The sequence below is a fragment of the Nuphar pumila genome, unplaced genomic scaffold, assembly GCF_984573655.1.
Source record: "Nuphar pumila unplaced genomic scaffold, dmNupPumi1.hap1.1 HAP1_SCAFFOLD_355, whole genome shotgun sequence".
Lineage (NCBI taxonomy): Eukaryota > Viridiplantae > Streptophyta > Magnoliopsida > Nymphaeales > Nymphaeaceae > Nuphar > Nuphar pumila.
In genome coordinates this window covers 1-65,397 of record NW_028323300.1, presented here as the reverse complement: position 1 = coordinate 65,397, position 65,397 = coordinate 1, and the positions used below count along the sequence as shown (strand labels likewise).

Genomic DNA, 65,397 nt, shown 5'->3' with positions numbered 1-65,397 from the left:
TGAACATATCTGAGGATGGGTGTATCTCTTTACAAGTGTCCGCATCCACACGGACATCGGGCAACTTCACAAACTACTTGATCAGTGAAACTACTGCCTCGCTTGAGGCAAGCATACCTGGATCAGCTTATGTGATTTCATAAATGGAGGCACAACAGATGCATCAGTGCGAAAGCCCACCTGCATGTTGAGGTAGTGCAGGCAGTACACCTTCGACCCCTCAAACGCCACGACAAAGCCCATCATCTTTTGCCGATAAGGGTTGAAGTTGCCGGTCCTGATGGACAGCACTCCAACGCCGGAGTAAGCAATCATGTCTTCGTACTCCGTGTTAAATGCCACACTTGTGGCTTTCTCATCCTCAAACTTGACCACCTTCGACCTCAAGTCCACCACCAGCACCTGTAAGAAGAGCTGCTCCTCGACAATGTGCGATCGTGGTGCGTTAAAAACAAGTTGACAAGACGCATGGCAAGACATCAAACATGGCCAATAAACATGGGGGTCAACACTCAATTTGGAGAAGCACTGTCTGAAACACACCAACATGCGACGAGCTGCTGCGCACCCGAGAACTTTCATCTATGAGCGCGAGGAAGTTGCGACGGCTGCTGAGGTCAACACAGCGCAGAGCGGTGTGGTGTTTCCACAGGAGAATGGGGAAGGGGTTGTTGATGAAGATCAGCAGGGCAGAGCCGTCCTTGAGGCCCACAACCAGGCCCTCCCCCCCTGACGGGCCCCCCACCACCTTGATGTACTTGATCTGAGCGTCCACCACCCACTCCCGCACCCTTCAAGCGTGCACCGGCAGTGTCAGCATGTCAATTCACAAGCTGTGGTCAGCGGGCATAAAGACTGCTCGAACCTCTGCCATTTTGTTTGAAAGCCGCATGCTCGATGTGATGTAAAGCCATTCTCACATTAGACCCCCAAAGTGAATCAGCGGATCACCAGGCCCTGCTGTGCTGGCTTGAAATCGTACTGCATGCCTGAACTTTTGAGCAAGATGACTCAAACAGCTCTGTCAAAAACCCGGCATAGGACAGGCGAAACCTTGCTCTCCGGATTGATGCAGGTTTATTTCCTCAATGTGCATGCATATTGCATCCAATTCTGCTTGAGGTCGTCTACACATCTACACATGTTGAAAAGGTTGAATGAGGTGTACCATTGAAATGGTGTTCGTGACTCCCAATGCAAGTCATCACAGCCTCGTTAGTATACACCTCGGGAAGCCGACGGCACTGCAGCGAAAAGATGTGGAGAGAATAGGTGAGCGCAGTTGGCATCGCACTTTTCGCCTTCGAAGTTGTAAGAGAGCAGCTTCTTCTCTTGGCAGAGCGTTACATGCAGGCTGGTGACGACGAGCAAGTTGCACTCTAGGCGCTTGTTGATGCGCGTCATACTCTTATAATGCATGGAATCTCCGTCAGGGGAGGGCGCTGGGTCGTAGATGATGATGCGATCTGGCAACTGCACTGCGATCCGAGCTTGATACACAGAGATCTTGCGGACATGATCTCGACATTTGATCCGCACACGCTGGTCGGTTCCCAGATGCTGAATCACGACGTCTGTCATCAAGTCGCGGTATGCGTAGCGATCCTGCACACCACGGCCTGTCGTAGGGTGCAACGTGCCCATGCGCACGTCACGCACATAGCCTCTTCCCGGCCACACGATGAACCAGCACGTCCCGCCGCTCCAAGCCACACCAAGAAAACAGTGAAGGCAATTGAAATCACATCGTGGTAAGCGTGCAATCATGACAAAAGTACTCGCAGCTGGCGGACCTAGCGGATGGTACCAAAAGTGCAGAAGCATGTGCAATTTAGACCTCTGCCCCTCCCACACAGATCTGTCTGCAGATGTGATGCAGGGATCGCTTCTCTGCTTCCTGACAGCTACAAGTCCTCGTCGCACATGTCAGGCTGCTACGAGTGAGTAGCCACCACTCATAACCAAATTCACCAGTGCTTTGCGGCACTTCACAGCTTGAGGCAATGCCGGACCACACGAGGATGGAAGGTGCAAGGATGGACATGCGGATGAGAACGATGGCACGATGTGAGGCAAGCAGACTTAGTGAAAAATCAGACATGCAGGACAATGCGGACCTTGTAGAGGCCATGAACAGTGCAGAAGGTGAGCTGAGACAGGTTGAGAGAGCCGTCCTCGCAGCCGCTGGCAATGTGGTTGGAGCCCCCAGGCCGCGCAGCGCAACACCACACCCACGACTCCCGCGCCGCCACGTTGTCCAGCAGCAGCCCGTCCTTTGTGAACAGCACGGTCTTGCGGTTTGTTCCGGATACCAGTATGAAGTCGCCATCGGCCATGTAGGAGACACAGCAGGGATTGAATCCAAGCTCCACATCCTTCTTGCCAACTGGCATACCATTCGGCTGCATTGCGCACCCCACATCTCAACCCACAATCCCCACATTAAAAGAGTAGGTCGTGCAGATCTGAACATGGTTCCCCAGGTGCACTTGGTGTACCTTTTTACATCACTACCGCATTCACATGGACATTGGAAACTCCAAGAACTACTTGGGAATCAGTGCTTCCGCTACCATCACCTGAGGCAAGCATACCTGGACCAGCCTGACTCACCATAGCACTTGCCCCTGTAAATGTTCATGTGCATGCGGCAGTGTTGTGAAAGGTACATCTTCATTTACAGCACATAGATGACAGCAAGAACTAATCGGCACAGGCCGAAAGCAGAATCCTTTGGACCCTATGTAGTCATCGAAAGTCGTCATCTCCTGGAAATTCTGACGGCGATACCAAAATCCGCAGAATTAGGAACCTAACAAGAACGAGCGCCCACGCCCTGCGACCCCCACGTTTGTAATCTCCTGGCGTCTAAGAGCACCTCGTAGAAGGAGAGTGTTCCATCCCAGCAGCCAACAGCAAGGTGGGGAGGCCGCCCATCAGCTCCGGGAGGTGAGAAGTCCAGGCTCCAAACAGGGGCTGTCCCCCGATTGATTTCCACCCGCTGCTCACCGGCTTTGTCGCGAACCGAAACTGTGCCGTCCGCACACCTGCAGCATCGCAGAGACCGAATTGTTCAACGAGTTTTGTCAACTGCCTGGCTAATAACTGGCTATATCATGGTGCATACAGATTGAATTGGTTTACCAGTTTCGTCAAATACCTCGCTATTGACTGGCTTTACAATGGTGCATTTCATGTTGTGGTTAGGGAGGTACTTCATCGTCTCTTTCCTTGTGAGTCTTGAATCACAACATGACATGCGCGCTGCGGGCATGGCTCAGCAAGCGACGTCGTTCGTGCCACCACCGCTTACCACTGGTGAGGACCGCTCTGACAGCTTTTTAGGTAGATTGCAAAGGCTGGTATTGGTGCCACTCGCCTCAATCCCACGAGGCGGCACCCATGTGAACGAATCTGTCACGTCATGCGCGCAAATTCTTACCGCGTTGTGACACAGGGCAGCAAGACCAGGGTAGAGGCGCCAAATGAGCTAGAGTTCGGCTCAGTGCCCTGACACACTTATATCAGACCTGTCGTTGCGCAGCGCCCATATGATCAAGTTCCAGCTTAGGGCTTCCATAGACTTGGCAGGATCCATAAGCAAACATGAAATGGGGCGATCACTGCACCGAGCTCTGAAACCGGCATGGTCAGCATCCTGGGCAAGTCCGAGAGTCCAAGAAATGCCCAACATGTAGCACATCAGCAAAGCACCTGAGCAGGCGTCCCGTCGACTCTGATTTGTTCGCGCTCGCTTCGCTCATTGTCGATGTGTCATCGATGGCCTAAGACCTCAAACAAATATCGACAATGGATGGCCATGGCAACATATGCCGTTACCTAGTAACCTTTGTTGTTTCTTGTTAGAATAAGCAACTACTTGGTTGTTGTTTGTTGTTGTAAACAAAGAAGAATTTGATATCTTCAAGTTTTTTCGACCTGTTCTGTGTTTTCCAAATTCAACTGCAGCGCACCCCAATGCGAGCAGCTGCCCATCATGGGTCCAAGCCACGCAGAGCACCCGTGAGGGCATGCGTTTCTTGGTGACCGACCGCTGCTCAGGGGACCAGAGACCAAAGTCAACGGAGCTCGTGGACGCCAGCTGCAACGTGACTGGGTTGTACGCAAGGGCTTGGATCGGCTCATTGTGCGTGTACTTCAGGATGCCTTGTGCGGTAGACTTCCAGATGATGACCGTGTTGTCCGCACCCCCCGAGGCAAAGCGGTCACCGTCGCTTGAATACGATACACAGTACACCGCGTCCTGCAACCGTGCAAGCAGACGTGTGGGCGGGCGGGCGTCAGTGCTGCATTGACCCGTGCTTTGCTGGACTGCACAATGGTGATGATGTATCTTTTCACAACACTACTGCATCCTCATGAACATTAGCAACTCCAAGAACTACCTGGGAATCAGTGCTACCATTACCGTCACCTGAGGCAAGCGTGCCTAAGCATCCTGACATACCCCTTGATGATGATGCATCTTTTTGCAACACTACCGCATCTAAACGGACATTGGCAACTCCAAGAACTACTTGGAACGATACGTGGAGGAATACACAGGTTGGTAGGATTTGCAGATTGGATCCGCTCTGACAGAATTCTGCCTGGCAGCTGGAAACATTGTCATAGTTCACGCGGTGCGATCCCAGGGCGCCTATTCCTCACGCTTGCATGCGGATAGCTCCTCCCTGTTAGCCCCATTTATGCATGTTCTGAAATTTGCGTGTTCATCTCGCGCTTTGGGAGGGGCTGCCACATCCGCTTTCCAATCAAATATGCACCACATTTGATTCAATTGCAACGTAATTCGTGACTCCCTTGCTTGGTTTTGTCAACAGATGTGTGTTGCATTTGAGTGAAGAAGTGGGAAGTGCACCTTGTGGCCCTTGAGGGAGTGAAGTGGGGTCCCATCCATATCGAACACGAGCACTCGACAGCCAACTGCAGCCACCAGCTTAGTCCCATCTGCAGCACCACCCAATGTCAGTGGTTGCATGCCCCGCTGGACAGTGGCATGGCTGCACCTTGAAAAAAAACGAGCTTTGGTCCAGGTAAATCATCAAATGCTAGTCTGTGCATCGAGTTTCCTGACATCGGATAGTGAGGGAGCATTGCATGAGAGTGACATTATGCAAATATTGTTTACATCCTGTCTTTTGATGTCATGTCTCCGGAAGTACTGGTGTCGTGCAGTGCGTTGGAATGGTCACGTGGGAAGTGCGCCCCTACTTGCACTTGCACTCATCGTGACATAAAGGATCAAACAACGTCTGGAAACGTTATCATTGCGTACCTGGACTGAAAGCGAGGCTGTATACGACATTTCGTACGCCTTCCTTCTCTGGCTGCACAAGAGCAGAAAGCTGAGACTTGCAGGACAACACACAGCGATAACAGCAAGCGGTACCTACACACGCACGAGCTCACACGAACTGATGGTATCGATGAATTGAAACTTTTTACATCCGTCACTTTCCCTCGATGACCTGCCTTGGGTACCATGCAACATGTGGAAGGAGCAGCACCGGACGCTCAGTCCACAAACTTTTGTACCTCATCGCTCAGCGGACGAAAATGAATAACGAAAGATCAAGTGATTTAAAATAATGCGCTTTTCACATGGCGGGTTGCTGTTTTGATACCGTCAAACGCTTTTGTACATGCGCCAAGGAAACGTTTCATTGTGTCCTCCCTCACAAAAGCGTACGGCACTCTATCAATCTTCGATGCCACGCTATCAAGTGCCACGAATCCAAGCGCATCCCTATCATGCCTCAAGCACATTCAGCTGGCAGAGCATATATGTCGATTTTGCGCGGCCCACAATGCTGTGTATTTCGTAGTACCGCAAAGCCAGTTAATTGGGGATATCCCGACGGCCCAGCTAGGATCCAAGCAAATGTTCTTGCGCCTCCTGGCACCTCGCTCATCTCAAGCAGATGCCCCTAATTTATGTCATAAGTACCTGAATGGAATGAACAGTCTGCCTCGATGCATATGTAGTGTTCTTTGCCAGGGACGGTTCATGTACATGTATGCAGCCGGCATTTACATTACTGCCTTGATCTCATGGCTGCTGCCACAAAATGGCCAAAACTTGCATCAAGGATTATTGGAGCAAGAACTTCAATTCAATCGGCATGTTCACAATCCACCGCGTGAAACAAGTCGTGAAAAGCATCACGAGAAATCATGAGTACTCAAAGGTGTTCAGGGGTTCTCGCTCGCTGCTGTGTAAGGAGCTACTTGCAGCTTCATCCTCCTCCGGCACACTTGTAAGCTCCGATACTCGGGCCTTCCTTTTTGCACCAACATCTTCCTGTCCACCCTGCAGACGTCGAGAGCCATTTGCTTGTGCTCTTGAATGCTTCATTCAACAACAACACACGAGAGCAATGCCCCGGCAGATGTACCTCACCACCGGAAGAAGCCCGACCGCTTTGTTACTGAGAGTGCAGTCTGATGATTACCAGTGCGCAGTGCTTCGCCACAATGGAATTCGGCCCCCATTTATGCCCCAGAATATCAAGCATTTCAGGGAAACAGACCCACAAAGCAATCTGCCTGGCGAAGCTCTGCCATTACAAGAGGTGAACCTCAAACGGCACCCATGTGCAAGCGATGCTCACGCACATTACCATGACACTGATGAAGTATCCATCCACAGCGCCACTGCATCCTCATGACAATTGGCAACTCCAAGACCTACTTGGAATCAGTGCTACCGTTACCATTACCTGAGGCAAGCATACCTGGACCAGCCTGACTTACCATGTTATGGTACTTACCATAGCATGGTCTGGCAATGCATTTTGTAACGCCTGTTCCCCAGGAGTGCAGGTCAGTTCTCAAATTAGAGGCCGCTGGAATCGACTAGACTCATGACAATGCTTGTGCAGTTGGGATCTGGTCAAATTCCAAGACATCTGTCGTTAGACGAGGGGTCACGACAGGGAAGGGAATCAGCTACCGTGTTTGTCTTAGTTGTGCAACTCGCAGTGATTGGCCAGAACGGAGATTGGCCCCCAGTTTCTGTCCCAACATTTCTGTATTTGCAGGCGCCTGAACTCAACAATCACTCTACTTGGCAAATCACTGGCAACTCCATCGTCTGCAGCCTGTCACAATGCATCCCGTTCCCAGCCGAGAGGCAAAATGGATTCACACAGCCGAGTTCCAAAACCGAGGTTCAGCTGACGTGGGTTGTGCCACCCACACAGAAGAAAGTTACGAAGCGGATCAAGATGCTACGAACCTGAAGACAAAATGCACGTCCCTGTTCCAAGCCAACGCATCTCTAAGTCAACAAATGAAACACGAAGTGAATCACAGTGATGATGATAATCATGATGTGTTTCATGATCTGTCTTCCGACCGCTGACGTTCAATGAGCTGAATCACTTCGAATGTGCTGTCTTTGTTGCTGATTGACTATTTCCTTCCATTATCTATGTGATGTTATGATGTGTTTTCATGTGCCGGCGCTCTCGTAAAGTTCTAGCTCGTGCGTGCGGCCGCGCGTTCAGGACAGGCTTGCGTGTTGCGACCGCTGACGTTCAATGGGCTGTATCACTTCGCACGTGCTGTCGTGGTTGCTTGTTGACTGTTTCCTGCCAATATCTATGCGATGTAATGATGATGTGTCATTTTGCCGCACATGGTGAGGCCATGCGTACCACGGCTGCATCAGCATCCAAAAGCACACCGACATTCGAGCAAAAGCGGGCTTCTGCGGGCGCAGCCAGTGTTGGAACAGGGTGACGAGCAGGGGCGATGAAAGCGTGAGGCAGCCCACTATGAACCAGAGTATGCGTCCATGACATTGAGACGGTGCCGAAGGGTCCATCAATGCAGGAGAGGGGGGGGGGGGAGAGAGAGCTGGAGGTGGGGGTTGAGCAACACAGCGGGCCGACTCTTTGCACTCTTGTGCGCCATGCGGTGCAGGACAGAATGATGCCAGCAAGGCACCGGACAAGAAACCTGCACACGACAACATTGAGCCTGTACGGAAGCGACTTTCTGGGACTAGAACTGCTGATTTTTGTCATCTGGTTGAGTAGGTGCTGCCCCAACAGTTGGGCAGCCAACTACGCTTCTGTGCAGCCCTAGCCAACATGCGAGTGATGAGGACTTTGGTTGAAAGCATGAAGCATATTGCAGCAAACAAGATGTCGGAAAACTTGCACCGTTGGCGAAGATGATGATATACCTGCTTACACCACTACCGCATACACAAGGACATTGACAGCTCTATTGACAGCATAAGAAAGTATACTGCAAGAGCTGGGACCGCGTAGCGGTCGAGGCCTTGTACCACTTGCGAATAGAGCGTTTTCATCACCTGAAGCAAGAATTGGCAGGTACCAACGAGTGCATAAATTGGTTCCAATGATTCCATATGAATCATTTGCCAACAGTCATGTGCCTGTTGCTGTAGGCACGCTGGCCGCACACATGCAGTGTACAACGAATCAAAAGAGGCTGGGCGAGGTTACAAGATGGCTCTACATCCCAACTCCTGTTTCAACTTTGGTTTGGTCTCCATCAAACAAACAAATCCTGCTACACAGCAAAACCCCAACTCACGATGCTCCAGCGGAGGCATCAGACAAGAAGCATCCCTCAGCAGAAATGCGAGGCAAAGTGGGGGTGCACCTGCTGGAGCCTTGGCGAGGAATAGCGGCATGGAGGAGACTGCCCCAAATACACCCTCACGACCCTCCGGTGCAACGTCCATGGAGAACTCATACCTGCAGCTCGCTGTCGTTTGTAAGAGATGCACATACCCTACAACCTGTAAAGATTTGTCAACAGCTCTATCTTTCAGGGCCTCTTGTGTGCTCAAGTGATGCCGGAATGCCGCGCGGATTGTGCGACGGGGTGCCCAGTATCAAGAACTATCAGGCACACCCGCTCATGCTCCTCTGTCTCTCAGAACTGGCACCAAAGGGAAAAACAAGGCATTTGGCGACAGCAAACACGTACCGGTCGTACGGTATGCAGACCCTCTCTTGTCGTTGCATGCATGTAAACAATGGCTGCTTGCTCGTGGCCATTTTGAAGTACAGTTCAATATGCACGCCATGATACAATTCCCAAGTAGTACCAGAGTTGCCAACGTCCATGTGATATGGTATTGTTGCAAAAAGATACATTGGTTGGAATTACAGTGTGAGTAGCGAGTCGCGCATGCTACGTGCCTAGTACAAAGTTTGTCGTCACAACAAGTTGCAGCCTTTGTTCACATGTAGTCCAATGTATGTGTTCGGTGCTAAGCATCAATCAATCGTGGACAAGACGAAGTATCCGGCGACAGCTGCTTTCTCAACAACAACACGATCATCGACGTCTGCATTACTTAGCAGTATTGACATGTTTGTGTGGCCACCATGGGCAAGCGGGAAGGGCGCTAGACCCTTTGAATTCTCTGGTCCAGATAACCGAAGACACACAATTTTTTGGGACAAGATTGGGGTCCAAACTCATTCTGGCGAAGGTCTGAAGGGCGCACCACCGAGGAGACCAGAAAGCCTCTCCCACAGACAGCATTGCAACGAAGAGAGCAGCCCCACTCTCCGTCGGCAGGGTCACCAGCCAAAACGGTGAGAGCGCAGAGATATAGCCGCCGTAGTGGATGATGTCAAAGTGGGCAATGTGCTGAGTCATTGCTGACACGATCGGCACCATCACGATGATCATCGCGGGGTTGATGCTGTAAGTGGACCCTACACATGTAAGCTGGGTTAGGTGGGGCCTGTGACAGGGCTTGCATTCGGGGAATGTGACCTGTGAAAGGGTAGGAGCAAATGTTGTTACATCAGGCAGCCGTGTCCGATTTCACCCTTGCCTAAGGGCTCTTCGGGCGGCACAAAATGCAGAGAGAGAATAAGATCCACAACGTAAGGTCAATTTGCAACAAGAGATGCTAATGGTACCGATTCCCACGCAGTTCTTGGAGTTGCCAATGTCCATGTGGATGCGGTAGTGTTGTGAAAAGACACATCATCATAACCAAATGCGTGACTGCTTCTGGTTTGCAGAAGAATGGCGCACCCACAGGAGTATCACACCCAAAGGCGCGTATCATGTACTTTGGAAGGAGGGCATCTAAGTACCTGCATGCCAGAATCACATCGCAACAGGCCGAAATGAGTCTCCCTGAGTCAACCAATTTCTAAAAAGGTTGTTGTTCAATCATTGCGTGAAGGAAGGACGATGCATGATGCCAGCGGCGCAGAAGGGACGGAATGACACGGAAAGGTGTGCCGAACGAACCAATCGCAAAGCGTTCTTCCCATGCGTTGGCTCTATCTCAGGGTTCGTCTATTGCTTTCGTACAAACTTCTCAAGGTGCGCTTGGAGTCGCCAATGTCCATACGGATGCGGTGGTGTCATTCGATCTACTGACAGACAAGGGCTCGACCGCTATGCGGTCTCAGCTCTAGCAGTACACTTGGTGTTGTTTTAAATATCATGCGACCAATTCTTCATGTGCGGGTTCAGCCAATGCAAATGACTCCAATGACAGATGATTGGGCGCTCTTCACACCTGAAAACTTGCCGCAAGTTTGTGAGGAACAGCGCAAAAACAACGTATTTCCACAGCACCATGCTTCCCCCAAGCTGCATGATGCCTTCCCACGTATCCATGATGTTGCGTTTGCACTTGCCCATCCACTCTCTGCACACACTCCACTTCACTCATGGATCCGGGCAAATCTATCTGGGCCGGCATACACCCCAACAAACCAAAGTGCGCCCTGTGTGTGAAATCTAAATACATCATCCTGACCGCTGTATTCGATGTATGTAAACTCTGAGGTCGATGTGCCTCAGACAAACACTGCCGGCAAAGCTCAAGTTCTCGCAACTTTGGGGAACTTGTCAAACGAGCCAACGCTTGCGGCAGTCAACTGAACGCCATATTGTGGAAGCGGCGCTGAAGTATCTGATGTTGCATGATGATACATTCAAGTAGCAGAATTGATCGTCTAGTTGATGATCTTTGCACCTTGGGAAATCGCCTCCTGCAGCACTGCAGATTATCGCCTCAGATAGCTGCGCGATCTGCAGCCCTTGAGTAGCGTTTCAGGTAGAGTCCTATGACCATGCAATGTCCATATGCAGGGCAATACCAGGCTGCCCAGCACACAGCCATGAGGCCAGGGCTTCAAACACAAGGTCAGACATAAGCCAATAACGAAAAAGGCAACGACCATTGCAGCAAGATGCAAAGACTACACCAAAACCAACACGGAGCACCACAGGTCACCGAGAAAAAAGGGCCACATGGAGACAAACCTCTTACATGATGATGACGTTCCTTTTTATAACACTACCGCATCCACATGGACATTGGCAACTCCAAGCGCTATTTGGAAATCAGTGCTACTGTCATACGATTGACAATTGGCAACGCTAATGAAGAGACTGAACTGCAAAAGTGGGTGAGAAAAGGGGACGCAACCCGGACAAAGTGCACCGGCATTGCCAACTCTGCAGATATTGGGACTCACGTCCTGTTCACCCGAGCCACTCAGCTTGATTTGCTCATCTTGCAGGACAAAGGTCATCCCGATTCCCAGCAACGACACGATTGCCCCTGAAACGTCATTGCACGAGCCAATTAAGGCCCACATTCTCATTAATCTTCTTAGCTGAACTGAAATGTCATCGCACAAGCCAAAGCAGTCTGTTGCCAGAACGGGGTTCGATCCCCCATTTCTGACCCCAAAATCCATGTATTTTCATGCAACTGAAGTCCAAAATCACTCTGCCTGGCAAAACACTGATGTAAGATTCCATGCAACAGCAGCATTGTGTGCTTTTGCTTCGGAAAGATGAGACAAAAGACAAAACCAGACATGTACGGAAATGGATGTACCGGCACCACAGCTGAGAAGTTACCGACAGTCAGGAGTTTGGAGAATTGGTACAAACAATGGGTCGCCAGAGAAAATGTGACCTCACAACGTGTCCATTTAGATGCGGTATTGTTGTACAAAGAGTAGTGTTGTCAAGATATACATCCTCATCATTAGCACGCAGTTGTTTGCACACATGCCTTGGCCCTATGTGCAAGAATACGCTTGTAAAAGCAGTGACCCCAGAGCAGTGAATGAGTTTCATGTGCATGCGGCAGTGCTGTGTAACGATACAGCATCATAGGCATCGTGGATGCAAAGGGTTGTTTGTTGTTGGGTAGAACAGCAACTGGTTGGAGGAAATCGCCTGTGCCTTGGCTCTGTGAGAAACTGGCTACGTTGAGACAGATTGTTTCACTGTGTACGCCATCCAGCGCTTTGTCAAAATGGGCAGCGACCCCCATTTCTTTCCCACAAATTCGTTTAGCAATTGATTGCCGTCCGAAGGGCGCTAGGGGCAAGGGCGAAACCGGTCACGGTAGCTCGGTGTAAACTCACTCTTTCCCACCCTTTTGCATGCATTTTCTGGGCACCTGGGCCCACAGAAAGCATAAATGCCGAATGTAATATGCCGCTATGAGCTGGACGCCACATGCGGCTATGTATGGACCACTCAGGCCAGCATCGCAGATTCTACTGCAAAGGCTATGCTGCCAAATATGTCGTGACCCAACCAGGTTACTGTGATTCCACACGCACAAGCGGCAATGGGCAAACCTGTTAGCATGATGAGGCGGTTGCCACTATTGAGCCAATGTCCAGGCTTCAAGCCCTTGATGTTGAGGCCGTTGCAAAGGTAAATTCTCAGAAAGTCCATTATGAAGCCATTTGCGAGAGCCGATATGTTCATGATGGAGTAGAAGAGGCCAAACGCAAAGGCGCGGTTGTTGACATGGGTGTGCCGCTTGACTCCGATTGTCATGACTGGGACGCCCATTGAGTCACTGGCCGGTACAACCACGTACATTAGGAAGTACATGAAGTTTCGACTCGTAGTCACCGCCAGGGCCATCCGGGCAAAGAAAGACAGCACGAAACAAACCAGAATCGAGTATTTCACGCCTGCAGGTCGTTGCTCGTCGTTACTGGCACGCTCGAAATTGAATTAATGGCGTCCTCCTTGGAGTTGCCACTGTCAATGTGGATGCGGTAGAGTTGTGAGAAGATACATCCTCATATCATCACATAGATAAGGGAAAACTAGTCGGCTCAGGCCGAAAGCAACCAAGTATTCATGTTCGAAACAAAAAAGCTCAGTGAACTTCATCATCATCATCCTGCTCCTAAACATTCGTGCATTTTTCGAAGTTTTTTCTGTTTACCTACTAGACAAATCATTATATAGGGGGGGCGATCCGACTCTTGTGTTGAATCACTGTCGGCCACCAACTAAGACATATAGATCTCATGGGTGGGTGACAGTGTTTCGGGCCATTGGTCGGATCGCCCCAAACATGCCCGATATTTGGGATACATACTGACTCCATGAACCGGGCAGCAAAGATTATGACTTATTTTGCACAGCCTTAGGCTGAGAACACATGACCAGGACACTTCACAACCGAACGATGGCTTGGCAAAGGCGGTGCCCGAGTCTGCAGAGAGCCCCATCTAATCTGGGCAACCATGTTTTGGGTGCGATGCATCCGAGGAGATAGCATTCCAAGGAATGCAAAGATAGGTCAGTCAGTACTCGTGCTCTTCAAGCAATGCCACGCGATCTGCATCTCCAGGACATCGCACTGGAGATGCAAGCTTGGATGCAGGATACGAAACGCCTCGGGGTGGCACCCCGAAGCAGATCCACCGGGGTTTGTTTATTCGCTGACTAGGTCCATTCTTCGTCTGCCACAGTATTTCGATAGCTGCAGTGTGTATGGTACTGACCGCAGTGTGCACCAAATGCCGCATCGGGACAGGTGCACACCCATCATGTCGATCACCGGGCCCAGTATGATGCCCCAGATGATGACCAGCATGCCCCACACTCCATATGATGCCCCTGCAGCTATGTCGCCGATGCCGAATTCATCGGAGAGGTATATGACGTATACAAGGCTCAACGAGAAGTACGTGTAGCTTGTCAGTGCTTTGGTCGCATATATGACGTATAAGTCCCTGCAGGTGCAACACTTCTTCTGTGCCACAAGATGAAATAGACATAAATAAGCATGCACGCTTCCTGTCATAAATTGTCTAATTTGTTTCGTTTTCTCGTGAGAACATAATGGAATACGCATGCATGGCTCGCCACGCACCAATGAGGCCGTGCGCATGAGCTATCTAGCAGGACGTGTTGAGCATGAGCTGACATTGCGCATTCCTGACTTTGCATGTCACTACGTGTTTCAGTACCGACAAAATCAACAATCTTTACTACAAAAGTGTTCACAAGTTTGCTTGCTTTCAAGACTGGGATGGTCCTACTGCAGGGTTGAACTCTACAGGGGTCCAGCGATATACTGCTGATAGGTGATCACTTTATGTGCCTTCGCTCACAAAGCAATTAAAATAACATTTATTTATCTATAGAGAAGGCATGAACTTTCCCACATACCTAGGGGAGCCTCGGAGACTGAGGAAGCCTTCTTTCATTCGCCCGTAAGCCTCCTTCAGCCACGGAGGCGTCCTCATATCGAGTTATCAAACGAAAAATTGCATATGATTTGTTTAGATGCACCTGAAGCATCTCCTGGAGGTTGTTAAGGCTCACATATGACAATGTCGCTCAAAAGGATTCTGGTCGATAAAAAGCGAGAGCACTTTATTCGGAGCATCGTTAACTCATATGTCCGGCTACGACCACGCCCTGCAACCACCGGACACAACATACATCTAGGTCCTGAACTACGAAAGTCTGTTTTTCCAGCGACCTATCTGAGTTATCTGGTATCAGACCATATTGACCACCCTATGGGAAGGGCTACACCGTGGACGGCTCTCATGGGCCTTATGAGCGGTACAGAACGAAGCTCGTCCAATCAAAAATCAAAGTGGGTACGTCATGTGGGCATAAATTGCTGTCCGTACCCGAGCTATCCCTGGGCGTGATGTCTTGAGGCGCGATGTTTGCCACACGGGAGCCAGGATTGGTATAGCGTCGTTGCGCGCATCTCTGTCAGTTTCATCCATTGAGTTGCTGGGATCAGTGCGCGCATGCTTCCATGTTGTCCCTGTAGGACTTGCCAGTCCCACTCAGACGCCACCCTCCAACACCAGGTCGTACAGCGAGAGGGCGCTGCATGATGTAACCGATGATGAGCGAGCATCTTTGTCTCGCATCAGGAATATAGGAATCAGTGCGCATATTGACTCGGGGAAAACGACGCTGACAGAGCGCATCTTGTTTTACACTGGAAGGATCAAGGCCATCCATGAGGTGAGATGCCCTGCCTGTGCTGATCTGTCGCACCCGGAATCATGTATTCATATTCAAAGAACTGTAGAATTATTTTGCTCTAGGCAAACCCATTCCGCCATTGTCGCAAGATTATCCATCCAGCCCCTTCATGGTGGTGGCGAACGGATGCCGCCAAGCCTTTTGGTGTTATGCGTTCATGTTGCCAAGCTGGAGTTCTGGACATGGATGAGAACTGTTCTCCAGCATCACGTCCAGCAGTGGAAGCTGCCGTGCTAGTTGTGCAAAGTTTGTCGTTTCTATTCTACACTGGTATCCCTGCTTTGGTGACAAGGGGTATGTGGTGGGCGATTGTGTGCACCTTTCCAGCTGATCCGTGGCTGTAAGCTCGGCCTATGTACTCAACACCTGTGTTGTGCACCTGCCGGCGTAGAGGTGGGTGCTCCCCCTGGAAATGGTCGCTAAGCATCTCATACTCGTTTTGCTTCAATACCTGGAAAGCAGACAGACATAAGCGATGTCAGCCGGCTGACACAATGTTAACCTGCCATCATGATCGACAACCACTCCATCATGATGCTGTTCCTTGTTACACAGCAGAACGCAATTGGTAACGGAAAGATACATCATCACATCACACAGATAATGGCAGGAAATGGAATGATACATAATTACATCACTTAGAAAATGGCAGGAAATAGTCAACAAGCAACAAAAACAGCACATTCGAAGTGATACAGCTCATTGAACCTCAGCGGTCGGAACAAGCAAGCCTGTCATAAATGTGCGGCCGCTCGCACGAGCTAAAACTTGAAGAGAACGGCGGTACGTGATAGCATTGCCCCTACATAGGCCGATGCTGAGTTCCCACTGCACATTGGTGACAAATTTATCCTTGATAACGTCGACCCCGAACACCTGAACGCGATTGGTAACTAACGGAAAGATACATCATCATCATCAAGAGTTGACGCGGTGTGAACAAGATGGAAATTCTCTCAGAGCAACCGTCCATAAATCATGAAGTTGCGTGTGATACCATGCGCTCTCGGACATCACAACTTTGTGAGACCAGTGAGCGCCAACGCGTTGCCAGTATGGAGTTTTCTGTCACACACATCCATGCATTCTCATGATCATGCATGCTGGGTATAGCCCGGTGTGGTTGCATATCTGATATGCATGTTCCGCCATGCATTCTCATGTAGTTCAATCCAAGATTGCTCTACTCGGTCCAACGTCCCCCAGGTTATGAGGCCGTAGCCCCTTGGGTACGCCCCCCTCGCCAACGACAGGGAAGGCATGGCATGATAACTGATTGATTGATTTGTTTATGTAGCGCTATCTTGAAATACTGAGCGCCTGCAGGTGAGGGGCAAGGATGGTGTGGGGGCAAAAATGGACAGCATGGAGCTGGAGAGGGAGAAGGGGATCACGATCCAGTCGGCTGCAACGTTCACGCAATGGAAAAACACACACATCAACATCATTGACACCCCTGGACATGTGGACTTCACAATCGAGGTGGAACGCGCTCTCCGCGTCTTGGACGGCGCTGTCCTTGTTCTGTGCTCTGTAGGTGCGATGCTCCTTGCTGTCTTGTGCTGACTTTGTTCCTTGATGTATCTTTTTTCAACACTACCGCATTTGACTATTTTCTGCCGTTGTCTATGTGATGTTATGATGATGGATCCTTTTTCAACACTACCGCATGTACACGGACATTGGCAATTCCAAGAACTACTTGGGAATACATGTCTGCTCTTGCCTATGGCCAGCAGTCTCTCCTGCAACCCTGATATGCAATGTTTGCGTTTGTTTGTTGCATTGTGCTAATAAGACATGCTGCATCACCAGCATAGCCCCTTCCTGGGACCCCTGCATCGCTAGATGCAAAGCATTGTCAGTCCCTCTGCTATAGCAACCCTGTTGCGGTAATGCCGCACAGGGATCTTGGGAAAGCACGCAGGCCTTGAAAGACGCTTGGTGACGGTGCAAGCCTTGTTACTCATAAACCACATTTTGTATCTTTGTATCTTTCTTGTGTGTTGCCTGGCGTGGCTGACCTTCATTGATGCAATCTGTTTGTGTTGATTCCCAAAAGCGAACATCTCTGCCGACACCTAGCATATTGCTTACCTTGCACTCCACAACACTCTGCTTACTTACAGAACAAGTACTAGTATCAGAGGAGATCAGAGTGGTAGCTCATTCTTATGGTTGCAGTTAGCGAACCACACCTCTCATGTAAAGGACAGTATCAACTGGACTGCTGCGGCAGTGGTGCCAGCTAGACGCAGAGTCAACCCATGTCAAAGCTGGCGAAACCCAGAAATTGGGTTGTGCATCAGTGCTGTGCCAGAATGGGTTTGACCCCCATTTGTGTCCCAAAAATGCATGTATTTTTGGGTACCCAAAAATCAGGGGGTCTAGCGGAACACTACTGTGCATGTACGGCCTTTCCGGAGGCGTTGATCACGTCAAGGTCAACATGTTAACACTGCTGATGCAAGCTGTGTAGGCGGCGTGCAGTCTCAGACAATCACAGTCGACAGGCAGATGAGGCGGTACGCGGTACCGCGGCTGGCGTTTGTGAACAAGTGTGACCGGGCGGGAGCGAACCCTTGGCGGGTCATCGGGCAGCTGAAGGAGAAGCTGAAGCACAATTGTGCTGCCGTACAAATCCCAATCGGCCTCGAAGAGCACCATGATGGCCTCGTCGATCTTGTGCACATGCGCGCTATGTACTTTGAGGGCCCCAAGGGTGAGACGGTGTGTTGCTCAGTGCAAGACTCCGAGTGGTTTTTGACGCCTACTTGCATGCAGATTTCATGCAACGAACGTTGGTAGCGGTTTGCTTCTGCAGTAATTATATGCACTTTAGAGAGCGGAATCGAATTCGGAGTGGCAGGTAACGTGCCAGAAAGACGACGTTCCCAGTTCCCTCCAGCCTCCCACCCCATGAATGCAAGACTTTGTAGCGACACAGTAACCCTCTCAGGTATAAATGGGAGACATCATACCGGTATGCGGAGGACCAGCACTGCCTCTGCTGGTGAAGAACGATCTGTATATTGTCCGTTAACTACAGCACTATTGCATCCACATGAACATTGGCGACACCAGATACGACTGTGAACGTAGATACTTTGATCTGTAATTTTATCATCAGATATGATGACTGCGGACTCCTGTTGTCCGCAGCACTGGCAGGCTGCCATGTGAAGATGGCAGGCGAGGATGATGATGATGTATCTTTTCACAACACTACCGCATCCACATGGACATTGGCAACTCCAAGAACTACTTGGGAATCAGTGCTAGGATGCGTTCCATAAGTAAGTTCGTTGCCTAAATGGATGGGGACCGCACATGTAGGTCGTGGAGAAGGATGTTCCTGACAGCTTGAAGCAGGAAGCCGAAGCAAAGCGACTTGAGTTGGTCGAGGCAGTAGCAAACACTGACGATACTGTTGCTGAGCTCTTTCTGTCGGAAGAGCACGTGGACGGCCCCACCCTAAAGGCTGCCATTCGTCGGTATGCTCGCCCCGCTTACATTTATTTTCATTTCACCGCTCTACATATCCTGCTGGCCCAGGATCGTAGAATATTTGGAACAGGTGATGGCATTATTTGGTGATATTTGAGGGGGAACTGCCTTGCCGTCTTAGCACGTTTGTTCATTTGTAGCTGTCGTGTCGTGTTGCGGCTCATGCAGCGAGCGCTTGCCACAAACATCCCCAGCCGCACTCTGCAGTACAGTAGTCTAGACAACAATTGAATTAAGTCACTTGCGTCATGTGACGGCTGTACAAAATCTCCTCACGTTGGATCGGCACATGCACAATTAGATAACAAAAATCCGCATTTCTGGTACCAGACATACACTTTTGTACAGGCTGTCACGGCCTCTATCTAATCATGCTTGCACTCAGAATTCAGATGGGGAAAATACTGATGTATGGTACCCTGCGAGCCCTGTCACGGGTCATCTCGTGCTCAATTGCTCTCTGTACTACGGTACTCAGATGGGAACCATCGTCTCGTTAGGTCTTGGTGGAACAACTCAATTTGGGACATTCTGAAAGCCGTGTGGTTCCCATCCGATGTGGACTAAGTCGAGTGTGTGTTTGTAGGTCGACTATATCTCGCACCTTCTTCCCGGTGTTCATGGGATCGGCTTACAAGAACCGAGGCGTTCAGCTCTTGCTGGACGGAGTGGAGGACTATCTCCCCAACCCAACGCAGGTGCGGACTTCTCAGTGCTTCACCAGAATGGGTTTTAACCCCCATTTCCGTCCCGAAAAATGTCAGGGTCTGGCAAAACACTGGAAGCTCTGTGGCATCTGCACCCTGACAACAAATCCACAGTACCAGTCAATCAGTCACGATTGCCACGAGTAGCTCTAATGCAGCTTTCAATCACTTGAATTTCAATAATTTCAATGGCAGAAAGAGGACAGTGAGAGCGAACATGGGATTCTTTAGGCCAAGCGTAGCTCTGACTTGTGGCCACAAAGTGAGCCTGTTGGACAGTTCCTCTCTTCTTGAGGATGCGTAGTCTGGTGGGGTGCCTTATTTAACACAACTACATGCGCATTGGCAATTCCATGTGCAATCGAGGAATCCAATCTTGAAATCTGTAGGCAAGGCAGTACCATCACTGCATGTTGCGAGCATGCTGTGAGCACTGCACAGGCTTGATGAAGACCGCAGGCAGGCTGGATGATGATACCCTTTATGTCGAGTGCTGCAGTGTTTGCTGCAGCACGCTGGGGCAAGTAAATATGTATTCGTATTCTGACAGCCTGCCCACTTCCCTGTTTGTACCGCCATGATCGATGGAACGCTTGCCTCAGTGATGGTAACGGTAGCACTGATTCCCAGGTAGTTCTTGGAGTTGCCAATGCCCGTGTGGATGCGGTAGAGTTGTAACAAGATACATCGTCATCATGCTCGCTAGAGAAGCTTCACTGTACGCTTGTTTCCACCTGCGCGGCCGGCCACTCCAAGTGCACCTTGGCACTCGGTTTTCGCATGGTTTTCTGAATTACCTACAAGTGCTCTTGAACTGGGGGCATCATTTTCCACAAGCAAACGACCTTTCGTGAGTACTAGGCAGACAGCAAAGTTGCCAGTGTTGACGAGATGCAGTAGCGTGGTCCAAGAACTCCATCACCACATGCCATTGATGTTCACTGTGCTGTCCCTGACCCGTCTGTGACCCAGCTGAGAAGTTCCTGGCTGACAGCATCAAATGATGAGCCAAATTGACGCAGAAAACTCCAACTAGCGACCAAAATTTGGATCAACGAACGCGCACAATGCTATTTCATCAATTGTCCATGAGTTTTGACAGACGGGACAAGATGCAGTGTGACAGACAGTGGAATTGTGCACAACTGTGTGTAGTACACGGCAAGGTCCTTTTCCGGCATATATCACATGGTTGATGCCATCAACTTTGCCACATATTGACCGATTTCATGGGTCAGCGAGCTACCTACACGGTGAAAACAAAAGTAATGGTCATAGTCATTCGCAGCGGTTTGCAGGTGGAGAACACTGCACTGGACGTAGGGCTTGATGAGGAGAAGTTTGTGCTTCCCAACAGCCCTTCAGGTCCGCTGGTGGCTCTGGCATTCAAGCTGGAGGAGGGCAAGTACGGGCAGCTCACGTACGTGCGTGTGTACTCGGGAACACTGAAAAAAGGCAACAACATCATCAACGTGGCCACAGGCAAGAAGCACAAGATTCCCCGCGTTGTGCGAACTCACTCCGACGAGCTCGAGGATGTGGATGAGGTACAGGTAGGTCACCACACGTTGCTCCCAGCACCGCCAGACTGCGCGATTCGATGTGTCAACGCATCCCAACATGGCTGGATTTCTGGGGTGAAACGGTGATTTACGTCAGCGTTGTTTCCGATCGTTCTGCAACCTGCGCTGCAGTGCTTGCACCTCCGAAGTATGAGCCGCGCTTCCTGGCCTTGAATTTGGATTTGGATTTCAAATTTCAATTTCAATTCGAGTTTCGATTTGAACGGGTTGCCTGGTCGCCCTAACCTTACAGACGTCCATGCCAGATGGCATGCTCACAGACTTGCTTGGGTGCTTGCAGGCTGGTGAAATTTGTGCGATGTTCGGGCTCGAGTGCTCCTCGGGCGACACTTTCGTGAGTGGCCCCCGCTTTGCCATGACCAGTATAAAGGTCCCTGACCCAGTGGTCTCCCTCGCAATCGCTCCCAAAGCAACGGTAAGCCACTCCGCTATACTCGAGCTTCCCTCCCTGTGTCTGATCATCTCTCTGGGGCCATCTCTGTCTCCTGCATTGCCCTATTCTTGGTGGGGTGCTCTTCTGCATGGATGATCTTCAGATGTTGCATGTGGGAGCCATATGCTTTTGGGTGCATTGAGGTATGCATACCGTCGCTAGCACAAGGCGTGACAACCTTATGGAGTATCTCCCTCATGTTTAGGCCTGAAAATTAGAATTGTTTTCTCCATGTAATCTGCGCGACGAGTCCAAGTACGTGACGGTGACAGAGCAAATGTTGGAATTGTTACTGCATCTGGGCTCTTAGAGAACAGCACATCACGCCGTCCTCGTTGCCTGCAGGATGGCAACAATAACTTCTTCAAAGCGTTAGCCCGGTTTCAGCGAGAAGACCCTACTTTCAAGGTACACACCGACCCCGAGTCAAACGAGGTCATCATCTCAGGGATGGGAGAGCTGCATTTGGAGGTGTACACAGAACGGATCAAGCGCGAATACAACTGTGAATGCACCGTCGGCAACCCCAAGGTGTGATGATGATGTGCCCCGAACAACAACTACCGCATCCACATGGACATGGTTTGTGTTTGTTGTTGCCCTTTGTTCCGCATGAACCAGCAACAGAGACACAATGCTCTGAAGGAAACAACAATGTTGTCATCACCGAGATTTGTACAGCGTACATGGCCAAGATACCGCATCGACCTCTGTGCCAGCTGATTGCCCGATGCCTTAGATTAGTCAAGGATATAGTGCGATGGTTGAGGGGCGCTTTGCCTCACACATGCTGCGTTGGGAAGCATGCCCTTGACCTGTCTCACTTTCATTGGTTTCTAACCCTTTCTTGGTTGGCCGAGTCTGCCTTTTCCCTCACGGACGTCCTCGCTGGTAAATGGTATAGTTGCACCACCGCAGGCACAATAGACAATGGCACATCCGTTGCATCAGGGTGCCAACAGGGGTTACGACAAGTATCCCCGCAAACGAGGCATTTGCTGGCGCTACCGAGCAGTGTTTCGCCAGAACGGGTTCTGACCCCCAAATTTGTCCCGGAAATTCATGTATTTTTGGTTATCTGGACCCGTAAAAGTAGAGGGTCTGGCGAAGCACTGCTGCTGTGCAGTGGGAAGCCTCATTTGTTCGTGCTTCTCGCAGGTGAACTACCGAGAGGCAATCACCCACAAAGCGACCTTTGACTACACCCACAAGAAGCAGTCAGGAGGCTCGGGGCAGTACGGTAAGATCCAGGGCTACATTGAGCCTATCCCAGAATCCGAGAAGCTTCCGTACCACTTCATCAGCCGCATGATGGGCACTGATATCCCAGGCACCCTCATCCCATCGGTTGACAAGGGCTTTCAAGAAGCGATGCTGTCTGGAACGCTCACAGGGCATCCTGTGGAGGTGCGCTGATACTCTAACATGCATCAGTGCACCGTACGCCAACTGCTAGTGAAAATTTCGCTGCCATTACGCGTGTTTTGACCCTGAAAATCTCAGACTAAGTCTAGGAAATGTCAGACTAGCTGGCGAGGCAAGCCCCCTTCAACACAAGCAGATCTTGTCGTATGGCATGCCTCTTGAGCGTTTCTTGATTAGCGCTGCTATTACGCATGTTTGGCTCGAAAAAGCCTGGACTAAGTTTAGGAAAAAGCGATCTGGTTGTATAGCATGCCCCTTTAGGATCCACACGCACCAGAGCTCGGGCTGTGACCGTGTGTGCACTGTCCCTGTCATGGTGTCCATGTTCCAAGATAAGATAGGTGCTCAGAGGGCGGGGCACCTGTGCAGAGAGTTCGCGTGGTGCTGGAGGGGGGGGCCTCGCACCCTGTCGATTCGAACGACATTGCCTTCCGCCTTGCGGCCATCGGTGCATTCCGCGCAGCATTCAACAATGCTGGTCCAGTCGTGCTTGAGCCCCATATGAACGTGGAGGTTCGCATTCCAGCAGAATACCAGGGCACCATCATGGGAGACCTCAACCGGCGGCGAGGGATTATCCTGGACTCCTCCACTGAAGTCGAGGATGCCATCATTCAAGCACAGGCATGTCTCTCTGCCAGTCACCGTGCCTAACTGTGCTGTTTCGCTTGATTACGAATTGTTGTTGTGCTACATGGCTCCGGTGGTGTTTTGTACTGTACTTGTGAGGCCGAAGTGCACATTGAACGTATTGCAGAGCAGCACAACACGCTGTCACAGTGGCGCTGGTGTGTTGTTATCGAAGGAGTTATTCTCATCTTCTTGCTCCGATTCTGACGTTCATGTCTGGCATCTCTATCCTGCACGAGGTACTGAATTGGAGGGTGCTGCTGTTTTGCAGGTGCCTTTGAGTGAGATGTTTGGATACTCCTCGACGCTTCGCAGTATGACCGCTGGCAAGGGCGAGTACAGCATGGAGTACTGCACACACTGTGCAGTCACACAAGATGCTCAAGCCGAACTCACTGGCCATTTCAAAAAAGTCAGGGCGACTGGGTGATCTGTTGCTGCACAATGCGATAGAATTTCACTCAAGTGACGGGGAGTAGGATCTGTGCTTGTCAAAAATCGTTTCGATAACAAGCTTACTTGCCCGAGTTCCTCATCTGTTTCAATGCGCTTGTCAAGGGGCGAGTTACCGCTCGAGCTGTCGAGAGCTATCCCAGAGATATCACCGATGTTATCGGCGGGGAGAGCTGCTGGCAGCGCCGCTGGTCACATGCGGATATTCTGTGAATATTCACTGCAACCGAATAATCAACGCATGATGTATCCAACATCAGAGTGCAACCACGGTTCCCTTTGTTTCATACCGATTCACGCTTTTCATTTCCCTGATGCGCTGCACATCTGTTCATCGTAAGGATAGCGACTGTTACGATCACCGCGATACCACACGCCCACCGAATATGTTGATTCGTCAGTCAACTGAGTGCGAGAGTTGCTAGAAAATCCCGTTACTTCGTGATGTTCTTTTGTACTTTGTGTGTGAGGAGCTCTTGCGTGTTTTATTGAGCTGAACTCGTGTTGTCTCTTCGTGTTTGGACACCGACATGAGGCTCACGTGACCGAGCGACACTTGAGCACCTCGTTCTTGAGACTCACACCTGGTGCGCATCGTGCTTACAAGCCTTACTGTCACACGTTAGCTAGCTAGGCTATCATTAACTGCTTCCTCGTGCTGTCGCTCATGCCTGAGCGACTGGTATCGTATACGACGGTGCCATTGTCTTCATTTAGGATACCCTGTCACCTGACCTGTCAAAGAAGGGCACTGCACGTAATCGAGTGCACTTCGTTGTCCCCATGCGTTGAATAAGAACCTTAACACACGCGTTAGAACGCTCGTGGCTACTCTACATGCACATGCGCGTTGTCTTGCGTGCAAAATTGCTTGCTGCAATTTATTCCTCATCAAAGCTTTCCGTTCCGCCACGACCCTGTCATACAAGCCTGTGTGAAATATCATTGTGCGCGTTAAGCAATTGCCTACCCCTGTGCTTATGCACGCGTTCGGTATTATATTCTCTTCTGCGGATGCTCGCGATTCGTTGTCACCATGCCCTTCTGGGAGGCTTGTTTTTCTTGTACAGGAGGAAGGAACATAATCATCGTTGGTACTGTGCATGATTGCCTGTACTCCCTGGATTGGGTGCTTTCGTGCTATCTAACGGGCATTGTTATTTCACAGCCCATATCTCGTGGTGCCACACCAGACTCCATTGCGAAGTGCATCTGCAAGGGATTGCCGGGTTCCATTCTAGAGGCTGATATGTTGCTACCGTACTATATACATATTAAAAAAACGTGGCTGCATGACAAGCCTACTGTTTCTTGTATGTTTTTAAATTGATCCATTCGAGAAACCGAACGTGACGTGCTGTGTCGACCTAGACCCCTTCTTGGTATGTGGGCTTTGTTGCCGTTTTCATCTCAAAACGACACTCTTATTAGTGAGTACTCATACATTATTTGTTTTCTATCATCAGGTGAGGAAGTGATGATGCAAGGTACGTTTCTCAGCAAACATGTATGACCTACGTAGTCAGGGCAAGCGTATACGACGACATACGCTCTATACCCTGACTACGCCGTATAAGGCAGCTTGGCGCGTGCAGCGCAGAGGTATACAGATAGGTGGAGCGATAGCAAGCTGTTCAAAAGGCCGCAAACCACAGTATATAATGCAGAAACGCAACAGTTTGCGCATAGGTGGCCTAGTTTCGAATATCCGTCAAATAGGACGGAGTCCGAGGGCTCTAGGGGGCGTAGCATTGCGTGCGCACTGCGCGTGAAGTGGCCACATCACTTACCAAGAACCGGTCTGGACAAAGACTTGAGCCAAGCAAACAATTCTCATCTCTGAAAATCACGCGGTCGTCGAAGTTAGTGAGCATCACATGTGCATCACCTGTTTCTGCCTGATGACCAGGCTGGCCAGTGTATTTGCGCTGGCATCTAAGAGCAATACAAGGATGTAATCAATATTACAGTCGCACGTATGCATTGTAGATGTTTGTACCAGCCCAACATGCTAAAGCAAGGACAAACATTTGATTTTCAGAGCCTGTACACGTCAAAATGACTATACCCTGGTGTACGCTTTCTTCAACGTATATATTCGTGTACGCTATATGCCCATTTCAGCATATGATACGCCCTTCCGGCGTATGTATACGCCATACGCATATACCGGGTATAACCGAAGGCCGGGATATATTGTATAGGCCCATGCCTAATGTAGGTTGGCGATGTCATTCGGTTCGCGCGGTATCAATCGCCCATCCCTAAGAGACCACTCGTGAGTTCAAGCGTGTGTTCCTGCCGAGCCACAGGCCGAGGCGCAGGCCGAGCGAGGGTACACGCGTTTCGGCTCGGACCCGCGCCGTTTGCCGAAACCACTGGAAACGAATCTGACGCGGTGCATTGAATCATTGTCCGCGTTGCGCTATCTGAACCGAGGAATACCTTCGTGCGACGCCAAGACATCAAAAGAAAAGCTGAAAGGCGCACGGCGCAGAAGCAGTACGCTCTTCATTGTGTCAGCAACCGCCACGGACGTGCAGGCTGTCTTTGGAACCAAGCCGTTCAAGCCGGTAGTGATGCAAGCGAGAGGCTAGTGAGTGCGGCAAGTGAGCCGTATGAATATCTGTGCAGGAGATATGACGCAGTGTTGCATGCTGGACAGCTCTGCAGCTGCTGCTGGAGGAGGCAGCCGCCGTAGGGCTCGCAAACCCACTGGAGGACAAAGGTGCGTGACAGCGTGCAGCCACACACGCCCAAGACAAACCCTTTAACTAACTTCTCACAGCACGGGTAAATGGCGACGCCAAGCATCAATCAGCAGCCGAATCCGTCTTTGCTTCTGTGTGACGATGATGTGTCGTTTACAACACTACCGCATCCACATGGACATTGACAGTGTGGATTGCAGTATGCACAGAGGAAAATGCGCCAGCCAAACCTCGCCATTAACTTTGCACGCATGAATGCGGCATCCCACACAGGCGGCAAGAAACGAGAGATGCACGGACACAGCATGCTTTTCACGCAATGTCTGCATTGCCACACGCTTGCGTCCCAGGTGAGGCTGATCCTCGCCTTTCATGGCGCATGACGTGACTGTGCATGTGCATGCAGAGCCGAGATGGGTGACTGCCTGTCGCGGTGTGAGTCAGCATGGGCGACTCAGGAGTGGAGCGCCAAGCTGAGGAGTGCACAGCTGACTCACAATGCAAGCAGCGACAGCACAGGAGCCCCGAGCAAGCCTGCCCTCACTTCATCCGAGGGGCGATGCACCCTCAACCCCAAGCAGCAGTCCGTGCTGGCATCGCTGCCAGCAGCAGGCCTGTCAGAGCTTCATATCCCCATGCACTTAGACAACGACGCACCAGCAGCGCCTGAAGTGCAGCTTTGCGGAGTTCCTGCTCCCATGGACTGCTCCGGTACGTATTTGCTAGAACACACGCTCTATCGCATTTGAAGCAAGTGAAGCTTATGTATGGCGTTCCGCTCCATCGCATTCGAAGCAAGTGCATGTATGGCGTTACAACGGCTCCGCTCGCCCAAGGGTTTCGAGTTGTTTGAACCGGCGGTGCTGAGAAACATGAGGCGGACACAATACTTACCCGACCTACTTACATAGAGTGGCGCCTTCATCCTGCAGCGAGACATGCACACAGACAACTCGAAGCAAGAGTCATTTGCAAACGTGCTCATCAGCTGCCTGGCAACACTCTCCTCCGCAGTGCTTCGCCAGATCAGCTTGCCACCCCATTTTCATCCCCCAAATTCACGTGTTTCTCGGGCATTCGGACCGCAAATCACACGCTATGACGAAACGCTGCCACTTCGGTCAATCGTTATTTGTTGCTTTTACAAGACACGAGTTACAAGGCTTCCATGTGCACTGCATGCTCGTACGAAGACTGTCAAGTGTCTCAGCTCGGAGCCGCATGCAATCGTCACACAAACCCCCACCGACCAGGCCCTTGACTTGCCACAGAGTGTAAATACAAAACGACAGCAACTACCAACCAGGGCATTTCTCTTACACGCCTACCTTCTTGCAGATGTTTGCAAGGACTATCTCCAGGACATCAACGCTCGCGGTCATTCAGGCACTCTTTCGGGCTGCTCAGCTTCTCGCGTGCTGCACAGCGTTAGTCAGCCCGAGACCAATCTGCGCGTTTCTACTTCTCAGCAGCAGCAACAGCCGCCTTGCTCGGTGGGCGGCGCAATGGTCCACACATCAGAACCCACCTTGTCCAACCGCACACCGGAACATCACACCGCACCAACGAACGCTGCATCGCTGCTGGAGGCTTTGCTGCAGATCCCCGCACTCCTGCATGATGCAGAGGCGCCTTCTGGCTGCAAGTCTGTTTCCAGCGCCGCAGCCAACACCATGTCGGCTCATGATGGGACGAGGGCGGGGTCGACGTCGAGCACCGAACACCAGGACGCCGACACCTCCACACAGCCGAGCACACACAAACGCGTATGCAAACCACAAGGTGCTGAGTGCAACGCCCTTGGTTGGCTTGACAAGACTACAGAACCCTCCGCATTCGCACGCTTGCCGCCACCCCTGCCAGTGGAGGGTATACCATGGTATCACATGCCCCTGGACGCCCCTAAGCTTCCCCTATTTGTCCCCCCCAACTCTGCAGGTGAGCAGCCTGCGTGCAATGAGCCGGCTGCGGCCCTGCCGCGCCTACGCGCGCCGCGGCACGCTGCGCACCGGCCCACGGTGAACCTAAGGGCGGCTGACTCACAGCGCCTGGTGGACCGCGCGACTGAAACACACCGGCCGGAGCCAGCTGCGGTTCTCTGGGAGAGAGGTGGGGCAGCAAAGACGCGGAGTGGCATCATTTGCTGCGAGTGCCGCGGTTTATTTCAGTCTCTCAAAGCCATGTCGCGCTGCGCAACGTGCTACCAACGGTACTACCGAAACCAAAAGAGGAAGCGATTGGTGCAGATCGTGCGTGCACCGTCGGCTGCGGATCTGCAGGTGTGCTGCTTGGAAGCTTGTGTAGGTTCACCCTGGCATCGTCTGATTGGTAGGCTGCATCGACGTGTTCGTAGAGATGGAGTGCTGCAAGGACTGAGAGCACTTCGCGTTCTGATGAGTAGCTGATCAAAAAGTGCATGTGTTTTGTGATTTTTTGCGTCCGATCCGCACACAAGGTACCTGCTATCCAGTCGTCCAACGGACAAATTGGACTCATTTGCACACTTTCACCTCACCAGAGGTAGATTCGTTGTTCACAAGGTTGCAAACACGCGCGTGCTTGGTTTGCACCAAGCGAGTGGTGGCCCGCGGTAGGGCTGAATATCATGTATAAATGCAAGATATATGTTCTTTGAGTTGCCAATGTCCATGAAGATGCGGTAGTGTTGTAAAAAGATACACCATCATGTGGATGCGGTAGTGGTGGGAACAGACGCATTGTCCTTAACTGTTTTTGAGCTGGGGCATGCATCTGCAGGGGGGCAGCCCACAGGGTTCGAGCGCGGAGACATACATGCCATGGTACGTTCGTACAAGCGGGCCGGGGCAAAGCAATGGGGAGTGTGGGGGGGAGCTCAACCATCCCAACATGGAGATGCTTCGCAGTTGGTCGGCCACCAGTGCAGCAGGCATGGGAAGTGCCCAGAGCTGCTTGGCTGATGTTCAACGCATGCTGTCTGGCACACTCTCTGCACACCCGAGCGCGGCCTTGTCACCCACAGTACGACATTCTAGCCCGTTACTATCACTGTATCGGTGCTTCGCCAGAATGGTTTTCGAAAACCCCCCGCACGTTTGTCCCGAAAACTCGCGCATTGTCGGGCATCTGGACCCAATGAAGGATAGGGCGCTGCAACCACTAAGCTCAATTTTAAATTCCAAACGCGCATGGGCCATATGCACCTTTTGTTGCGCAGTTCTGTGTGTGGCCCTGAGTCATGAAGGGCTCTCTCAAGTTAGCTGCAAGCACTACGCTGTGTTGACTGCTGCTTTCATGTACAGAACCATTTGGTGAGCTCTGTGTGTGAAGGCGTGTCGATGCTCCACAGTTCTCATTCGGTCTGAGTAGGACCTTGCGCAGAAGCTTTGTCTCAGCACTCTACTCGAGCGCAGCCATGAACGACGCGTGCACATGCAGGGGGTGCAGAGCACGGCACTGCAATCGGTGGGCGGCAGCAGTCACGCAGGAACAACAACACACGACGCAACGGCAGCACCCGCATGGATGCAGCGACCTGGGGTGTGCCACCCAGGGATGCCACACTCAGATGGGCAGAAGAGGCACAAACAGATCACGATGCTGCTCATGAACTCGATGCTGAGCGAGGGAGACTCGCTGTTCTACATGTCGAGATCGGGGCAAGCGCACGGCGTGGTGCACCAGGGCGGCATCATGTGCCTGCGCTGCGGCCGGCTGCTTGGCTGCACCGAGTTTGAGCGCTCGTGCGCAGGATCGAGCCTTCGCCGCCCGTGCGAGCACATCTTCATTGCCTCACCCGATGGCCTCCCCAGCAAGGTCTCCCTTCAGGTGGCGCTCCCATCCATCAGACAACCGCTGTCCTGTTTACCCCTCTCCTGCTTGGTTCTTGTTTTACTGCTCGGGGTACCATGCAGACCCAAGTAATTGCTGAATATCTGGCATAGTAGATGGCATCATTCACATGATATCCTCGAAATTGACAGCCTTAATCTCCTGCGATGCTATCGCACTGCTGATAGCGTACTTGTTCGGCTTCTTTCTGCGGGACCAAGCGCAGAACACCTGAAGCCTGCTCTATGCAGCCCACAACACAGGCCACAACACAATCTAGCATCAAGAAGATAGGATAGATCTGCACATGCTCTTGCTTGCTTTGAATGAAGCGATGCTGAATCGTGCTGACATTGGTGCAGGATCTTATCAGTGCAGGCCAGGGAGGGTTGGGCTACAAGCCCAGGGGCATTCAGAACCAGCACTCTGGGGCGCTGCCCTCCGTCGGGGCCCGTTCAAAACCGATACCGGACGCAGACGCGGTAATGCAGCATGGTCCCAAGTCTCCAGATGTCGGGTGCCCCGAGCCTTTACACGCCGGGAGACGCGACTCTGGTCGTGGCTCCGACTCAGGCCTGAGCGACATTGTCACCAGCGCCCTTGTGCACACAGGCTAGCCAACGTCACACCTTAGCAAGCCAGCAAAGTGAAGCTGCAGCTTGTGCCGTTTACTTTCTTGAACAGAACTGGAAAACATCCAAGTAAAAAAAGTACCAATCTGACTGAATGCGCAAACGTCTTAGGTGCATGGTCACCCGGGACCGCAACCACGCGCGCGCTGTGAAGGAAAGTGAAGGCCAGGTACACTAACATACTAAACGATTGACAAATTTAGAAGCTTTTTTGGGGGTACCTTGAGATATGGTACATGATGTTTGCCTCCGCCAATGACAGCAGCCTGGTGTGTTGAGCAGGCAGCAAGCGTCGTAAGTGCGGATATGGCTGCAAAGGCTTCGATTGATGTGTGAAGAAGCTTGCGTTCTGCTCTTCGATTCTTTTGTGGAAATCTGGTGCACAAGAGTTGTTAATGACAGCTGTGTGACCATGGGGTCTTCTTTCTAGGAGGGAATGCTGCAACTTCAACTATGGAAATATGTCAACGCATGTCCACTCTACATAGCAGAGGCTCTAGCTGTGTTTTTTCCAAGCGATGCTGCAAATATGAGCATGCTTGTCACTCCCAGATAGGCGCATGGCATGACAATAGATGGGAACAACAGGGTGCTCGCCAGTCGTGTGTGATGAGGATTTTGTATCATTTAAGAACACTACCGCATCCACATGGACATGGGCAACCTAAGATCTACTTGGGGATCTAAAACTACTGCAAACAGCACACTTGACCTGAAGGTGCAACGTAACCATCCCGCTCCCATCACGCTTGATGGTGTGCTGCCAGCTCCGCAAGTGATGCAGGATGATTCGCCACCAATCGTCGCAAAGCTGATGGACCCTGTCTTTTTCCAGGGCTACAATCATGATGGGCTTGTCGCCAGACAATGGATGCCAGTAACCGCATGATGGACTTGCAATGGACGTTTCAAAACAAACACCCCTGGGTACCGTAGTAAATTAAACATATGGTTCGTAACGCGTAACGCTGGGCCGGACAACCTTCCTTGGCGTTTATTATATTGGTAGCGCGTAATGATTGGGGGAATAAAAAACCTTGTGAACGGTTGTTTAATAAATGTTGGATGTAACGGGTAACTCTGTCCAGAATTTTCTTAAGGTGCCTGCGGCACCCTGTTTACCCTGGCCTATTCGAAGCCCGACACCAGAACGAACCCTGTCATGAATGTAAGCATATAAGGGCCCATCTTACCTTGCAGAAACCACCATTTTGTCAACATGCACTGTCACGCACCGTCCACCCCAGCTGGGGCCGGTTCACGCAAGCAAAGGCAGTCATTGCTGTGTTTCAAGAAGGTGAAGGACATGACAACTGCTGAAAAAGCCGAACATGATGAGCGAGAATGGAATCGCATTGATGATTACTTGTTTGAGAAAGATATTAGACGCAGACAAGACGCGCAACGACCGCAAAGCCAAGAAGGCTGCAGCTGCCAAACCCTCGAGGGGTTCCTTGACTGTGAACGTATCGGTGACGGGCTCCACCAACGTAAGCGCCAACGTCAGCATGAGCAATGTTGGCAATGTTCATGCTTACGCGGCTGCGAACAACGCAAGCGCAATCCGTCTGGCTAAAGCGGTCGGTCCAGCTGTGCCCCTTGGCGGAGCATGCAACCGAAAGGGCAATCCGAGCAAGCCTTCTAGTTCTAAGGCTGGGCGCCGTACCACCCCTATGCAGAGCCTGTGGTGATGGATGTGATCGTCAAATTGCTGTACCTTGAAAAAAAAATCGCCTGCGGCGCCAGTCATTTCCTCAACCGTATGAACGGTTGTTTAATAAATTGAAACGCGTAATGTTTTGGACTTCAACCTAATTGACGGTTGTTTAATAATGTAATGCCGTAACGCCCCTCATTTTCTCAACCATATGTTTAATTTACTACGGGTATCCATGGGCCAAGGTGTTTCCATTAAAATACGTCCGTTGCAAGTCCAACGCCCTCGACAACCCAATAGAAGTGAGGCATCAGATTGATAGCTCACCTATCTGGACACAAGGCCACGAACGACGGTGGTTGCCAAACTGCCTATTTTTTGCTTCAATAGTTCTTGTGAGCGACAGAAGAAAGCAAAGCAGCACGGTTGAGTTTTGGAGTCCACAGCACAAACTGAAACGCAATGGCACTTGCAAATCAACATCACATCAGCGATTGAAACAGGCAGCTCCAAATGCGCTGCCGCTCACATACCAGGTAAGCGTTTACACACAGAGCGCGACGGTACACACAGCATGGCCTCTACACAGGCCGATGCTGGGTCAGGTGACTAATCGTTTCATCGACAGGTACGACACTGCATCTTAGGATGACAGAAACAGTCTACCAGACAAACACAGGAAAACATAGTGCAGGCACACATAGTTATCAACAATGCATGTGTGCTCATAAAAATTAACTGTAGCTTCAGCAAATGTTGGGCAGCGCCCCTTCAAACCTGTTATTCCTGCCACACCATCCACTCTTGCAAGTGAGCGCCTCAAGCAGCAGTGAATTTCCACACATGCGCTGTGAATCACTCACAATTGTGCATGCATTGGCGATGTTTCACACGGTTGGTTGCAGGGAATGGCCGCCAAACCCTTGAAACCTAATGGCTCGCAACTTCCCTCAAGTGACAACCATTCAGAAATGTTCATGCGTTGCAACTTCCCTCAAGTGACAACCCTTCTGATACGATCATGATCAACAGCAGAGCCTCTTGCCAGCGGCACACTCTATTGCATCTCAACGTAGATGAATGTCAAAAGCTTGGCTAGCTGCATGGCCGAGGAAAGATTGCTACTTGCAGCATAGACAGAAAGGTGACGTATTACCCTGGTCACCCTTCTATCAGACAACTGCAGCGTTGTTGTAACAGTGTGTGGATAATTATCTGGGGTTCTGAGCTATAGATGCATGGCTGTCGAGAATCGGCAGTCCACAGTTTCGCATTGTATGCGCTAGTGTGAGAAAGTACCACACGAGGAAGGCATGACCCTTCCATGGCTCTGGATCAGGGATCAGCCATCCTAACATGCAGATTTGGGGCCACCTGAAGCCATTCCAATGTGCTTCGCCAGACTGGAGTTCGACCGCAGTTGTCTCCTCAAAATTGATGCATTTTCGGGCATCTGGACCCACAAATAGTACGATCTGGTGAAACGCTGCCATTGCAGACAGCCAGGGCAGCACACCGTTATCAGCACGGATGACAAGAAATGCCACGGGGATGGCCCGTCATGCATACTTGACTCACACGTGGTGCATGCTATCGGCAATTACTGCTGGAAGTGTGCACCTGGCTGGTGCATGGCGGGAAACGCGGGGTAGTGGAAGGGGCCGAGGGGAGCCGAATGATACCGCATAGGCTCAACATATCGCGGCTGCTCTGGAGCATGCGCGCCCGGGAGCTGATAGACGGCATGCTGGTTCACGTACGACGGGTGCATGGGGTAGTAGCTGGCGTATGTGATCGGGACCTGACCATACTGCGCTTGGGAGGTGGAGGGCGAGCACATCGTGGGGTGGGGGGGGGCCCATATAGGGGCCGGCGCACTGTCGAAGGGCGTGGTTTGGAAGTGCCAGTGGTGATGGTGCTGCGCGGGCGCCTTGATTGTTGGGGGGTGATGTGAGGCACCGCGGGGAGCCGTTCTGGTGGTGCGGGGCACTGGCGCACTCGAGGGCTGGCTGTTTTCGTCGGAAGCTTGGCGGCTCGCCAAGCGCTGCAAAAACCTTTTGGGATTACGGCATCGCCTCAAGCTTATCGACACTGCCGCGCTCTTCCACACACTCACTCGCAGCCATTGCATGATGCAACCTATCATTCCCAAGTGGTACTCGGAGTTGCCAATGTCCATGTGAATGCGTAGTTTTGCAAAACTACACATCGTCATCAGCCTATAATAGATTCGCCAGATGCACTGAGTTCAAACTCTTCTGAATGATTTCCAGCATCATGAGGGTGTCGTTTGAGCCGTGTGCTTCCGTTGATACGTTCACATTCATTCTTGGTGATAGAGTCCTGACTCCGTGCCTGGCATAGATACACACCAAACAGTCCCAAGAAAAGGAGCCGATGGCACTGCTGATCTACCTTTCTGTGTTGTGTTGAGAGGAACAGCAACTTGCTGCTGCAACTCATGATGATATTGTGTTTTGATTGCTTCGTGACTTCTTCTTGCCACGATCTGTGTGATGCAACTTGTTTACAACACTACCACCATAGAAAACAGAAAGCATGGACTGGAAAAGGCACGCGCGACGACGCGTGAAGGACAATTTACAATGAGCCTTCCAACTTCCATGAAGGAGGAGGGTCATGAGTAGGCGAGTTTCAAGAGAACGGTAACACCAACGCGACTCTCGTTACAGGTCCCTTAGGGAGGTGATCAAGCATGAGGTTGCACACATGGAACCGATGATGTCGTCTCCAGCGTGGCCCTGAGCCCATACCAGGCTCCAGAGAGCCCTGGTAGACAGGTAGGAAGACGCCTGTACCAGAGGCGCTCCTGCTCAAGCTCTGGGGTGTCTTGGGGGTGCTGGACGTCTGCGAAGTCGCCGTCAATGGGCGCCGGCTCTGCACACTTCCCCTGGGTTGTTGATTAGCGACATCAGTGGCTTGTCAGACCATGTAATTTGCAGGTCGATGCCTGAAAATGCATGACCTTTGGGGGCCAAATTGGGGGTTGGGCATCATTATAGCGAATCACTGATCGACGTATCCACCGAACTGGTCAATGTGAGGACTGGGCAGGCATGTGGACATGGACAACGGCAGTTGGCGGATGCAGCACTCGATGGAGTCGGTGGTTTCTTGCGGTCTTAACTCAAAGCTGCAGGAAGGCACCGAACGCATTGGGCGTGCCGGACGACAAGATGCGCTCCGGAGAAGCAAGGCAGCGCCCAGGCAACGCACGAAGACTATCTATAGAGATGATTGTGTTTATGTTGTCTGCTGACGGGACGTGAGGTGACATGGGTGACCTGAAAATGGGAGCCATGTCGCTGGTGTTGACCATTGATACCAGATGGAGTTTGAACGATTTTGAGTTTCCAATCGCAACTCGAGCAGTGCTCAAACATTGGCTACCTATCAGCGCTGTTTTTGTATCGACCGCAGGCACGCATGTGCAGTCTCGCCAACCTCATGGAAGACAGAGTCTCTCAACCAGTGCTTCGCCAGGCAATTTGCTTTGTGGGTCTGTATCCCTGAAAATGCATGGCGAAACATGCATATTAACGTGCAACCGCACAGGGCGATACCCAGCATGCTCAGCAATTGCACAATAGAGGAACTTCATCATTATCTGAAGCGGAAAAATGGGGGTCGAAGCCCATTCTGGCGAAGCGCTGATCCCGACAAGCAGGGTGGAGTTTTATTAGCTATACACAGGGAAATGGCCGGATTTACGACACGCTGACTTGAACCACCCACCTTGCAATGGCTCAATCGACAGCCCAGACGGCCCTTGACATGGTGAAGGGCTCGAACATATCAAAAATTGACATGTCATGCGAATTACATAGCAACAAACCCAGCATATCCCCCCTGCAGTCGTGTATTTTCGGGGTGAAAAGGTGGCTGCCCCCTCGACCCCCCCCGACCCTTGGCCGAGAGGGGGGCTCCCCCCGCCCTCCTGACATCATGCACAAGTGCAATTGATATGTTTTTGCGGTGGTCCCCTGCCCTGGTGTGCTGTGAAGCCGGAGATACAGTCCTATGAATGATTGCCATATACGTGCACGTAGGCGCCATGCCACACAATCAAGCCCCCACGTGCACAGACGAAACAATTTCACCAGCTTGCAGCGTGGTTTTTTTAGCATATGTGGTTTCACATCACTCCCGAAAGCTCATGGCCTGTAGCGTCTATCACGGGTAGTTGGGCCCAAATGAAGTCATCCCATACTTCGCGCGAAAACCTGTTGTGGTGTAGCCCATCTTTGAGCTGCGACTGTGGTCTGGAAACTCAACTTCTCGAAATCCCGCCGGTATGAACATTGTAGTACGCTCCGAGTTCTGTCTATAGAGCCTTCATACGTCTCCATACGAGCTGATTAAGGCACAGTACCCTATGGCCAAAGTCATGACTATCCCCGGCACTCCCGTAACCACAACTTTCTCAATACTTGTCCGATTGTAAATTTAAAAATATGTACAGACGCGTCTCGGCCCGGGGCGTATATCATTTCGCGCTTTTTCAGCACATTTGCTCAACGTCTTGACCCTCTACGAGCGATGTGAAATCCGCGAAAAATATATCTGCCAAAGTATGCACATCTAGGTCAAACACTCCCGACAGAGCTAAGATTTGTTTTGATCACTGGTTTCAATAAGACCGGTCGCATTCAATTCCGTTGTGTGGGGGCTTCGGAATGGGCGCGACGTTTGTGTGAGAAAAGTGTGATGGTGACGTCAGGATCACCCGCCAGCTCAGTGACATAAACCGTGTATAGCTAATAAATCTCCACCCTGAGCGTGGGCGCCGAGTTGTGTAACATATGGGGCGCCGTCAAAGCAGCTGCATGGCCAGCGTTTCTCAGAGCAGCTCGTGTGGATGAGGAGTGTGGTAAACAGACGCGCTCACCTGTCGTTGATTCAAGCGACCATTGGCAGTGTGGAGGGGGGGGCCATCAGGCAGGGGTATCTGGGGGCTGGAGCCATGGTGCACTGGGACGGTGGCTGTTGAGATCGTGCTTTGGTGCAACGGTGAGAAGCCACTTTGCAGCGGCCCTGAGATCGTTGAAGTCGCCGATGGTGCGTCGGGCAAGCTGGCTGCTGGACTCCGACTACCCTGCGAGCAAATATCCAGTCAGCAATGCTGACATCGCGATGCCCCTTCCTGCAGCACAGTGCTTCGCCAGAATGAGTTTCGACCCCTGGTTCTGTCCCAAACGATCATGCATTTCCGGGCATCTGGACCCGCAATTCTCGGGGTCTGGCGAAACACTGCTGCTGCAACACATCGTAATAACGATACTCGCTGCAAGCCAGAATGGGGTTCGACCCCATTTCTGCCCCGAGAAAACATGCATTTTCAGGAATAAACACCCACAAAGCACACTGCCTGGCAAAGCGTGGAGAGATTGCCTGGTGAGCGAGAGGGCGCAAACCTCACGGGCCAAAGGGGAGACTCGAGGGAAGGTGTGGGAACAAGAACGGCAGCGGACCATGGCGGTGGCAGATGGGGGTTTGCTGGGGGACAGACTGAGCCCTTTCGCGGCAATCTCTAGCTCTGCCAGGGCCTGGTCGTCCTGGCCGAGGGTCGCTGTGTTCAGGCTACCTGCAACGTCCGCCGATCTCTCACCCTCCACCCTCACTAGTTGCTTGAAATATGGATTACATGATGACACGTTACAATCAGTCACTTTGCACCTCGCTTTGCGAATTTTGAATACTGCCCATGGATCCTGGACGGGTGAGAGGAGAAGAAAAGCTTTTCATGGCTCTCATCCCTGCGGCAGTGCTGTAAAATGATACAACATCACCCACCTGCTGTGATCGTTCTTGGCGTTGCCGGGTGGTCTTCACTGGGCAATGAGACCTAAACACACTTAGGGGAAGGGATTGCACATCATTTGATACGGAGGTTGACACATACAATGAGTGACCTCCAGTAAGTGTGAACTCATGCTCAACGCCACATGCGCAGGCGGCTTGAGCGACGCTCAGCGGATGGCACTGTCCTCGTGATGCCCATTTCTGATCTTAAATGCACGCATTTCCAGGCATGTGGACCCGCCATATCGCACAGCCCAATGACGTGCTAGTGATCGACACCGCCGCTGCATGAGCGTGGCGCGAACCTTTGTGCCGCTCAAACATGGGTTTGATTTCCTGCGTGACACTCAGGATCACACTGGGTGCTAGAGGCCTGGAGGAGTAGTCCAAGAGCTCCAGCGCCTTCTGGACACGGCTTAGCTCGTCAGCATCGATGTGCGCTACGCATTCAGCCCAGCTGGGACACACAAAGTGCCGGATCTCCACGAGTTTGCTTCGCACCCACTCCACGTCGTCATGCCTCTGCTGCATGGTTTGCACGCCTGCACGCATTCGCTTCTCTTCGCACTGCTCCTTTTACTCTGCAACGCTTTGCCATCCCATGCGCTCTATGCTGTCACATGAAAGGCGTTCTTGTTGTGTATAAACACAGGGTATTTATGGATCTAATTACAAGACAATTACTACGCAATAACCGTCAGTCACGACAAACAAAGCGCACATCCAAGGCACCAATTAGGCGGGTCCCAAATGCTCAAGCTAGATTGATCGTAAGAAGTCCTCGATGCTGGCATGCATCAACGTATATATTCGATCCGGACATGGACCCTCTTGAGACATCTCTAGGCATCCTCATGTGCTCGAGGACCGTACCACCGAATCCTAGACCTACCCGCCAGATTACGTACACGGTCTTGGATGCCCTTATAATCATGCACGGCCTGGCACGATTATAAGGCCTAGCCATCACCCGACTAATGCGCTATTTCTGTTATCTAACCCCTACAGGATTCACACATAACAGTTCTAGGCATGCGTCTGCTTATGTCGCGGCTGCATCAACGTTGCAGTCACAATCTACAGGGTGTTCCGGGTGAACTTTCATTGCTTTGATGTTTCATTTCTTCTCAGTTTTTCTCTTTCACGCGTGTTTCCGAGCTGGTTGATGTATGACCGGGGAATCAACGGCGCCCAGGTTACCATCATGGCTCTCCCGCACAGAGGGGCTCAGCTTGTCAACTTCATCAATGTTGATCCTCATGCCCTGCACGCAGCACGCTGCACCAAGGGAACAGACAGGGGCACACTTGCAGCGATCGAGTGCATTGGGCATCAGCACTTAGTGGCGGAAGTGACATCCTTCCTGCTCCACAAACTCCGTATGCATGCGATCTCGTCGCAAACATGCATCGCTTCCTTCGCCACCGTGGAACTTGTGCATCTACGAGTGCTGGAAAACGACAGCATGCTGAAGTGATGGACGCCGAACTAACCTGCCGACGAAGCGCCAGGAAGTCTAGCAACCGGGCAAGGGGTCCCGTCGTTCTGTGCGCTTACGCTTCTATTCGGGGCATGGACACCTGACACTTGATGTAGAAGTAATGATTTAACATTTTTAACGCGAATCAATATGTCAAATGCCAAATGCTGAGCGGCAGCGGTGGCCACACAGGCAGAACCGAGTGATGTACTTTTGTATCAAGTGTCTTGAAATGCACTGCTGATACACCGCTGTAAGCCAGAATTCTCAGTACTTTAAACCGAGAAGCTCGCTGCAGCGCGGCGAAATTTGCTCTCGAGTTGGCGTTACATGGCGTCATGTTGGGATACATGGCCACGCCGTGTTGCGCATGGGATGCGTGCTCACCCGGCTGCATAGAATATGCGAACTGTATCGCAACAATATAATCAATAAACGCTATGTCACCATCACTGCCTGTCCAGGGTTGTGTGAGCGCCTAGGGGCAGACAACATCTATTATAATATTTATACCGTTCAAAGCGTGACACGTGTGCCCGAGGACCTTGTGATACAATTACAAATCAGCTCACGTACGTCCAACCCTTGAAATGGCGCCTCCGTACAACTGCTTACATATTGGACATTATTGTCAGGCAGGAAAACTTCAAAAGTTGTGGGCAGGTCGGCGGCCGTTATTGCGACGAGTTGTGGCATGTATTGCACCGATACGCATGGCGCCAGGTGCGAGGTCATTCCAAGACTTTTCACGCCTTGCCAGGTGCAACAGTACCAAAGTAGCTCATATGCACTCTTGGACAATATACGGCACCGCGTGCGCACGTACAGGCCGGCTTGTGTCCGCTGTACAGTGCGTGGTTTACACGACGCAGGCATACAATACCTGAGATGAGGTGGCCCGATGCACCATACGTGACGACCATCAATCATGCTCACTCCCAACAAAGAGCTGTCTGCTTCAATCGCTGATCTGATTACATGGGATAGTGCAGCTGTATGCGGTGATTGCAACACCTGTTACAATCTAACGGTGGTTGATAAAGCCGAAGCCTGCCACAGCCTGGCAGCATATATCGACACGAAGATGATGTTGAAGATCGTCCGCCATCACAGCATCCGTAGCGCAATCACGTACAAAGCGCCTGGAACTCATGGGCGAAAGCGGCAAAACGTTGGCAGGTGGGCCTCGTCTCAAATTCAATGGCGTGCAAAGACATGTAAAAACTATAGAGATGTTGAAATGCTTGCGTTATACTTCAAGATGCTTGAGAAGGACAAGTTGCTGTACCACTGTGCCACAGTGTGGTCGTGTAGTGATGGTGCCGAGAATCCTTACGAAACCACATTATGCGCGTGGACGAGACAAAAGTGGCATTGCAGCGGGACAATAGTATTTTTGCACCAGTAACTACCTGCCACGCATAGTCTTGGCTCAAGTTGTCGAATCTCTCGCTTAAATACGACGGATTCATGCCTCTGGCTCCAAAATTTCAAACGAGTTCAGCGCATCCGTAAACACACAGTCGTAGATGTCAGCACCATTCTTAAGTGAGCTTAAAGAGACACACCTGGTGGGCGACAACACTGCTCGCGATGGGGATGTGGCTTACAGCGCGTGGTCTCGACGGTCACTGGTCATGTATATAACCAATCAGACTCATCAGGGCCTAACTGGCAAAAATACAAAGAAACGATCACCGGCGTCTTGCGCACTCAAACAAAACTACACAGGCAATATTCGGTGTTGTATCTGTCTTCCTAGTCCTAGTTCCCTTGTGGCTTTCCTTCTCCACGACTCGTTTCAGATCAATCCTAAGGCGCGAAGTATTTCACGGCTGCGGTAGGTCAATAGAACAATGCTAGAAAGGCTCTACTTAAATTGCGCTTGATTCCTTTAAGCGCTTCAGATGTCTATGCCTTGAAACCTGGTTTAGCATCTTCACGAATAATAACCCAATGGAAGAAATGCCCCGTCATTGCCATGGTTTCTCGAGGGCTGGCTTGACCTTAGACACGTCGCCAACTTGGCTTTGGCTGGCAAGCCGGACACTTCGTGAGTGGAAAGCGCTCGACACATCACTTGTTTCTGTCGTCGCGAAATGGTTCGTGCGATTTCTGTCAGAATGGCTGGTGCTTTTGCACGAATAATAAATGGCAGTAGATAGGGTGGACAACTGATTTGTAAGTCCACTTTCTTTCTGTCCGTTGGTCTTGCACATTCAAGTCACGCGTTCTTCCAATTGGCAGTGTCTTGGAGTATGTCTGCGTACCCTCCCCCCCCTCCTGGCGGTCAGGGACCTCCTGGTGCGCTGCCTTTATCACATTGCCCATCTCTTGGTTTCCCGTTGACATGAGATCACACGTGATCCTAGCAGCGCTTGAGCCAACTAAAATGTAATAGTTGTAACCGATGTTCGACGCACTAACGCGTCCACAAACGTATTCGATCTTTGCATGTTGAGGGGGCCAAACTCGCAAGTCTGCTCCAGAGTCCTGCGATGCATGCTCAGCTTAAACTTCCTTCGACCATGTTCACCATCTTGACTCAGCATTTGGTTGGTATCCACGGCGGGTGATATGCTGGGGAATGAAAATGTTATCTGAACGTATGCCATACCGAGCTGGCTGACTTTGGACCGCTTCGTATGGCCCGTGCTTCGTGCACATTGTCGAGGAGCACGCTGCTGAGACACATGTTCATGATTTACAGGTTACGGCGCTTCTCAACCAGGCGGAATGCGCCCAGGTGTGTTTTCCAGTCCGTCGGCATCATCGTGCTGAACGCTGTGCAATGATCACTTTCGGGACTTGGGTGATGCTTGCATTACTGTGATCCATACACAAGTTCGAACGGAAATCAACGACATGGTATTGCTACTGTGATCTGCATTGGAGATGCTAATCGACATGCACTCCAGAGCCCAAAGCTTGGCCACTCGTCCATGTCAGTGTTTATTGCCCAAGGGATACGACCTCATTCGTTTTGCTGTTTGCTTGCCATCAGAGCCATGGCAAAGCACCGGACATTTCCCCATGCCTTTGCTAGTGTCTGTTTTGTGGCATCCGAGCCGGAGACTTGCACCATGTGCGTGTGGTGAACAGAACAGTTCGCTGCATTGTGTCTTGCTTAGCAGATGCCGTGTACAATGCTTGGCATATCGATGACACCACATGGCGCATTGCAGGGATGCAACAGCCCGGATTCCCTCAACAGGGAATGGCAAGACCAGGTATGCCTGGGATGCCTCAAAATCGGGGTCTGCCACCGCCTGGGGGAGCCCCCACGCCAGGAGGTATTCCTCCGCCGGGGGGAATGCCCCCATCAGGAGGTATGCCGACGCCGCAGGGAATGCCCCCACCAGGAGGCATGCCACGGCCTGGGGGAGCCTCCCCACCAGGAGGTATGCCGCCGCCGGGGGGAATGCCTCCACCGGGGGCGATGCCACGGCCAGGGCAGCGACCTGGCATGCCACCGCCAATTGGGGTGCGGCCTGGGGGAGCACTACCACCTGGTGCAATGTCGCGACCAGGAATGCCTCCAGGAGGACCCGGCAGTATGCCCCCGGGTGCGCGACCTGGGTTTAGGCCCCCAGCCCTGGGGGGACCCCCACCGCCTGCGATGGGAGTTCCTGAGAACCAGCCAATGTCGATGCCTGCACAGCCCAGCGGCCCTCCGTCCTTTGGTCCTCCCAGGCCGGGTGGGATGGGTGGGCCCCCACCCATGAGTATGCCTGGCATGGGCGCCCCTGGGCAGGGCCCATCGTCTCAACTAGCGCCAGGTGTGCAGCCCTTCCTGCTGTTGTCAGGCAAACGTTTTCAGGGGCGTGCATCTTAGAACAGTCGAGGGCAGCGGGTTGAGCAAACCAATTCCACAAAATCTTTTCCATTTGTTATCATGATTTTTTTAACATGAATTGCATGGGCCAATATATTCCGTCTGTCAACCAACCTACCGGCAGGAGCAATGAACCCACCCGATTTATGGGAACGCCAACCTTGAAGGCCCCCGATTTACGTGGTGTCCGAAGTTGCAACCGGAGCTGGCCATGTCAGTTTGTCGTGGGGCGGCTTTGATCGTGAAGTTTGATGAGCACACATTTCAAAACGCAAGCGCGCATCGGTCACTTTGTCAGTGTCCGACCTGTGTGTGGTGATGTGTTGATACATCGCGAGGGTTCAAGTTCAAACACCAAAAGGCTGGATCTGGCCCATTCGCTTGTATTGCCCGACTCATGGCTTGTCCAAGGCTGACCAACGAAAAGCGACCCTTCCATATTCCCTCAGGAATGCCGGGCCTGAGGTGAATATCTAGCACTGCCCGACGTTGTGGTTATTAAGGCTACAGGAACAGTGGGGAAAACGTCCGGAGATATGACCGTTTTAGGCAGAACCCTCCTTGGTCGGTGGTCTGCGTGCTTATGATGGCATTGCAATGTGTGGCCTCGTGCAGGAATGAGGCCTTTCGGGTTACGGCCAATGCCTCCTATGTCTGGAATGTCTGGAGTACCGCCGCCCCGCCCCTTTGGCGCGCCTCCAGCAATGCCTTCGCAACCTGGTCCAGTCCCCATGCCAGGTGGCACATATAGTCATCCCCAACCGCCATCCTTCATGCCACCGCCACGGCCTGGCGGTCCTCCCATGCCAGGTCCGTACTTGCATGTGCTCTACAATTCATGCTCATGGCATACCTGGTAGTCGTGGCCATCTGCAGCAAGGACGGAGGGGCTGTCCGTTCGTTGCACAGCCGCGCAGTGGGCTCTCCATTTGCATGCGAGCTTTCTATGCAGGGGGTCTTGTGCTTGATGGCAATGCAGTGCTATCTGCATAATGTGGCGATTGAAATGCGGTGACGCATCACACGCACAATTTACACACCGCGCCTTGCATCAGCGCATGCTAATATACAGAACGTCCCACTTGTTTCCGTGCATCTCTTATGCCGCCAAGTAAAACATTTGTGTGCAGGTGCACGACCACCCATGGCAGGTTTGCAGCCCCCCCCTGCCTATGGCTCTGGGCCCCATGGGGTGACCTCCCCGACATCTGCAATGCCGAGTCCGGGGCACGCACTGGGGGGCTTCGCGCCCCCCGCATTTGGCCAGCCCCCCATCGACCTCGCACGGCAGCAGCAAGTCATCGAGCAGCTTGAGAGTCTCGCGCTGGGCCCAGACGCGCCGGGGCAGCCCGACATGACCGACCCTTCGACCTTCCCGCGCCCAATCGTGCCTTTCGAGGATGGCGTCAACATTTCTCCCGAGGACTTTGTCACTCCGACGCCCTCAGACGACCCGCGCATCTGTGATCCCCGCATCATGCGGTGCTCGGTCAACGCGATCCCAAACTCTGCGACCCTTAAAGCCGGCTGGCACATTCCGCTCTCGCTCGTCGTGCAGCCGCTCGCGGACTTTGGACGCCCTGTGCCGTTCGTCGACGGCACTCAACCCAACTCGATCATCCGCTGCGGAAAGTGCCGCGCATACATCAACCCTTTCGTAACGTGGACCAACGGAGGCCGCCAGTTTCGGTGTATCATGTGCGGGCACCTGAATGACACCCCCCCCGAGGCGTATGTGCACTGTGATCAGCAAGGAGTGATGCAGGATAACGGCAGCCGGCCCGACCTGTCATGTGGGACAGTTGACTACTCGGCGCCAGCAGACTATGCCGTGCGGCCGCCGATGCCAGCGTGTTACTTCTTCATCATCGACGTTTCGCAAGCCGCGGTCCAGTCTGGGGCTCTGAGCGTCATCTGTGAAAGCATCCGCTCGTGCTTGGACCATCTGCAGCGCGAGTCGCTCACGCGGGTACGAGACATTTCACTCTCCGGCATGAAACGCTGCCTCGATGAGGTTGTTGTTGCCGGTTGATGATGAGGAAGGTGTATCTTTCTACAACACCACTTCGGTCAGCTGTGGCTCACCTTCTTGCAGGCTAAAAGACTAGGGAGGAGATATATGAGCTTGTGCAGGATGGGCTGGTTTCAGTACGTGTGTCTCGGTATGATGACTGTGTCAAGAGACAGCATTACGCAGGGAAGGTAACGATAATCTAAGGACAGAGTTCGACATCACCTTGCCTGCGCCATGTTGCATGTCTCGGTACGATGACTGTGTCAAGAGACAACATTACGCTGGGAAGGTAACGGCAAACTAAGTACAGAGTTCGACATCACCTTGCATCACCTTTGCATCACCTGCGTCATGTTGTCTCTCAAGAGACTGGTGCCTTTCTGACTTTCAAGCTGCTGCAGGTTGGCTTTCTGACTTACGACACAACGCTGCACTTTTACAACCTCAATCCAGCACTATCATCCCCTCAGATGATGGTTGTTGCAGACCTTGAGGACCCCTTCCCTCCGCTTCCCGACGACCACTTTGTTAACCTCGAAGCCTCTCGGGCCGCCATCGATAAGCTGCTGACCGTGCTCCCCCTTGTGTTTGCGAGCAACACAGCCGTCGAAACTGCCATGGGACCCGCTCTTCAGGTTCCGTCTCTTCTTCACTCCTCGCGCTGTCCACGCGTCCCACACCTTGAAGCGGACCTTTTCACGTGAATTGAGTAGGACTCATGGCCTTGGAGTGAATGGGAATGGGTCACTTTGTAATAGCAGTTTGAGCACCCCCCTACATGCCCTCGTGGTGTCCTAGTTGTGCCGAGGTTGCGCTCCTAGTTGATGGAGATGGTACGACGATACGTCGGTTGCCTGCTCTAGAATGATCAGGGTAGGACCACCTAGGGCAATGCATAGACGCACTCGGCCATGAATAGAGGTCATCATCAGACGAAGGAAGGACGAGTGATGGCTTGGCCAGATAAATGGCTTTCATCATTCCGATTGCAACCTCAGGGTAACGCATCCTGCTCAGAATTCACCGACCAGACAATTGCGTCAGAAAGACCTCTATATGTGGGACTGGCTGGCGCCTCTGGCCAGATCACTTGTAAGCCATCGTCGTGGCCAATGCGTTCTACCGGGCATAGGCGTCTACCGCCTTGTCCGATCTAGCAGGGAGTTGTGAGATGATAGACCCACAGTTGACTGCAATCAACTGTGAATGCATGTGGCAAGGTTAAGCCTGTACAAAGCGCATGTCCGGTACCAGAAATGCTGAGTTTCATCATATAATTGTTCGAGTACTGATCTAGCAACTGGGCCATCTACGCCTGTGTACAGCCGTAGGCCATGTCCTGCGCCTTCCAAGCTGCATTCGATCACATGCTGTGAGCTCCTCTCACTGTAGAGGGCACAAACATACCGGGAGCCTGATATCGACCAATCCGAATAGTGCTCGAGTACAACACAGTCCGAGTCCAACACAATCCGAGGATTGCAGCGGTGCTACCAGATTTCGTGTTGAGTAATGTCTCCCAGGGTTGATTGATGAGTACACCTGCATTCCGTACGCAGCATGTGTACGTCTGCCACAAATTAGCCCGCAAATGAATGTAAGCAGTGCTGCAGGCCGCATTCCGGACTGTGAACCACCTTGGAGGGAAACTCATGCTCTTCCTTACCAGCCCGCCAGCCCTGGGCCCGGGCAAGATGAAACAGCGCGAGCAGCCATCGCTGTACAACACGGACCGGGAGTTCACACTGCGGCAGCCGGCCGACCCTTTCTTCAAGGAGTTTGTCGGGGAGTGCATCCAAAAGCAGATCACTGTGGACGTGTTCTCCACTTGTGCTCACTACGCGGACCTCTACTCCCTCGACCTTATGCCTCGCTACACCGCTGGTGCGCCTTCTCACATGCCTGTTGAAGTAGCTGTTGGTATTCTGGGGCTCTCTAGACTGTCTATTGATAGATCTAGTCCATACCTGAATCTGGAGTGCCGCCCACGGTGCTTGAGATTCCTGGAAATACCAAGAAACAAAGAGTGGCAGCATTGCTATGTACCACAGCCGGTGCTTGTGCTGGTCGCCTGTGCAGTTTGTTCAGGGTGCGCAGGCTTCCATCCGCATCTGACATCGAGGTGGTAGCGCTTTGTCCTTCCTTGCTCCCTGCATTCGTTGATGCGCCCACCCTCGCTTCCGCTCGGAGATCCTGTCAGTAAACCTGGCTACGATCATCCACGAACAATTTTTGCATTGAAGAACCAGGCAAGGATTACAATGCCTGCACGGCGTCGATTGCTCTCTCTTGCCTACAGTAACGCAGTACGCGTGGTTGGCAAGTGCTACTTTGAATCGTCATTCTCCTCGCATGTGTATGTACAGGCATGTTTCTCGACCTTGTTCCTGGCGCACTCAACCCTGGAGGCACCTATCTCCGGACAGAACTATCCCTGGGCAGTCGTGCAGCCTCACATACACATGAAATGCGATCACAAGAATTGAGGCCATGTAGCGTGTTCGGGACGCAGCATCCACTCACGCTCAAAGTGAGCTGCAGGCCACCTGTACCACTACCCCAACTTCACCGCCACCCGGGATGCAACAAAGCTGCGCAATGAGCTCGTGCACAGCCTCACGCGAAAGTGCGGGTGGGAGGCTGTCATGCGCTTGCGGTGCTCAGCCGGCCTCCGCATTTCCACGTTCCATGGTCACTTATATGTACGCGCCAACGACCTGCTCGCTCTCCCCACCGTGGACGAGGACGACACTTTTGTCGCCCAGATTCAGATGGAGGACACGTTGCTGCAGAGCATGCAGGTGCGGGCCACGTGTTGCTGCGTTTCATGATGTCAACCAGCGTTTCGCCAGACCCTGTAATATTTGGGTCGCGATGCCTGAAAATGCATGACTCTTCGGGGTAAAATGGATGGGGAGTGAACCCATTCTGGCACAGCACTGGTGTTGAAGGCTTGTACGGTCATGAAGCGCAGTAATCTGCGAGTGAGGGTAGCTTGGGAGCAGTGTTTCGGCAGGCCCTGTCATTTCTCCGGTCCACATGTGCGAGAATGCTTGAATTTTTGGGACGAGAACGGGGGTCCAAACCCATGCTGGCGAAGCACTGCTTGGGAGCTTGAGGTGTGCACCTGCCACCAAGCAACACGCTTGTGTACTGCTTGGCCTACACTGTGTGTTTGCACTCCATGTTCGGCAACTGTAACGACCGCCAGCTGCCGAGCAGACATTCCTGATTTTTTGTCCATGCCTAATTGGTGGTGCGGGGAGTAGCTGTCCATGACCTTCACCAAAGATGTATTGAGGACAACTGAAGGCCATTGTCGCATGCCAAGCACGGTAGGGAGCAGGGCAAGGTTACTCAATGGCTAGACTTGCTCGACACGGCTGTGCAAAAGCGTGTGGTGGTTGGGCATTCGTTGCATCGGCACATACATGATTTACATGACATATTGGGTCAGCATGTTTGGTACCGGACACACGCGTTTGCACAGGCGCAATGTTCGAGCGTGGCGTTTTCACGATTTGTAGGTCAAGCGAAAAGAAGTAACAAGTGACATGAAAAACTCCTGGTGGGGCGCGGGGTCAGACAAGGAGGCGGCGAATACCCGCGACGGAGGCTTGGGTGTGCAGGTCTTTGTGCAGTGCGCGCTGCTGTACACAGCATCAAACTGCGAGCGCCGAATTCGCGTGCACACCATCGCGCTCAACGTCGTAACCTCCCCTCACGACATCTTTGAGGCCGCCGACGCCGCCACCAACGCGGCCGTCCTGTGCAAGCTCGCGGTCGAGAAAGCGCAGAAATCGAACCTTGCCGACACGCGGAAGGCCGTGGAGCGCAAGACGGTTGCCACGCTGAAAGAATACAAGACGCTGCAGGCACAGGTATGAACGAGGCAATCCGCATTTTGTTCCTGTCTGCTGATGATGCATTGATCTGTGGAGAATACAAGGAAACATTGATCCGCGCAGTCCGCTAAGCACGTTGTGACTCAGCTCTGAACCGTCTCCCGTTCGTCAAGCCCAGAATGACGTGCAGGTCTTCCGAGCTCCGTCTCGGCTGGCATACCCCAAGTCGCTGCGCCTGCTGCCGCTGTGGGTGCTGGGCTCCCTCAAATGTGCCGCTCTGCGGGGGGCTGCGGAAACAAACCCTGACGAGCGCTGCGCGCTGGCATCGCTCATCGCTGTGGCGCCTCCAGAGCTCCTGTGCCTGATCGCCTATCCCGCGCTCTTCCAACTGCACACCGGGGGCTGGGGTCAACGGAAGCAAGATGGGAAGCTCGTTTTGCCGCCTATGACTCCTCTCCGTATGGACTATCTGGACCCCTGTGGGGCTTACTTGATGGACGCCGGGCGGATCATGTTCTTGTGGGTTGGGCGCAATGCCAGCTTGAATCTTGTCAAGGTAGGGATCCTTGCGTATCATCCTTGCGTATAAATGACGGGAATTACTGAACCCTCCGGCGTCTTCAAGAGATGAAAGAAAGCTGATGTCTCAATGCACTCTCGCCCCGTCGCTCGACAAGCTATTTCTAATGCAACTATGCACATATCAGTCAGTCAGGTGGATGCCGCCGAAAGCACATCTCGGGAACCACATGACCGCATCCACATGTACAGTGCCAAGAGCAAGTAGAGCAAGTGCACCTGGGGGATCAGTGCGATTATTACCATCATTATTTGGGCTATTCACTCCAAACCCTGAGTTTCTCTAGCAGCTAAGTGCCTTTGGGCTCTTCTTGGCCCCGCCCGCTCCCCCCGTGGGTTATGGTGTCGTTGCAGTCAGCCCCCTGTCTGTACATCGCATTCCCACAGAGCGAGAAGTTGAAGGACTCTTCATGGATGCAGGACCTTCTTGGTCCACAGGCTGCGGACACATTCTCACAGGGCAAAGTCCTCGACTTGAACCACTTCAGCGCAGAGCCCGCCATCGACAGCTCGACCCTGTCGGCGCGCCTCCAAGACGTGCTCGCTGAGCGACGTCGCAACCGGTGTGTGTGGCCGCAGTGCTTCACCGTGGTTCAGAGCACCCCGCAGGAGTCTGTCATGCTGCAGTGCATGGTTGAGGACCGCCAGGGCTCCACTGGCCCTTCCTATCAGGAGTTCTTGCAATCGCTGCACAAGGGCGTTTCGATGCGATAGGCGACGGCTGAGCTTGTTGACCGCGTGGTGGAGGGATACGTGTGATGTATCTTGTTACAACACTACTGTATCCACAGGGACATGTGGCTCTAGAAAGCTGTAATTTGCATGTCGGGCGCGAAACGACCGCTTTCAAATCCGTTTACAGAGTGCGCAGGTCTGTGGAGCTGGTTACGGACCATTCTTGCTTCCGTTGCCGTTTGATGTTTGCCTTGCTGGGTGCATCATACTGCAGCAGTTGCAACGTTTTGGTCGCTTCGCATGGAGTCGCAGCAAGAAGTAGGTTTGGCACGGCTCTAGTCTGATGCAGGTGCATGCTAGGAGCTTCCTTCCTCGTCATTAGTTGGTCTCCTTTTTGCAGCTCGGAAGAATTATCGCGTTTCAGCGATCTGGTGCACCATTGCTGGTACCTAGAGATGAACATCCTTGCTCACTTTAACCGACTTAGGAATAACTGATCTTCCAATGGAAACAAACGACCATGCTATTCAGCGAGTCATCCAGGTGCATGAGCATGGATGCATGGCGTTACAATAAAGGCATTGAGCACCAACAAAAGCGACAATACGTGTCTCGCTTGTGATGATTCAAAAAAAGGCCGGGTAAGACAACGTAAACACACCTCACCACCACGAACGAGTCGCAATTGACAAACAGCCATCCATCCGCATCAACGACATGGACAAAGGACACCCCGAATCAAGCGCCTGCTGCCACGGGCTTACGTCCCATGACCATACTAGCACACGGCGCCTGCGCGAACACTTTCATCGCCCCCTGGTAATAAAGCTTACTTCTTGGCGGTGATGGCCATCTTCTTCTTCCCCTTCCGTGTGCGGGCATTGTTCTTGGTCCCCTGACCGCGGCATGGAAGATTGGAGTAGTGGCGACGGCCGCGGTATGAGCCGATCTCTTTCAAACGCTTGATGTTCATGCCGACGGCACGTCGGAGGTCTCCCTCCACCAGGTACTGCTCGACCTCATCACGAATCTTTCCGAGCTCGTCCTCGGAAAGCGCGAAAGTGCGCTTGGCCTCGTCGATCTCAACGTGTTTGAGGATGTCAACGGCGGTCTTGTCGCCGATGCCGTACACGTACTGCAGCGAGTAGCGGATGCACTTGTTGTTGGGAATCTCCACGTTTGCGATACGTGCGGCACAAATCTGGAGCGCGCCACGCTTGCACACCTGCAAGTGCAGCAAATTGATGTCACACCCTCGGCTGGCCATCGCGCATGCTACCAGCCCCGGGAAGGGTGGTGCGAGTCACCACATATTCGTACCGATGAATGGGCTCTGGAAGATGAAGCAGCTGTATTCTGAGAGTGCGCTCCTCCCCTCAATCTGTTTTTGATGCGCATCTATGCAAGGGTGGGAATACACGAAGATTCCACAAAGTGCTCCTACTTGCGATTAGGATACAGCAACGGATGATTGCGCGCCACCCAAACTCGAGTACTAACATCATATCGTCCCTATGATGCCTGACAGCAAGTGCAATTCACTAGCCAACCTGTGTACATCGGCCCGAGAAGCTAACCGGCCGAACTATACACTGGGTCCCACTGGCTGCAGCAACTCTCAAAGCAGGAACTTTGTGTTTGCTCCTAATGAACCAGCCATCTGCAGGCCAAAATTTGTAAATTGTGACCGTCACTCCTGGCAGGCACTATTTGCGAGCTCTGTGCATGCAGGTATCCACAGATTCGCAAGGTTCCAGGGAGCTATGGTGCCTGAGAAGCACGTGGCTCACAAGGCTACGTGCCAGTTCTGTATCAAGCATTCTGAGCGATAGAGATGTTCGTCAGAAGCACAGAAAGTTTGGAAATGTTCATCGAGTCAGCGCCCATCATCAGCAACACAGCGAATTGGATGCATATGTGTCCTCGTGATGAGCAACGCACAACAGAGGAGGCCGGATTTCGCCATGCCTGGCACTCACAGTACCCTGACGCGGAATGCAATCGAAGTCCTCCCGTAATCAGCATGTGCATCATGAGAGTGGAATGGCGTTCGCACATGCGAATACCGCAAGGATGATCGCACAGCCACCATCTCTGATTGCAACTTATGCAAGGCGCCCTCATTCCATCAAATGGCATCACATCGCAAAACATGATCTGTTGGTAATTAAACGCACCTGCACGTTACGAGCTGCTGGCAAAACTGGAGCTGTGCACCCTGCAGCTTTGAAGCCTGTAAACGCCTTCGGGGCCTGCAGACCAAGTCCATGTCAGCATGACGACCTCACAGAATCAAATTGTCGGTGCAATCATCACTTAAAAGTATTGTACGTGGACATTACGCACCGGCGTGGCCCGCAACGTGCTCATTTGTGACAGAGCCAACACCATAGCGAATGCCTTTCTACCGAGCTACACTTCAACGAACAAGCCTCGGCAAGTTTCACATAATTAGTGCTTTCCTTGCATAAAAGAGGTGCGGAGGGAGGATAGACAGAAGGAAAGGTAGTAGGCAGTTTTTCTGGCGACTATTGTTCCAAAGGCCACGTGCCAAGCCCGCACGTGACGGCACGTGCGGGTTGTTGAATGTCCAGACAGTGTAATGGGTAAACGATGGTTGTCACGACTTTGGAGGCAGTCTTCACGCCTTCACATGTTCATTTGCGTATAGGATTCACAGATTGCGACTGTCAGCAAAACCCCTGCAATCCATTCTGATTCCATTCTCATGCTGCGTCCTGGGCCTGTTCACGGCAGATCAGCATGCGCTGAATGTTGGTGCAGATGCGAGCACACCAGCGGGAAGACGTGATGGGATAGCCACAGTATATTTGTGTTACAATGGAGTCGCCCTCAGGATTTTCAGGAACAGGCGACACAGATGATTTCGAACGGCGATATGGGCTAAGAGGCGATGATCAAACTAGGGAAACAATCCCTCGAGTTCAGAAGGACAGAATCAAAACATTGCCCAAAGTAAAAAAGATTCGCCGCAAGTATTTGCCAGGTAAGCAAGATAATTACCAGATTGTAAATGGCGCCCGTTTGTGTGCGAATTCCTTTTGCCAGCCAGCCAGAGTACAGCCAAACCTTGCACTCGTAATGGCCGCTTGATTGTGGATGTTACTCTATGACAATATGTTTCCTAATCTCACGTATCATTGGGAGTGCACGGTGTAAGAGCACGTTCAACTGGAAGGGCAACCCTGGACAGACAGTGTGCACTATCCGAGAAATCTCGTATTACACACAAGCGACGTCAACACGACTCCATCAACCGCGCGTCAGTACCCTCTCGTTCTATAGTTTCATTGTCTGTAGCTGAATTGGCCAACCACGAAATACAGGTGCCGGACGCATTGGCTCTCCAATTCTTGAGTCAATTGGACCTCTTCCGTCGATTCACAAACCATCGAAAAGCCCGGCGCCGGACAGTACAGGCCCTCTCACTGCGCCGAGTGCTGTCAACCCAGAGGCCAGTGAAGAACATGCGAGCGACAAATATCCGCCAACTTCCTGGCAAGAGCCGAGTATTGCACAGTACTCAAAAGCCTGTAAGCGAATCATGTCCCTGCCGTGCACCATCGTGCGGAGCGCGAACGGTCTGCTGGACATCCTCAATCTCAAGTACGTGTTCTTACCTCCGCCGGGCAGAGCAAGCGCTGTATATGATACTGGCCAGGATGGTGTGCCTTTCATCTAATTGCCAGAGCGTGCATGAATGCATGCTCGTGGCTTCAGTGCCGTCAGGACCAGCGCCCACGTCGAATTGCCTTCAGTGAGCGGGGTCGCGGAGTGTAAGATCATACCAGGGCGTGTGCGATATATATTCATTATCAATTTCTCTCCAGATGGTCCTTGCAACTACTCTGTCCGAACCATCTCGAACGTATTTGTACCTCTTCGTATGCATCGCCATCCACGGTGCGCATGGCCGAAGCGCCAAACAATGTGTATGTATTGATACCCGATGGGTTTGTTTATTTATTTATCACTGCATGGTCAAAGGGTAGCTATGATGCACAACCCACGGTGCGTCGCGCAGAGTGGCGTGGTTCGAGAGCCATCTCCGCTGCTGCCTCATGCAGTCACGTCCTGTGTGACACATCGACCCAATGCTGGAGGCGTATTGCCTGTTTACTGAGTACATTAGCACTCTATCCATGCAGCCGCCTTCACTACGTCACGCATCGGCTTGCTCTTGGAGAGGGAGGGCTCAAGAAGCTCATCGAGCTGGAGCAGCAGATCATTGGGCATTCACAGTTCTCGGACTCGTCAAACCTATCCGTGCTTCAGATGCCCACCCTCGACTTTGAGGCTGAGTACATTGACTACCGGAAAGTTCCCACGCACCGTCGCTTCAAGGGAATGGATCCGGAAGTGCGACAACACCTTGAGGCATGTGTCCACTGTCAGGCTTCCATGTTGATGATGATGATGTATCTTGTTACGCTGCTGTCGTTGTTTCTGGTTGTCTATTTCCTGCCATTATCAATGTGATGTTATGATGATGAATCTTGTTACGACGCTACCGCATCCACGTTGACAACTGGCACCTCCAAGTACTACTCGGGAAAGCATTTCATTAAGCCTGTACAAGAGCGTGTATCCGGTACCAGAAATGTTGATTATCGTTATCTAATTATGTACATGCCGATTTAACAAATGAGCAGCCAACTATGCTTTTGTACAGCCCTACAGTGTGATGTCATGTTCACAAACATGCAGGCGTGTTGAAGTTCATCAAGGCACACTCAAAGGTAGATGGTTGCTGTGTTCACTCCTCGACGCAAAACTGCTCACAACTTAGTGTGACGCCGTCCTTGCAGTCGGCAGGCCTCTGATACAGCCAGCAGTAGTGCTTTCTCCAGTGTGCTGACAAGCAATAAGATGCCTACTGCGCACGGAACACAAACCGCAAAGCGTCCAATCCATGCACTCATGTTGCAGTCGTACATGTAACTCCTTCTTCAATGCATACCCCATGTAGTCCTTTCAGTATATGGAGCTGCTGAGCATGCTGGGAGAAGCCCGGTGCAGCTGCATATCAATATGCTTGCTCCGCCATGCTGTACACGCTACAACGGCATCTGCAGATAGGCATCCCGGCAGCACGAGACTGTAATATGTTGGTCAACCCAACCCAAAATCACATGATTTTCAAGAACAGCACCTGATCGCAAGTGTCGCAAAGTACTTGCGACTAGCCATGGCTATGTTCGGCAGAGGACAAACCATCACACCTGCGACACTGATGGGTGCAAGCGGCACGGTCGAATGTGGTCACAGCACAATGCTTCACCAGGCAGTTTGCTTTCTGGGTCTGTATACCTGAAAAAACATGATTACCTGACCTAGGGCTGAAATGGGGGTCGAACCCCATTCAGGCAAATCGCTGCCACAGCAGCTGGATGTGCAGCCAAGAGCGTCCACAAAGACTCACCCACTCTGAACTGCATGATGATGACGCGTCGTTTACAACACACCCGCATCCACGTGGACAATGGCAGATGCGCACGTACCAGAGGCTCGGAGGTGGTGCAGGCTTTTGAGGTGGAGATTGAGAAGATAAGGGAGCAAAAAATGTCCACGGTCGTGCGCTACGTCACCCTTGCAGACCGTGCCGCAAAAGCTACCTGCGTCCCTCTCTCAAGTCCAGACACCGCGGAATCCGCCATGACCAATGTCCGGTTCCAGGAGCGCAGCAGTGGCGGACAGGGCACATGGCCAAGTGCGTTGTCCCTGACCCTTGCGATCGTCACTGAGACAATGTACCCCCGCAAAAAGCGTCTGTATGGTACCAGAAAATGCGGGTTTTCCGTTATCTGACTGCGTTATGCAAATTTCCATTATCTGAATGCTGATCGAGGAAGTTTGCAGCCCACACACGCCCGTTGGTACTCTGATATTCACTGATGAGGTTATCTCTGAGATAGGGGTAAAATGCTACAAAACCATGTACATAATGATGATGTGTCTTCTACAACAGTACCGCATCCACATGGACATTGGCGACTCCGAGTTCTACTTGGGAACAACGACATAAGAAAGTGTATACGTTCTCCAGGGGCAACGCAGGTTGGGTCAAAAGCAAACATTTCCTTTCTTTTGTCACGTCTGACGATTGAAATATGGTTCAGTGAGCAAGGCATCGGGGCTGCCCAGCAGGCGCTCCATGAGCGTTTCCTTCGTGACCGAAGTCAAATCGCAAGAAGATAGTGTTGACGAGGACGAGGTCTTGGCCATCCTGCCACCTGATTCGGAAGACACAACGAGCAAGGCTTCTGAGGGTGCTGACGAGGAGCCCAAGAGCTTGCCGAGGCGGAAACAGCCCAAGCAAACGCTGTTCAGGGAGAACTCCAAGTGGAGGGTGATGCAGAGCTCTGTGCAGCTGATGACCGAAACGTACGGCACCTCACGACGCTGTGATTTCGATCGATCAGTTGTTACCTAGACCAATGCTTTGCCAGAATGGGTTTCGACACCCATTTTTGTCCCAAGTATTCATGCATTTTCGGGCTTCTTGACCCGAGAAACGAACGGGTCTGGCGAAGCACTGACCGTACAGAGCGAGTGCAGGTGGCAGGAGGCAGATAGAGCAAACAGGCGGATGAAAGGCCGAGCGTTCAAGAGGAGGACCAGCTTGCTGGAATCGTTCAAGGTGAGTGACGTGCAAGCGCTTTACCGTGGGCTGCACGACTTGTCGTCAAGCATATCTGGCGCCAACGTGTACAACGCCAAGTGCAAGGAACTCGGAATTGCAGCTTCAAGCAAAGTGCTCGACGAGCTATGTAAGGTCTGTTCCTCAATCGCCGTTTCTGCAGGGATGGTGCAGTGCTTCGCCAGACCCTCTGATTTTCTGGTTCCAGATACCCAAAAATATATGAGTTTCCGGGACAAAAACGGGGGTCGAAACCTATTCTGGCGAATCACTGGATGATGATGTATCTTTTTACAACACTACCGCATCCACCTGGATATTGGCAACTCCACTACCTCGGGATCAGGACCAGTCTCCCAGTGAGACTCTCACACTCGTAATATTAAGTACAGAGCTGAGGATCAGGATCAGTGCTACTGTTACCATCGCCTGAGGCAAGCGTACCTGGACCAGCCTGACTTGCCATAGCCTGACCTGACATGTCTTGTTCTTCGTCGTCTTGTACCCTGCAAGAAAGGAGAGCAGCCACCCTCAGAGGATAGGCTTGACAAATGCGCCAGTGGAACATAGCTGGTCAGCTCACCCACGTTTGAAGTGAGGAGGCTAGGACTCTTCCACTGCGGAGTAGCTTGGCTTTAGATACAATCCTGAGCTGGGGCATGCCGCATTCAGCTCATATGTGCTGGCGTGCAACGAACCTTTGCCAGATCGGGGTTTTACCCCCCGGACTTCAGTGCTCAAAATTCGTGCGTTTTCGGGCATCTGGTCCTGTAAATCGCACGGTCTGGCGAGTCGCTGACATGCAAGATGCTGCGGTACAGGAGTTTGCCGACATGTCCCATGCAACCCTGGGAGACAGGGGGGCAGAGGCGCTCTCTCACTGTCTGCCGGCCAACGGCGTCATTCGTGTGCTGACTCTCAGAGACAACAAGATTCATGCCAAGGGAGTTAAACACCTGCTGCGAGGCATCATGACTCGAAGCGGCCACCCCGGCGGCTTTGACGGATTCGCCGAGGCCGAACGGCCAGCCGAGGCTCCGGTGGCTTCCAAGTTTAGCAACGTCTTCAACCTCTTCGCGTCCAAGGTCTGGCGTTTCCATCTAGACATGCACAAAACATGCACAGTGAGGGCAAAACATACAAAATAGAACGGGGCGGAGCACGTACTTGTTGGTGTCTCTCGATCGGTCAGTCACCGCAGTCCTGCGCAAATTCGCAAACCGTGACGGCATCTTGCCCGTGTTTCGCCAGAATGGGTATTGACCCCCATATTCAGTCCCCAAAATGCATGCATTGTCAGGCATCTGGACCTGAAAAGTGACAGGATCTGGCGGAGCATTGCATCTTGCCACGAATTACAGAATAAACAACCAACAGGGCTGGCCTTTGCACTCAAAATGCATTCTCAGCTCTTGCAACACAGACATGAATGCCATCTCTCTGAACCAGGCTGCTTCCGCATATGGCTACAAAGCACTCGCCAGAGAGCTCAGTGTCGGGGGTTCCACATGTCTTGTCTTGTGATTCTGGCAGGTTTGGGGCACGGATATTCAGTGTCGGACAGCTCAGACGAAAAGTCTTGGGCATATCGTGTGCACTCCGAGCGCTGAGTGACTTACTCACCATTTCACTGAGCAAATTAAAGTGCCTGTATCCATGGCTGCACCAACAAGAGCACCACTGACTTGTGGAGGAGGCCGCTGAGCATTCATGAATCGCTAAGCATCCTGTGGGCATCCTTGTCCGCAAAAATGTACCGCTATATCTCAAAAATCTTTCTTTGCCTTTCATCTGTTGTTAAAATTCCGTGATATGCTGGATTACAGTGGGATGACTGGTTGTGATTGCGCACAGGAAGTCGAGAACAAGGTCGACGAAATAACCGACTCACCAGACCAGCTTCAGCCTTTGCAAATCGCGGTCTCGCAGTCTGAGTTTGCCTCCTCCCCTTCCGCACACTACAAGCTCCTCGATGCCCTCAAGGCACCGACCACTGACGACATCATCGACAGAGCCAAACGCAAGCTCACAAGCATTAAATCCAGCATGCTGGAGTCCAAAACAGCAAAGGTGCGTGACCAAGCATCTATGGAGTCAAAATGGTCTGCTTTGCTTGACTCTTGGTCAAGCTCGGGCGCCGCAAGTCAGCTTGCTGACTGAGCCAGCATGCGTCGGATTCATCAAGGGAATTTTGGCTCCGGAAAGGGCTGTTTGCAGGCTGAGCCAGCATGAGTGTGGAGGAGGAAGAAGGCTCAAGGGAACATGTACACGGACTGAAACAACATGGCTGGACAGGCACACAGAAATTGAACCGCGTTGGCCTATTGACGACGAACGGAGCGTGTTGGCAAGCATGACAAACGCCTGATGACTGTCTGTCACAAGCATATAGACTGCAAGCGTCATGGTGCCAGACACTTTCAGACTGCGCCTGGGCCGAGCCGCACGGTAACTATGAGAGCTGACTGTGCAGAAGCAAATCCGCAGTGCAGCTGATTTCGGGGTGCCCATCGAGAAGCTGGATATGAGTGTAAACTCGCTCTGCTTGCGAGGCGCCACGTTCGTTGCTCAAGTGCTGAACAAGCAGAACGTGAAGCAGCAGTTCCTGCGTGACCTGGTACTCGACGACTGCCAGATTCCTGACTATGGAGGCCATGCAATCGTGCGTTCTACCCATACACAGGACATGAGGGGGGGATCATAATTATGGCCCATGATGGCATGGGCGTGGAATCAATCGTGAATTTATTGTTGATGTACGCAAGTATATATGGAGGCATCATGTCAAGAACTTCATTGTCACGCAACTGGCGGCGTTCAGCCTTAACCCCTAGCGGAGTGTGCAATGCGCAGCATCCAGACTGGCTCACTTTTGAGTCACACTTTGGGCAGGCAAAGCTATACTATTCACCTCACACCTCACTAATACTCATGCTCATGGGATGAAGATGTCATGCAAACTCACAGGAGCGAAACCGCCGAAAGCTTTCTGTGACAACTGCAGCATTTCTGTTACATGCAGCTGCGTCGTCAGGCATGTTCCATGCAAGAGACCAAGGGCTTAGTCAACATGGGGCAGTTTGACCCCATCTCTGCCCCAAATTTTCATGACATTTCAGGTATCTGGACCTGCAAATGGCGAGAGGCTGCAGTAGACCCCTGCGTTTTCGCAATCCTCAGTGCGAGCAGCCAATCGGCAAGACGAGGCATGCGGAACAGGGTTGTGGCATTACGTCCAGTAAACTTCTCACAGGGCCCCAACTCCCTAACCCTCAACCCTATGTACGAACGAGGAGACGGAACAGGTGGAAAGTAGCAGTGTTGCATGCGCATCTCTTCTCCTCCGTCGCTCTCTTCCTGCACAAGAAAGGGGGGTGTTTTTGCGGTTCAAAGGCAAATTGTACGCATGCAGATGAAAGCTCTCGGCAGCAACAGCACACTGCGTTCACTTTGCATGCGGAACAACAAGCTCTCCAGTGCGACAGCGATAGCCATTGGAGAGATGCTCCAGCACAACAGCCACATCAAGAAGATCGACCTTTCTTGGAACACAATCGGCCCAGTGGGTGGAGCCGGCATTGCCGTCGGCGTGGCGAGCAACTACACGCTCGAGGCAAGCATCTCCTGACTGCCAACAAAACACCCTTGCTGATCCAACAAGAGCTCTCGGTGAACACCCCAAGCCTTCACCCAAAATGCAAGGGCCTGTTGAGTGTTCAAGGGTGGTGTTGAGACAGAGACGTATTATATATTTTCGATGCGTTTTCCCAATCGTGCTTGAAGTATGTTAATTAAACGATCCGACTTGTTCAGCTGCTTGTTTGGTTTGTTGTTAGCTGCGTGTTTAGTGGACTCTTCTTCCATGGTTTCAGTGCTTCGCCAGGCAGTTTGCTTTGTGGGTCTGTATCCCTGAAATTGCATGATTATCTGGGGCAGAAGGTGCCAATGTCCATGTGGACGTGGTAGTGTTGTAAAAAGATACGTCAGAAGGGGAGTTCAGGCCCCATTCCGGTGAAGCACTGCGTGGTTTGCAGGTGTTGAAGCTAGCGTGGAATGGGCTGGAGGATGATGGCATGGTGCCGCTGGCGACGGCGCTGGCGGGAAACTGTGGCTTGAAATCCCTGGACATTTCTTCGACGCGGACTGGCGCTCGCTCGTGCGTAGTGCTGGGGGAGGCGCTTCGGGAGAACAGCACCCTGGAAGACCTGTACATGAATGGGAATCTGATAGGCCAGGACGGGGCCCGCCACATCATGATCGGGCTCAACGAGAACAAGACGCTGAAGTGCCTTGGCCTGCAGGCACGTGTCCGATGATGATGTATCTTGTACAACACTACCACATCTACATGGACATTGTCTACTACGAGAACTACTTGGGAACCGGAAAAAAGCAAACTTGGTACAGTGCTTCAGCAGACCCGGTCATTCATCGGGTCCAGATGCCCAACAATGCATGTATGTTTGGGACAAAAATGGGCGTCGAAACCCCATTCTGACGTAGCAGTGACCTGGTACGCCTGCCGATTGGCTGGCGTGCATTATGGGTGAGTCTATGCAAAGCTGCATAGCCGTGCGCCATTTGGACGCGTCCTTTGAAGTACAGGTAAGGGCGGTGTGCAATTGTATCTTGCGCGGACGCATGACGCGATCTGTCAGTTAGCATGACTTTAAATACAAGAAAATGATGTTCATGCGGCAGTGGCAGAGCCCATCAGATGCCCAGCAGGCCCATTCTAAATTGCTGGAGACGTCCCTTATCTCATCACTACCCCCCCCTTATATGATTCCCAACCACAATGTCGTTCCGTGCCGTGATCCTGTGCAAACAACCAACCGAGCAGTGCTTCGCCAGAATGGGTTTCCACCCCCATTTTGTCCTGATAATTCAAGCATTTTCGGGTATCTGGACCCGAAAAACGACAGGCTCTGGCGAAGCACTGCGAATGAAGCACCGCTCCAGGCACACGCGCATTTAGTCATCAGGTCAGCGGAAAGGACAACCCAGGTCATGCCGAGGGGTGAAACACGGCGCGTGTGCTGCTCGACAGCAGAATAGCTGAGCATAGTACGACCAACAGTTGCAAAAACAGTGAGAGGACATGTGGGTTGCGTTGCAGGGGTCAAACACAACACGGGCGCTGCCGGACAGCAGCATAGCCAAGCTTGGCTTCAACGAGGCGAACCCCGAAGGCTCGTACCAGCTAGAATTGCAGGATGCATCAGAGCGCGTCATCGCCACCCAGCTCTGCAGACTCGATCAAGCGAGCGAGGGAGATCTCATGAAGAACATAAAGCTCAACAACGTGGCGGTCAAGTCGTGCAAGGCTGCAAAGTGGCCTGACCACCTGCCGTCAAAGGGCACGCTCGTGTGCGACTTTGTGCGCTCCAAGGACGCAAAGGCGATGCCTGTGCTCGAAGCAAAGAAGCTCGAGTCCTTTGAGACCGAGTTCCGGATGCCGATGATGTCGGAGATCGAGAAAGTTGACATTGTCAGTAGCTTTGTACCGTACTCGTACCTCTACGCGTCGCAGATTGCGCGCTTGATCAAGTGCTTCTCGTTGGGTGCGCTACATACCTGCTCTAGGATTGCTTGTACCTTTTGACCCGAAGATGCATACTCACTCCAGGATGCTTGTGCCTGTGTACCTTGTGACCCCAAGACGAAGGTGGAAAAATGCCCCACAGAACCGTCCTATGTGATGGATCCTTTTGTCATATATGAGCTGTAGATGTCTGCTGATGAAGGTGTGTCTTTTTACAACACTACCGCGCAAGCAGCAATGCGGTTTCCCATCTGGTTGGCCTGAGCATCCTGTGCTCTCGAGTGAGGATCTTTGACCAACCAGCACGGAAACTTGTGAAATGAGGCATTGCCGGACTAACTCACTCATGCAGAACTGTTGTTGTGCAAGCCAACGAGAGCAGGCAGCAGTGTGCTGGACACATCCACACACACACCTGTAATTGCATTCCGAACATCAAGTACAAACACTACAAGGCCTCGACCCTAGGCGGTCTCAGCTCTTGCAGTGTACTTTCGTTTGGTTTGACTACGGTTTGGAATTTCAGGTAAGCATATAGGAAGGAAGAATACTCATAAAGAATACCCAAACAGTCGCGGCCCCAAAAAGCTCGCCCAGTGTTGGTATTCTTACAGAATGCGCCTTTGTCTATTGTGTGCCTGTGAGCTCGCCTTACTATTGCTAGAGAGCATAGGAAAGAACGTAATTCGCGGCAATCCGCAGGTGACACAACAGTCAACGCAGCCGCTATGCTCTTCTGCCGCTGTGTGGACCTGGAGGACGGCCTTCCGCGGATTCTGGAGGCCCTCGCCGACCGTGACCGCCACTACTTTGAGCTCGCAGTGGGCTGGAACATTGTGTTTCGGGGTGCCAACCCTACGGGGCACTATGAGCTCAACCTCTCCTTCATGCCTCACCGCATGCTGGCCCAGCGACTCAAGGACCAGTCTCTCAGTGAGGGCAACAAGGACACATGGCTCAATATCATGTGCGCTACAGAAGCTGGTGCAACTGAAATGCATACCATGACATTCCCAAGTTCTTCGAGTTGCCAATGTCCTTGTGGATGCGGAAGTGTTGGAAAATGATACATCATCATCACATGCTGTAGCTGCCAGTGTCCATGTGGATGTGGTAGTGTTGTAAGACGATTCATCATCATTTCATGCAAACTTCGAACGCTCTTCAATGAATACGTGTGCAAAATACCCATGCTCATACAATCAGCACATGCTGTTAGCTTCCATGTCTGCTTGATCGGTTCCTGATTGGATCGCCATGCGTCACACGGCTTCCATATCATGCAAAATACGTGGCAGGGTGGGCTCATCATGCAGTTTGCATATCACGCCGCAGAAGTGTGATCGAACCACACAAGCGCACGAAGATGCTCATGGATTGTAAAAGCCTCCTTCAAATGTTACCTCTGCGGTTGGGGAAACACAACTGAAATCAGAGCATCAGCCTTGTTGGCATGATTAAATTAAATGACTGAGTTTCGCTCCGACCTATTTCGCCAGACCCTGTGATTGATGCCCAAAAACGCATGAAGGACAGAAACGCGGGTCCAAACCCACCCTAGCGAAGCGCGTTTTGAGCGCGTCAGACCGCGCGGTGCAGGTTCGAGGAGACAACAACCATCGAGAGGTGGCCGGAATCAAAGGGGCCCCCGGTATCGTGGGGCTCCTTCATTCCATCGAGCGGGATGCTGAGCTTTGACTATGTCGAGATGTCAGACGTGCCAGCAAGCACACCGACGATCTCGGACGATGCGCTGTTGGCCATCCTAGGTAAAGTGGGCATCCGCTTTCTGCATGGTTCCCCTGAGCTGCCTGCCGTCGCTGAGACCTGGCCTGATAGGGTTGCCGCCCTTCGCATGGAGTGCTGCTTGTTCCACGTCACCGCGTCGCAGATTCGGTTCTGCGTGCGCTGCTTCAGCAGCTCTGTGGACCGCGTTGAGGTGGCCGTCGCGATGTGGGGACGCTGCATTGACCGCAACAACATGTGGATGGTTGCTTATGCAATGTCGGTGCGTGCAAAGTGTGTGCAGATGCAACCACAGTGTCTCACACTTGCAATGATG

The 65,397-nt window shown here is 52.0% G+C and overlaps 2 protein-coding genes and 1 long non-coding RNA gene across 3 annotated transcripts; 2 read left to right on the top strand and 1 right to left on the bottom strand.

The window, feature by feature from the left end:
• Window positions 1-14,651: 14,651 nt before the first annotated feature.
• On the top strand, window positions 14,652-24,045 carry LOC149810415 (elongation factor G-1, mitochondrial-like). The gene is made up of 12 exons (XM_089994268.1): window positions 14,652-14,889; window positions 15,110-15,309; window positions 16,657-16,867; window positions 17,810-18,060; window positions 18,667-18,824; window positions 19,424-19,535; window positions 20,843-21,097; window positions 21,408-21,542; window positions 21,906-22,091; window positions 22,719-22,967; window positions 23,355-23,609; window positions 23,887-24,045. Exons 1-12 carry the CDS (start codon window positions 14,652-14,654, stop codon window positions 24,043-24,045), a joined length of 2,409 nt encoding a protein of 802 aa, XP_089850394.1.
• A 24,630-nt stretch (window positions 24,046-48,675) lies between these two features.
• LOC149810414 (protein transport protein SEC24 A-like) lies at window positions 48,676-50,464 on the top strand. The gene is made up of 3 exons (XM_089994267.1): window positions 48,676-48,831; window positions 49,558-49,911; window positions 50,054-50,464. Exons 1-3 carry the CDS (start codon window positions 48,676-48,678, stop codon window positions 50,462-50,464), a joined length of 921 nt encoding a protein of 306 aa, XP_089850393.1.
• Window positions 50,465-52,235: 1,771 nt separating this feature from the next.
• On the bottom strand, window positions 52,236-53,541 carry LOC149810413 (uncharacterized). Its single transcript, XR_016429246.1, has 3 exons — window positions 53,476-53,541; window positions 53,307-53,381; window positions 52,236-52,354 (listed from the first exon to the last, which is right to left on the bottom strand). It is a non-coding gene; the product is annotated as an uncharacterized LOC149810413 (long non-coding RNA).
• Between the last annotated feature and the right edge of the window lie 11,856 nt (window positions 53,542-65,397).

Coding starts and splice junctions, on each gene's coding strand:
- LOC149810415 (XM_089994268.1), top strand. CDS start 14,652: ATGTCGCTCAAAAGGATTCTGGTCGATAAAAAGCGAGAGCACTTTATT. Junction 15,310..16,656: donor GGATCAAGGCCATCCATGAG/GTGAGATGCCCT, acceptor GAGCGCCTGCAG/GTGAGGGGCAAGGATGGTGT. Junction 16,868..17,809: donor CCTTGTTCTGTGCTCTGTAG/GTGCGATGCTCC, acceptor CAAGCTGTGTAG/GCGGCGTGCAGTCTCAGACA.
- LOC149810414 (XM_089994267.1), top strand. CDS start 48,676: ATGCGCTTGCGGTGCTCAGCCGGCCTCCGCATTTCCACGTTCCATGGT. Junction 48,832..49,557: donor CGTTGCTGCAGAGCATGCAG/GTGCGGGCCACG, acceptor CACGATTTGTAG/GTCAAGCGAAAAGAAGTAAC. Junction 49,912..50,053: donor ACAAGACGCTGCAGGCACAG/GTATGAACGAGG, acceptor CGTCAAGCCCAG/AATGACGTGCAGGTCTTCCG.